This window comes from Calonectris borealis, chromosome 4, assembly GCF_964195595.1.
Source record: "Calonectris borealis chromosome 4, bCalBor7.hap1.2, whole genome shotgun sequence".
Classification (NCBI taxonomy): domain Eukaryota; kingdom Metazoa; phylum Chordata; class Aves; order Procellariiformes; family Procellariidae; genus Calonectris; species Calonectris borealis.
In genome coordinates, this window is record NC_134315.1 from 28,602,507 (window position 1) to 28,674,235 (window position 71,729).

The window sequence follows — 71,729 nt, forward strand, 5'->3', positions numbered from 1 at the left end:
ACAAACAATAATGCAAATGAACTATCTCCTCTGTAGACTCTCACCCTTCATAATCTAATTCTTTTAGTGCCATGAAAAAGGTGCTTTAGGAATAGGTAAAATAGACTGATCAATGCATCCCTGAGTAGACCTCTGGTATCCTGAAAATGCATCTCCAGGCCTCCCATATTACAGACAGAGCATACAGCATAATATAGTTTAGCAGCAATGTTTGTTCTCACTAAAGCAGAGGTAATTAAAATCACCACGTACAGAGGCACTTATAGTTTTATATCAAAGGCAAACTTGGGAAAAAAAAAAAGGTTTAATACAAAATAAAACAAAAAATGTGGAATTTGTTATCACTTTGATGTTCCAGGTTCTGTACTGTTCAAAATAGCTGTAACTACTAGATACTCATTCTCACGTACTGCTGGTAGCTGAAAAGTATTGCTGCTTTAGTGACTAATCCACTCTTTGACTGACTGAGGTAATATTTTTAAATAAAATTATTTATTTAATTAATCTTTTCATACATACAGCATTGACTTTTTAAAAAAAAATAATTTGCACTCTCTTTTTTGCTGCTTTCTATTAACGACTGAATCACCTGTTTTCCAGGGAACTACCGTAATGATATAGATGTAAAATAATGTGGTGGTTTCATACAAAGAACTAAATTTTGTCCTGAAAGTCAGTTCACACTGACTTATGTTGGTTGAAAGCCCCTACAAAAAAGCAGAATCAGAGCCACTAATTTGGAAAAAATCAGGTCAACTTGTAAGTAGTCTACAAAAGCAATATACTTTCTCCACCTTGGTGGAAGATAAGGAAAATATGTGCAGTATGAAAAAATAGAGAGTGTTTTTTTAATGTTTATGAGGCTCCATCCTTAAAAGAGGATTTTTTAAACATTTTTTAAAACATTTAGCCAACATATTTATTAAACGGTTAAAATAAATGGTTGTGATAGACAAAGGCTCACTTTTATGTTCTACAAGCTAGGAAGCCAAGCATAGAAAATCAATCTTCTATAGTAACAAGCCAATCTGTTGCCTTTCCTAACTCTGTTTACTCATACCCAAGTACAGAATGTCTCTTCCAGTATTCCTATTAAATATTAACTCAGAAAAATAATCACTGAATTATAGAAAGAGCAAAACATCAGCTGAAACAGAACAGCTTTGACAAAGGGAAAGAGAGCAAAAATAGTTTCTGTACTAAACAAGCTACGGTATTTTGGTCCATATCATATAAATGGAAGAAAATACAAGGTAAATAATATTCCATTTATTGATTTGTCATTTACCTAGTCAAGGCCTCCTAAAACATAACAATTCTACAATTTCTCATCAGCCTGCTACACTTTTTAACTCGTTTTCTTTCACTGTATCTACAGGCAATGTAACTCATGACCTTACAACTATTAATGGCTTTTTAAAAACAAAACAAGGCGTAGACACAAGACACTACTTTTGTGAGGCATTTTTAAGAGGTTCTTGAAAAGTACGTTGCTGTCCTTCATCTCTTTACACTAACAGAAGCCAGAACTACAAAATTAATCAGACCGTATCTTCTTCAGCATGACCCTATTACTAGTAGCCCACATGGTGAATCTGGGCTCTCGAATTCTGTCAGTGCCACTTACTTTTCCCTGGAGGAGAAAGAAAGTGGCTTTTTGGGAAATGAACAGTGTTTTTATACCTTTTTTGAAAGGATGGGGAAGGGAAAAAATGCAGGGTGGCATCCTAAAACTGGGATTCCTTGGAGAATCGCTACGGCTGGGCTGCTTTGATATGGCAATTTCAGACTTGTTTTGTTTTTGAAAGGAGAAGATTACTCTAAACGTTTTAAACCAAAGTAACTTGTAGGGAACTATGACTTTAATACCCGTTAACAATAACAGCAAAAAAATAGGATACAGAGCTTACTGCAATCCAGAACACGGACAAACATCTTGCTAGCTGCCCAAAAAGCCACAGGGCAGTCAATGAAGACAGAGGCCACGCTAGTTAAACAAACCATTAGTCTTAGAAGGGAAGAGAAGGTATATGAAAAAAACAATCCAGAAATGAAAAAAAAAAAAGCAAGTTGATAATAATTACTGTAAATAAGGAGATAAGAAGTATAGATACTTATTAAGAGAGTTGTTTAGCAGAGTTAAAGATGGTAAGTGCTGACTCCTTAATGTTTTCTGGGAATGAAATCCATTCCTCAGGAGAAAAAACCTCCAATCATATTGATCCATTAGGTGATTACATGAAAAATAATATATTTTATACAGAACAGTTAATTTCTGTCAAAATACAAACCAGAAATATTTATATATGTATGTCACGTGATAATGAGGGTTGAATTCTTTACATTCTAATAGCAATACCAGAAAATGTTGCAGATTTAAATTTTAAAATCACTGCCTCCAGATAATTTGCATACAAAACTTTTAGAAGTGCTGCCTGACAAGCTGTGTGCACCATTAACATTGCTTTTCAGCAACTCTTGAAACACTCTGTCAGTGCCAGAACAGTGGTAGAGAGCAAATGTGTTTCAGCTTTTAAAGAGGGCAATTATAGACCTGTCAGCTGGATGTCAATCATATGCAAAATAATGGAATGGATGCTACAGGACTATAATTAAGAATTAAAGGGGGATAACATAATTAATGCCAATCAACCTGGATCTGTGAAAAACACATCTCATGAAAATAACTTGATTTCTTATTTAAAATGAGGTTACAAGTTAGGTTCACAGACGTGGTAGATAACACTCTCATATAAAATATGTAGATTTCTATATGGTATGTGACTTTGATAACATGCAATATTTGATTAAGAAATTGCAAGAAAACAACTTTTACACTGCACACCAAATGAATTAGTCTGCTTGTTAGGTCTCAAACGTATGGTGAGAGGAAATGATCATCAAGTACTTGTGTTTCTAGCGGAAGTCTAGCAGAGCTTTCCCTTGGCTGTATATTTTTCAACATTTCTGTCTAGTACCTCTGGGAAACAAAGTAATTTCTAATAGGCTTAAAAATAAGGCAAAGATTGAGGATTGTTTAGATAATGAGAAGGACAAGTCACTGATGCAAAGCAATCTGAATTGTATTGTAAGGTGGGCATAATAAAACCAGGTATTTATGATGTAGCCAAAGGTAAAGTTACACATTTAGGAACAAAGAAAGCGGTCTCTGCTTACATGGTGGCAGCATCAGCTTCAGAAACTTTGTGGAAAAAAGAGTTATCCTTGAACACATAAATAGGTCGATAATGAGAAAGGGAAGGCTATGCTACTAGCCTTTTTCCATTAAAAAATCATTTGTAGAGAATGATGAAAATATGATAGGAAAATCAATTAATAGGGAAATGAAGAAAGAAAGAAAAACAATAAAAGAAATGTAATTCCTTCCATCAAAAACTCAGGGAACTTAGCCTAGCTGACAAGGAAGAGATTAAAGGAGGCTACTGATCAGGTAAGAACTTATATGGGAGAGAAACTTTCATGACGGTCCTTTCAGTCTTGGCAACAGGCAGCTGATAATAGAGTAATGCAGAATGGAAATAAATCCATTTTTTAAAAGATTTAAAATTAGGCAGCTGTTAGAGTAATCGTCCCATGTGGAAAAAGATTCTGCATCACTGACAGCCTTCTAAATCAAGACTCCTTGCTTTTCATTAATAATCATATTCTAGTGCAAAGAAGAATTAAATTCAGAAAGTCTTAGAAACTTTATTATGTACAGGTGAATCATAAAGGACATCTTCCCTTTTTTGGTCTTTTTATCCAGATACATATAACACTTTTCCAGTATTTTGAAATGTCTGAATGAACTATTCTTTAGTTCAGGATCATGTCTCCTGTAAGACAATTTACTTTATTAAATATATACTTTATCTATTCATCATGCTATAATATATCACTTACAAAGTATCCTCTAAGATTTAGAACATTCCTGTAAAACTAACTGGATAATACAAGGGTGAAAACACACTTTACAATGCCACGTTTCTATGCAGAAATTATTTCATTAGAAATAAAACTCGTCTCATCAGTAATGCTGTTCAAGCATTTTTCTCAATATGCAGTTTGTTAAAATGACGCAACCTATTAAACGTTTGAACTATTTTGTAAACACAAATCAAGCTAATAGGAATCCATCTAATATTCATTAAGCCTTCTCAAGAAAATCTTAAAATAGGCAATTTTCCATTACACTGGTAAACTCATGCAAAGCTGCTAATCACAGCCTATATACTGAGAACTTAATATGGGGGAGAGGAAGGGGAAGAAATATTCTTGATCACTGCTCATTAAAATACGTTGGAATTGTGAACCCAGGAAAGTAAACAGAATCTAATTCTAAAGTACTGTCTTTCTAGCAAGTAGAATATAGAAGATGAATGTCTTAAATGACAAAGGTTTCCAATATAAAGAAAAATAGCAATTATTCTGTTAAGTTACATATTTCACTGTATAATCTTTTTCCTCTGTAGGCTATGGCCTAGAAGCATGTAATTTGGCATCACTTATAGAAAAAAGGAAACATTCTGTTTTTTCTTTTTATTAGACAGACTGTAATAATCTCAGGTGTTCTCTTTCACAGACTAAATCACTGCTGTTTCACTCGGTTTCTGCTCCGACTTTTGAAGATTAGACAGGAAGATTCTAACTACCTTTTCTGCTTTGTTTTTAAGGCAAGAAATACGCATGTGTCTTCTATTTTTGTCAGCTTGGCTACAACAGAAATGTTTGGCCATCATCAACACAAAGTGCAAGAAATAAAAGTTTAAGCTGCATTTTCAAGCACAGCTGGAAAAGAACTTGACATATTGCGGTAACGTGACAAGTCAATGTGAAGGAAAGGCTCCAAAACAGAAATTCACCTTTGGCCTGAAGCAAAATACTAACTCCAGCCACTGCTGTCCCTTTGCACTATTCTCCCTTCATCATAACTTTGGTTAAGAAAGGTCTATAGCAGATACAATGGGAAGTACAATGTGGACATTGCACTTGTTATTTTTTGATTACAAAAGGAAAAAAGGAAAAATGGGAAAAATGGGAAAAATGGGAAAAATGAGAAAAAAGGGAAAAAGGAGAAAAGGAAGAAAGGAAGAAAGGCAAAGGATTTCTGTCCTCCCAAGAACAATAAGGGCCTGTCAAACTCAAATAGATAACCAGAGGAAAACTGGGTGACTCATCTTCTGGTTAAGACACAGGCACACCAGGTTAGTCAATTCAGGGGTCTGTTCAGGCACCTCACTCTGCCAGGCAGATGTATATTTAGAAGATGAGTGTTAGTCACCTGTCCTATAACATGTTTAGCTTAGGAGTTCCAAGGCTGAAATTCATTAACCTTGGTTTTGTTTGCTTGTTTGTCTAATGTTTTTTTTACAGAAAGGGGAAATTTCTGCTAAAGTTAGCTTTAAGGAAGCCATCCCTTTTAGCATCTGCTGGCAGTAGCTCTTCCCAGTGGCAGGAAAGGTTTTTGTCACTGCTATTCCATTTGCACAGTAACTACTTGTGGAGAATAGAGATCTGTGATATCATTTACGCAGCTTCTCTTACAGAAATCCTCACAAATGAAATAAAGAAATACTCCCCACCCCTCTTTTTTTTTTTTCACTACCGCCATGGAATCTTGTTCTGTTTTTACTTCTGCATTTCCAGAGTCTCAGAGCGCTACCGAAGATTGCTTCCAAAGGAGGTGCGTTGCTGATTGAATAGCAAATGGTTCACTCCCTGCTGCGTTTCATAGATACCACTGATCTGCTTGGCCTTGTGCATGCATCTATCTATATTATGCTAAGAAATCTTAGCTGCATTTTATCAGTTTATATTTTACTATTGGGGAAATGCTTCTTTACCTTTTATATTATTCACTGCATTATGGTATGCTATTCCATTCTGTGCGACTGTCACACTTACGGAAGTTTAGCAGATGACTCAGACCACTGACCGTGTAAATGCTTACTTCTGCAATTTTGCCAGATTATGGGAAAACATAAGACTACTGTTAAAACTCAGGCTATGACACCATGTCAGTTAGGGAACATATTTGTCTCCATTGAACACAACTGCCAGGAAATGACACATAACACTGACTGATCTGACATTATGACAGAATTACATTAACTCTTCAACTGAAATAATTATTGATGGAACATTCAATGCTGCATTCATGTGCAGCTATAATTAGATACTTGGGAATCTGTCAAGAAATTCATGCTTATATTTTGTTTTCACATTTTCAGTCATGAATCTGTAAATATTTGAGTTTACCATTTTATGTGGTCGGCTTCAATGTTACTCAATATAGCTAGTGATAGGTACATTTAATTTATCGTCACTGTAACTAATGGCTTTTGAAGTACAGTAAATGTTAATCGTGTACATACATCCATCACATTTTGACACACAAATGGATCACTTGAAAATTCATGTTTACGCTACTGATTTGCTGTCCGTAAATACTTTAACATTTATTATTCTGCTGAACTGGGCATCTTTCCATAATTGTTCTAGGAAGTGTGTTCCATTGCATATGGAGCTCAAAGCAAATTGATCAAAAACCTTAACCCTTGCTTCATGTATTTATCCAAGCTGAAAAGTGAAGGTAAAGACAGATGACTGTGTCATTTTTACTGTGCTCTATTCTGGCTTACTGATGGACCATCGATCTGTACTTATACTTAATATATTGTGTTCACATGACTAGGAGTCATACTTGAAAAGCAGCTCCATTCCTGCTTTTCTTCATTTATTTCAGAATTCTAAAATATGTGGACCTACCAATAGCTTAACCTTAAGGATTGCTGTCTCCCTGCATGGGCCAGCACTCACTCCATAGGTGTTCAATCCAACAGGACAAGAACAAGTTCCAGCATGAAGACGCAGTGCACAAACTCATTCAGTAACTACTCTAGTGCACCTCCTTGAATCCTGGCTGCATTCAGCCAGCTTGGTTGGAGCAAGTCTTGGTTCTCTAAGGAGTAGATATGGAGCGCAGGTGCAACCTTCAGTCACGCTATTTGGTTTGTAATAACTTTTGCTTTTGCAGGTATTTTTGTGATTACGCAGTTTTGTGCATGTCACATAATGAACCATGTGTGTTGCTAGTGTGAATGTGCAATTTAGCTACCTCTGCAGTTGTTTTTTTTTGGAATTGCTCAAATGCGCTATCTGCATACATTGCTCTGTGGTGGTGATATTTGAAGATATTCTGTAAAGCGTATTAGTTTAATTCCTGCTAATAGAGTCCCTTCTGAGATTTGTTGGTATTCTTGTCTCTTGGGACAGTGAAGACAATATGCCTTTAGCAATTATAGGATTGCTATGCATTTACTTATGTACTCTGTTATTGCACACGGGTAAGCCAGTATCTATAGTGCATCAAACATAATCTGTGTATAGCAGGAACAATGTTCTCCTCCAAATCTGGCCGCTATACTCATATGTATGCTCTGGGCCATGTCTTTGGATTCATGGCTCCTGTCACACTCATTCTCCATTGAAGGACATGCTTCCCTTTCCCTATATATTTTCATGAATTTGCTGACAGACTCTCTTTGCCCATTACTGCCCAAATTCAATGTGATCAGCACGGTGAACTATGCTAGCAAATTCACTATTGCACACTCCGAAGCCAGTATATGCAGAACTCTTGCGCCCTCTGCACTACGTATCAGACACTTCTACGCAGCCTTCTGAGACCAAATCATTGTAACTTAAAATGGGAGTATGAATTTGATATTGATATCCTGAAATTAAACCTCCTTTAAATAGTTTTGTCCTCAAAAAATACTCCGTCTTGCTTTATTTGGCACATCTCCAAATTGTGAATCTGACAAAAATATTTGCCGTTTTCTTAGCCAAGTGGTCTGCTGGCATTTCTGAAGTATTTTATGTAGCTACAGCTGAAATCATTAGATTTGAGCAAATGAGAAAGATAAAGCCAATACATGTAAACTGAGCAGTGACCCTAGGCCTGCATGTTTTCCCGGGTCTGTGAAACCTTAATACAAAATTTTCAAGTAAGGAAAAAAACCAGAGAAACATGCAGGCAGTAATAAAAGCTAAACTAGGAAAAATATAAGCTAGAACAACATCTGGAAAAGACAATGTCAACCCATGAAGACTTTGATGAGAGTAACATACTGAAAACATATCTGAGAATTGACAACATTCTTCTGCTTCTAGAATTTTACAAAGCACAACTGTGAAGGTCGGAACAGCCATATGCTGGCAGAGCAGCAGACATACAAGGCAACAGATCATCCCTCTGTAATGCCAGTAAATAAGTATTTCAAGCCAGCAATATTCTATGCCTTGCAGGGGCACTGAGATGCTGCAATCACAAACCAAGCTGTTCTTGTGAGAAATTTCATAAAAAAAAAACAAAGTTCCAAAAAACCTATAAAACTCGTAAAAATACAGTTTGTACTTTCTGTAAATAATTAATGGTGCCTAGAAAAAAATATACAGGCAAGATGTCCCAGAAACCGTTGCTGCTAGGACACCAGGTAACAGCAACTGGACCACACCACTGGGTTCTTTTTTTACTAGCCAGCCAAGGGGAAAGCCCGGTGGAGGCTCTCCCGAGATTCCTGCACTTCTGAACCACTACTAGGGGGCCGCCGCAGGAGATTCTGCAGGCACAGCTCGGACCTGACAGGAACCCCGCCCGGCTGGGTCCTCAGCCAGGCCCGCCCCGGCGGGGAGCCGACACCGAAGCTGCGGGCAGCAGCCACACACCTAGAGGCGAAGGCGCGGCCCAGCAGGCCGCAGGCCCCGCACAGCCACAGCGGCCGGCGCAGGCACCCGCAGCCCATATTGGCGAGGCTGAAATTAGCTCCCGGAGCACTCCGACAGCAGCAGGTCCCTGAGCCGCCGGCCAGGGGCGGGGCGGGACACCACGACGGCCACCGCGGCCGCCTCACGACCGCCCGCTCGGCACCGCCCTCGCCGGAGGGGCAGGAAGGAGGCGGAGCTCTGACCCCTTTCGCCGCCGCCGGGGAGCGCTTCCGGCGCGTGAGGCGCTGCGTTCCCTTCCCTTCCCTTCCCTTCTTTTCCGTTCCGCGGGGTGACCGCTCGTGTTCACCTCGTGCCGTGGAAATCGCCCTTCTCCCGCGCGTGGGGCGCGTTGCTAGGCGACGCTGGAGGGGCCCGCGCGGGCAGCGCGAGAAGGGAAGGGGAGAGCGGGGCGGCTGGGGAGCCGTTGGGGAGCCGTTAGGGCCGGGCTAGCGGGGCGCGGCGGTGAGGGGAGCGGAGCGGAGGCGGGCTGCCATGGGGGCTGAGGCTGCCGAGCGCCCCTGCGCGCTGTGAGGGTGTGAGCCCAGCCCCAAGCGCGATGGCTTTCGCCGGCAGGACGGCGATGCAGTGGGCCCGGCTGCGGAGCCCCTGCCCCGCTGCCGCCCCGCTCTGCCTTCCGCCCTGGCTGCCCGCGGGGCCCGTGGCGTGCGAGCGGCTGTACAGTTCCCGCGGCAAGGTGAGTCCCAGGCTGCCCGAGTCCCAACGCTGCCTCGGGCGCGGGGAGGCGTTTCGCCTGCCCGAAGTTGGCCTGCAGCGAGACCCCAGAGACGGCGGTCCTGCGTGCAGAAGGTGGTCTTTCTGGACAGGCGGTGTCATCCTGGAGTAGCCATTTCCCGCTGCAGGGGCGTTTGCGTCCCCCTGGCAGTAGGGGGATTTGCCGTTCCAAGCTGAGGCATGCCGCAAGGGACACGGCAGATAATGCTGCTTAATGCTGTGTTTTAATGCTAGCCAGGAACTCCGGGCTTGGTTGCTTCTCTGCCTGGCCCGGAGCTGCCATGCATAGGCTGTGTAAAGAGCCTATGTGTATCTCTAAAATCGGCGACCAGAGTGTTTCAGTAAAGTGTTACTGATTGCTATTAGGGGTCTCCTGGTTCCTGATGCCGAAATCTTTGAAGAGCAAAGAAGCGACCTTTTTTCAAAATGTCGTATTACTTGGAATGAGCAGGAATAACACAAAGAAAAGTTTTTTAGGGTTGGACATTTCTGTGTGTGCACCAAGGAAATCAAGCTGGTTTTGTGCATTTTTTTAATTTACCCAAGATAAGTGTTACCTGTAGCTTCCTTTTGCACAAAGTCTGCTTGCTCCTTGTGATAAGGTCACTGCTACCTGAGCTGCTGGGTAATGTCACTGTATTCTTACCATGCTTGTGAAGAATGATGTCCTTAACAGTCCCCTGAATCCAGTTTTCTTAATCCTTAAGTTTAGTAGTTTAGCAAACTTGAAACTGTTTTAAGTTTTCCAACTTCCTATATTCATAAGAACATAGTACCTCTCCAACTTTCCAGCATACTCTGATTATTCAGAGTAATAAATAAATATATATGTATGACTAAAATGAAATGCTAGCATTTTAAACACTGATGACAATTTAAGTTTTTGTATCTCTGTTCAACTTATGCCTCTTCTAGGGAAAAGAGTTAATCCTTTTTTAAAGGCCAGGTCATACTGTACATAGAGACTGTAACCATGGTTTATGAAAATAAATTTCTATTTTTCAGGAAAAATTAGATATATCAACATATCCTGTTGAAACCATTAGAAACTTCAGTATTATAGCTCACGTGGATCATGGCAAAAGTACACTAGCAGACAGATTGTTGGAAGTTACAGGTAAGTGTTCTCATTTTATACTATCTTTTCTTGACATGTAAGATGACGTCTAAGTTTCTGTAGCTTTGAGTATTACTAAAATTTCTAATATCTTTGCTCTTTTAGTGCCAGGTTGCTTGTGCTTTTAGGCTGCCAGTTGTGTAGTGTTACAGATGTGAATATGATGGACTTTCTGGTTGAGATCTGCCTACAAGTAGGGGTGAGGAAGTGTGTAGTTCACTCAAGGAAGTATGTATTTTAGAAGGAGACTGAAAAGGAGTGTAATTCCTTTTTCAAGATGCTACACTTGCTGCATTCATGACCAATCATTCATTAGGCCAGTACTCAGCAAGTTTATGATGTTTACTGCCACTGTTTGGGCTGGACAGAAGGGGACTGTCATGACCTAGGAATTCTGGGCAGAGTAGTTTTCAAAAGTGTTATTGAAACAGAGAGCTTGTACTTAGATGAACGTAATGATAGGTCCTCTTGTGAGCAAACCATAAACAACTGCCTTGTGTGGTGGTGAAGCTTACCGGTACTGAAGGTGATATGATGCTGCATAGTAAGTTTTAGAAATGTACAGCCCTATGTTGATTTAGATTTAGTGTGTAGAATAACTGCTAGTAATTAAGTGTAATTCCATAGATTCTCAGCTGCTATATAGACTTGCTTTTTCCTTCACTCTAAATATTGGTGAAGTTGTGTTACTTTCATCCTCAGAGGTTTTTATTTTGTCCTCATCAGAGTGCTTCTTGGACTTCAATGTTTTTATTTCTGTGTTGTTGTTGAGGATAAGGAAAACTACCCCCCTTTAAAGTGAAAGTGAGAAACAGAAGTGCTAAGGGATCTTCATTACTATAAATGACCTTGAAACTAGGCTTTCCTTGGAAGGCAGAGACAGAGGTTGCCGTAGAGGATTCTCTAAGGTAAGCTGTAAGGCAATTGCTGTATCTCCCAAGAGGAGACTAATTTCAGAGCAGAGCTTAAATTGGCTACTCAGAAATACCCTTTGGAAGAGTCTTGCTTTTCTCACTTAAGCAGTGAGCAAAACAAAACCCGGGAGAGTAGCTTTTGATCAAAGTTATTCTTTATGATTACCTCCTATGTGTCACTATGGGCAATTTTACCTGATGCCTGTGATAGAATGGAGTTTTGAGTTCAGGTCTGTCAAGCTCTATGATAAAGCTTAGCTTAATCAGATGGAAGAGCTTCATTTGCAGCTGCAAGTCCCATGTTCTCCTAGTTAATGGCATTTTCAAGAATTATTTATTTTGAGAGCTAATGTACTAAATGAGGTAATAAAACTGTTTTTTTATCTTAGGAACAATTGCTAAAACTGGCCGTAATAAACAAGTGCTGGATAAACTGCAAGTGGAACGTGAAAGAGGAATTACAGTTAAAGCACAATCTGCATCTCTCTTCTACACTCATGAAGGAGTAAACTACCTCTTAAATCTTATTGACACGCCAGTAAGTTAAGTATAAAAAGTGTTTAAATCACACAAAGCTAAATGTCTTTATATTTGAAAGTAGGAGATTTCCATGTTTATTCAATTTCTTCTTTTTTTTGTAAGAATTGTGTTTTGGATGAACATATATACAAATGAAAACATAATACAGAAATCTTTGCAAAGGACTCTAGAAATACCTGAAATTCTAAACATTTATTTTCTCCACAGGGCCATGTAGATTTCAACTATGAAGTATCACGGTCACTGTCTGCCTGTCAAGGTGTCATACTTGTAGTGGATGCAAATGAGGTGGAGTTCTTAATTCTTGTTTTCTGCTTAGAATTTCAGCAATTTCTTTAAGTAAGCTAGAGAGAAAATTAGGGTTTTTTTTAATTTTTCCATCAGTGTTTTTGCCCCTGGTCTGTCTCTATAAAATTATTACGTTGCAGAAGAGTAATGGGAGTTTAAAAAAAAAACCTAGAGACAAATATTTGTGTGTTGCTAGATACTGCAGTTCCATGACATAGAAATAAAAGCACAGGATTAGTGAAGAATCAGATCCTACTTTGTACAGAGTATGAACTTTGCAAATGGCAGTCTGGAGAACTTTTAGCTGTTGTACTAATAGCCATTTGAGTACCTTCAGTTTCATGTTGGAAAGCTTGATGATTTGTTCAACCAACCACACTGTTAGTTATAAGTAATTTGATTGTCAATAATACAAACCAATACTGGCGACGTTAAAGGTAAAGGACACTCTAAGCTGAATGTGAATAAACTTATTCTGGAAACTTGAGAAGTTTTGTATCCACTAGATTAATAGGTTCTTGACTGATCTTTCAGGAGAAGCAGGAGAGTGAGGGAGTAAAATGTTTGTAAAGTGATAACTCTTATAAATTTACAGACAAAGTCTGTATTAGGAGGGAAGTGAAATTCGAGATCTTAGTTGTACTTTTATTTGTACAGTGCTAGGAACATTTTGAACAATCAGTTAACAGACTAGAATATGAGGATTATGGGAGCATGATTTTAAATATGGACACATTCTCACGAAGTATTTTGATGATAATTTTCTCTGTGGCATATTTATGATTGGATTGTACAAGGGTCAAATGAATGCTACTTTTTTCCTTGTTATATGAAAAAAAAATGTAACTTCCTTTCAATGATTATGAACACTTGTTCCTTCCTAGCTTGGTGGGCAAGTAGACTTCTTAAGTAAGCTTCAGTAATAAATATGCGTTCTAAATGTGCTGATGTTTTTATATTTAATGTGTATATATTTTTTTTACGTCATATTTAAATATTATGTGATTATTTGATATTCTGTATTTGCCTTTTAGTCAGAATGCTCACAAACTCAACTTTTTCATTATAATTGTTAATGTTTCTCCTGCCAGACTGAATTCTGGAGGTAATTTTCAAGATTTAGATCTGGCATACTTCTTTTTCTTTTCTTTTTTTTTTTTTAATAAATTTTTTCTGCTTCTTTATGTTGCTTAAAAAGTTAGGCCCATACATCCATAGTGAATATCCCCATATAAGTAATTTTCCACTTGATCTGTTGTAAACAAAGCGGAAGACAAGAAGTAGCTTCTCTTTTTTCCTCTTCTCCTCCCACCCCCTTCTGCCCTTTCTGGTCCGATTGTCACCTTAGGCTTTATAATGTCATTCATTAGCATCTCTATCTCTTTCTCTTTGTTTTTCATTGTCTGGTACTTGGATCTGGAAGGTAATCTTCCTTTTTCTTCTCATCAGAGCTGTTCTTTTGCCATCCTTTTGAAAGAAATGTGAGGTACAAACCTTGCAGTTTGTTTTCTTTTTTGAAAATAACTGTAAAGTAAGTTGAAGGTATGTTCCTGCCCTCTGGAGTAACTACAGTCTTATTACCATGATAAGCATACCTTTTTCTTTGTCTTAGTTCATTTGTGAATAGTTTGTTGTGGACAAAGAATCTGATTTTTGAGGTACCTGTTACAATCTTGGTTATTCAGAAATAAATAACATATACAAAAATATGTACTTGTTGCATAATGTATGCATAATACTGTGTTACCTGTAAATAAATGCATGTATGGGGTCACACATACAGCATCATTAGTTTGTCTACTTATATTCAGATTATGAGAAATAATACTTAGGAATGTTGTTTTCTTTCTCAGCAATGTGTATAATCAATAGCTTATTTTCAATCCCCCAAATGAAGAAGTGGATAGAATAGCAAAATAATCTTGTATTTTATAGTAAGCCTAAAAAAAAAAACCCCACCAAAACAAAAAAAAACCCACCAAAACAAACAAACAAACACCCCCAAAACCAGGAACATTCCATGTTAAACTTTTTTAATGCTTATTTTCTAGGGTATTCAGGCTCAGACAGTGGCAAACTTCTATCTTGCTTTTGAAGCACAGCTTGCAATAATTCCTGTCATAAATAAGGTAATAAAGTTTTGAGAGTTTCATATTAAATAGTTGTGTTGTTTAAAGGTACAGAAGATTCATAAGAAATGTATCCTTACATAGAAATATATAATGAAAAAATAGCTAGAATATAATAAGAACTTTGTGGTTTACTCATAAATACATAAAGGTTCCTTGACTTGTGTATTTGGAAACTACAGTGTTGGATCATACAGAAGACGTGATTGCCTGTATATTTAGCAGTTTGTTGTTTTTCAGATTGACTTGAAGAATGCAGACCCTGAAAGAGTTGAAAAACAAATTGAGAAGCTGTTTGATATCCCTGTAGATGAATGTGTAAGGGTAAGATCTCTAGAAGTTTTATAACATGGCTGGTTGTATATCTGTATCTACTTTGTAGCTAATGAAAGATATACATGTAGTAAATTAACAGGGTGTCATCTGTCTGCCTGTTCTTGTCTGACGTATATGAATTTCTTTGAAGATTATCTCCTGGAAGACAAGAATGGAGAACATAGTTAAAAATTCTAGTATGTCTTGATGAATGGCATCAGATAGATTTTAAATTATTTCTCATTGTAGGTCTGTAAATTGTTTTCACTTTTACTGTAACAATTGCGATTCAGGAGAGAAAAAAAATGTTACAGAATAATTTATAATCAAATAAGCATTTCATAGTAATAGTGTTCTAAAGTGTGCTTCAGAGTGCTTTTTATGGGTAGTATTATCTGTGGCCACCAAAACTGTCTAAGTAAATGTGACGCTGTTTAATAGATACTGAATGAATGTAAGACACGTCTTATAAAATTGTTGTTGGACTTGTTTTAGATTTCTGCTAAACAAGGAACAAACATTGAAAAAGTTCTTCAAAAGGTCATTGAGAAGATTCCACCGTAAGTTCTGTATTTAGTTATGAAACCTTATAAGGTTAACTAGGAAACCACGAGTTGCATTTATACAGTATAATGGCACTAGTTTTGCACTTAATATTTATCTGATTTAAAGTCAATACTTATAAAGAGATGTGGGAGACATCTAATGTCTGAGCTGGTTAAGTCAGTTTTCAAATCAGAAAAAATGATGCTTCAGATTTGAGACGCCTTTTAAAAAATGAATGTGTGAATGTCAGGAGAGAAGACTTCCTTATTCTTAAGAAGTGGGAAATCAAAATGAATTCAGTATGAAATGAAAGATGAGAGGTGAGCCACTAAAGGTGATACTTCTATGAATGTTTTTATAGCTTCCATGAAACTTAGTGTTTGAGGATCTATGTGTGCTGTTACTCCTTTTGAACATTGCATTATTAAAATGATGAAGGTAATTGAAATCTGCTGTGTTTAGAGTTTCATAGCCTGAACCCAACCTTTAAAATAGACTTTTATCTAGGAACTTGATGACAAAGCTGCTGAATTACAGTTTAGTTTCAATTAGCATATTGCTTTTGAATCTTTTTTCCTACTATTAGCTAATAATTGTAGTCCTCATATTAGTTAATAATTATAGTTAAAAGAAACCACAATGAAAATCTGAAATTAGGTTTCCATGAAAGATGGCAAAACCAAAATATCAGTGAACTTTTTTTTTTTTTAAAAACTCAGCTGTTGGAATGTAACTGTTGAATTTTTATTTCCCCCTTAATACGATATTTTAAGCATCAGTTTCAGCTGTTGTGAAATGGGTGTGATGAATATGCATTTGGTTTTGTTCTATTTGTACTGCTGTTGCACGTGGGAGAAAAAGAACGTAAAGATTTGCTGCATAACAGTGAAACATTGAAATGATGTCTGGTATGTGTTTGTTCACTCAAAATTAGTCAGTAGTTTTATCTATTTTAATGTGGAAGTTTTTGGGGTGGGGTGCTTCCTCATTTGATATTGAATGAAAAACACACTGCTTAATAAATGGTTTTAAATTTTTTTGCGACAGACCCCACTGTAATACTGCTGATCCATTGAAAGCCTTAGTATTTGACTCCACCTTTGACCACTACCGAGGCGTCATAGCTAACATTGCACTTTTTGGTGGGGAGATTCAGAAAGGGCATAAAATTGTGTCTGCGCACACAAAGAAAAGATACGAAGTTAATGAAGTTGGAATTCTGACTCCAAATGAGCAGCCAACACATAAACTGTAAGTAAAAATTTCTTTCAATGGAACAAATAATAAATTGGTATAAGATACAAAATCCTGCATTTCTGATTGATTTTTACTTTGAGTGGTAAAGGCTGGGAGATGTTTGTGGGTTTTGTTCTTGTTCTTTGGTGGTGGGGTTTTTTATGATGATTATCTGTAATTTAATGCTCAATGTCAGTGTTTTTCATTTTGGGCATGCTGAGGCAGAAGCTTTTGGGGACTGGTTTTTGGGTGCTGCTAGGGGGAAGAGGCCATTCTATCATCTATAGTACATGGAACATCTGGACAGCTAGTTTTTTTTAAGACTAGCATTTGATATTCTTATTCAGCTGTCCAATTTATTTCTAGGAACTACCTTGTTTGAGAGTGGAAGGGAATGGGGCTTCATCTTAGTTACTGCTGCAGCATATTTTGAGGGTGGAAAACTTAAAATCCATGAATGCAACAGCTTCCAGAAACTGGCTCCTCATGGCAGCAGTGGGAAGAAAATCAGGTACTTAGAATTAGTGGAGAAACTTTATTAGTTTGCATCCAAGTATGTGTTAATGACTTTCCTGGGAGATTCTCAGTGAGACTGCGTTACTGTGTGTGGTGGGTTGAACCCAGCCAGCAACTAAGCACCCAGCCAGCCACTTGCTCATTGCCCCAGCGGGATGGGAGAGAGGATTGGAAAAGCAAAATTGAGGAAAGACTCATGGGTCAAGATAAAGACAGTTAAATAAGTGAAGGAAAAAGAAAAGCAGAGGGTAGGGGGGGAAATGATGCAAAGACAACCAGTTTCTCACCACCTCCCACAAGCAGACCGACCACTAGCAGACCAGCTAGTGTACAAGCAACAGCCACCTTGGAAAGACTATTCCTTGTTTTTTATTGCCAAGCATGACGTTCTATGGCATGGAATATCCCTTTGGTCAGTTAGGGTCTGCTGTCCTGGCTGTATCACCTCACAACCTCTTGCCCTAGCCTATTTGCCGGGGGGGGGGTCAAAGTGAGAAACAGAGAAAGCCTTCATGCTGTGCAAGCACTATTCAGCAATAGCTAAAACACTGGTGTACTGTCAACACCATTTTATTCACAAATCCAAAGCACAGCACCATATGGGGCTGCTACGAAGAAAGTTAACTCTATGCCAGCCAAAACCCACTGTGTTTTACTCTTTATCTACCATGTGTTCCTCTCCTAAACAGCATTATGTGCCCATGGAAGGCATTTGTCTTTTGTTGTTTCTGCCGCTTAGTATATAAAACTTGTGGTGGCAGCTGGGAATTGTTCTGGTTCTGTTTCTTAGATCCTTGAAAAGTTCCATCTAGCTCCAGCTTTCAAACTGAGAGTAGCATAGAATTCAAAATCCAGAACTATAAATGTACTGTTTAACTGTAACAGAAATAGAGCTACTTGAGTCAACAGATAGTTTGTCCCTTGAGGTAAAGTTCACAGCTCAGAGGAGAAACAACTTAAATCTGGCTTTTGGACTGTGTATGGGCTTTTAGGGGGGTGATTTATTGAATTTCTGACTAAGTCAAGTGGGGAAAATAGCAGAAATACTGATAATGCCAAGCAGCATGTCCATATAATGCCTATTCTATTTAGATATGCTGGACAGGTGGGCTACCTGATTGCTGGAATGAAAGAAGTAACAGAAGCCCAAATAGGAGACACACTGTTTTTCTATAAACAACCAGTGGAGCCTTTGCCTGGCTTTAAGTCAGCGAAGCCAATGGTTTTTGCAGGTGAGAAGTAAACTGATATAAAATGGAATTACTTTTCCAGTCACACAAGAGTAAGAGAGCTTTTAAAGCTTCTAAAATAATATATGTGTATATTAAGAGTTGTGAGGATTAGAATTTTAGCGAAGTTAAGCTACAGAGGCACATCATTTATAAACTTTGTGTAATTTTCCCTGTGACTCAACAGACGAGATTCATAATAGTTGCAGACTGGTTTTAGATGAATACAAGACTAACATGTATTTTTAGCCAGAATTATTGCTTCTAATGCCAGTAAGTTCTTGATAGCTGGAAAAGAAGAGTTGAGACTTTAAAAAATGAAGTCCATTTATTGGAATTCTTCATCGTGATAACCAGGTTTCCATAATTATTGTGAAATCTTTTTTCTTAGCAACTGTTTATTTTTTGTTAAATACGGTAAACTACCAAAGCTAATATTCAGAATGATTCTGTAAAATATTTGCTTTTTAAGCTTGAATAGTTCTGTTAAGCTGTTGCCACCAGCTTCAGTAATGACTACAAATGCTATGGAAGATGGCTTTAGAAAGAAATAAATTCTGTAAATCACTTTCTAGACTTGTTGTGATGGAATGTGTAAAATTCACTTGAACTGTCTCGTGGATATTATGCTGTCTGTCAGTGAATGTAGAAAGGTGTAATCCTGTAAATTTTTTTTGTGCGCATGTGTGTTGCTTCTTGGTGTAGAGCAATCTACATTTTCTGAACACATGGTGATGTGAAAAGTGGTACAGTAGAACCTATTTCAGGCAGTAATTATACAGACGACTGCTTTTTATAAAAATTATAGAAACGTTCACAACTTTGATATGGCAAATTTCTTTTTTGCCATTCACTCTTATCTTTGAAGGAACATCTCAGTGAAGTTTGTCTTATTCATTTATGTTTAAGCTACATGTTTACACTGCAGCCCTGCGAAACAATGGTTATACTCAATTGTGCCTCTTCCACAACTGTGAAGGACTAGATGAGTACAGTATCCCTACCATTATGGTTTGAATGTTAATTCCTGTTTTTTTTGAGGTAATCTAAAACTTTATTGCTTTTAACTAATTTTTGGTGAAAAGAAAAAATTCCTTTTATTGTTTTTCACATTTTAAAAAAGTTGGAACAGCAAGTAAGCTCTTTCTGATTTCATTACTGTGTTCACTGTAAAAGGCATATTTGAAAGCTAAGTATACACTAGATAAAGCTGTCTGTCACATCACTTCTATCTAATATATTCTGACAGGAATGTATCCTGTAGATCAAACAGAATATAATAATCTCAAAAGTGCTTTGGAAAGGCTGACATTGAATGACTCCAGTGTAACTGTTCATCGTGACAGTAGCCTTGCGCTAGGAGCTGGATGGAGGTGAGGCTTTTATACTGCTTTCATTTTTGGAACTGTTTGTAAATTGAGAATGCAGGTTTAAGTCAACGGAAGGTTGAATTAAAATGAATTCAAGTTTAGGAGCTTTAATTCAAATTAATGGTAGGTAAAGATCAAAAGCATTTGATTTTCTTACATTCTGTATTTGCGCGGAGTATGCAATTTGTTGTGATTTATAGTTTTTGTTCTCAAATACTCATACTATTCAACTGTAGTCTTTCGGAGATTGTTTGCTGTGCCTGATATTGCAAGACTAGCAGTGTGAACATGCTGGAGAGAAAAAAAGCCCACTGAAATTCCAGGGGATATACAAATACTTCTACCAACAGTACCTTTTTTGTCCAGGTTGGGTTTCCTTGGTCTTTTACATATGGAAGTTTTTAATCAACGTTTGGAGCAAGAGTATAACATGTCTGTTATTTTAACTGCGCCTACGGTTCCTTATAAAGCTATTCTGTCTTCAGCAAAGTTGATAAAGGTATGTTAAATTTATTACAGCTTTATGTAAATAGCAGCTTAAAAGCCTCCTATAATAAACATCTACACTTTTTTTTTTTAATGTAGACTAGTACTTTATTTTATGGTAAACATTAGATACACCAGTATTTAACTTAAAACTTTTTAAAATGGATATTTTTTAAGAATGTTAGCTTTCCTTCCCCCTTCCACTTCAAGCACTCTCTTTTTATGTCTGACACCTGTCCTTGAAAATGGGAATAAAGGACACATTTCTTGTTGTATTCTTTTAAGTGCATACTGACTGGACTGAGTTTAAAGAGGTGAAATAATCTCCCAGGCTTTATCAGTCGGAAAATATTAATGTTTTTGACTACTGTAGACTGGCAGGGGCTGGTGAAGACAAGTGAGTTTTCGATCGCGGTGAAACAGGCATGTGCAAACTTCATTGAACTGGGTGCAAAGAAAATCACTGTGAGTTTAGAGAGAGTTGGAGTTATGAGCACCTGCTGACAGAGGAGGCTGCAAATAGGTCGGCTCCTTATTATCCAACATGTACCTCTGAATACTACAGAAAATCTGTAAATTCCAAACAGCTTCTATAAGAAAGATTACTCTACTTGCAAAGTGTAAGGCATAGACCCTTTTTCTCTCCAGTTATTTTGGTTTCTTGCTTAGGCAGTGTAGCAGCTATGAATGAAGTAATTGACACCTTTGGTGCGTAAGTGATTTTGGATTGCTGATGTGGGACACTGTTTTCAAACAGTGCTGGAAGTTGGGTCATTGTTCAGGAACACTGCCTTGTCAGTGGAAAGTGATATAATCACTTGCTTTGGTGCATGGGGGGGTTGCATGTACACGATAAGAAACACAACCTTCCTTTTATTCTTACTTCAGAAGGATAACTCTAGCCCCTATCAGGATGTTGGACTAGAAGAAAATAGGTCATGAAAACACTTGCACGGGAATCAAAAACTTAATTTCTAAGCCCACTTCAGCCTGTAAGGGAGCCTGAGCCCAAAGTTCTACTTAGAGAAGAATGTCCCCATTACCAAACTCCAGAATACTTGGAGCAGGTCTTTTGTTGAAGCTGTGCCTTATACCTTACAGGAACAGGATGGAGTAAGAAGGAAGATCCTTGCTCTACAGAGAAAAGAAAGAAATGGAAAGATGGACAGAAAGGCTTTTTTATTTCTGTGGATAACTCTGGGTTGTAGTCCTAGTTCTAAGCACTTCTTCTGTTTAAAATTCACTGGATAAAATTCTTAAAAAAACGTTTTCCTACTGAAAAGTAATTCCTATAATCTTTCTATATAATGATATTGAAAGAATGCCTATTGGGGTCTTCTGTATGTGATGTAGAAATCTCTTTCAAAATTGTGCTTGGTATGAATTTGGCTTACATAATTCACAAGTGTTTCCAAGCAATTGAAACATTTTTTAGCATTTTTTTCAATGCTATATTTGTCTCCTTTACTATTCAGTCTTTTTATTTGTAAAATTACAGTATCCATTTTGTTTGTTTGTTTTCAGGAGTATGGTAAAGCAGAGATTACTATTATCAACCCTGCTCAGTTTCCTGATAAACTTTCAGTATCTGAATATTTGGAGCCAACTGTTCTTGGTACTATTGTCACACCTCATGAATACATTGGGAAAATAATTGCCTTGTGTCAGGTTGGTATATAGTTTTGTCATTTTTATTTTTAAGCTCTTCATATCATACTTAAAGTGAAGATACTAGATAGTAAGATACTAGATACTATTGAAGAGTATCTTTGACAGTAATTATTAAATATTTTTTGACAGTAATTATTAAATATTTTTGAAAGAAAATATTTTAAACTTTTTATGTGTAAAATTATTTGTGAACTACAAAATCCTTATCCTGAAAGTTAGTGATGAAGCTCAGTGACTCTAAGTACCTGGTCAAGCATCCTGTACTAGACAAATTCATAGCTAGTTCTGCATTCTTGAAAGAATGGAATCTGCAGCAGGGGAATAAGATCTATTGTTTTTTAGACATATATTCATGGAAATACGACTTCTGTTAACCTGTAATGAGGCTTCATGTGTTTTCAGTACTTCACTGGAGTACTTTTATGATAGTGATGGCCAAACACGTTTCCCCAAGGGTATTTGAAATAGTTTTAACTAAAAATGTTTTAACTGCCATGTGTACTGTCTTTATATAATTTCTTCACAATATTTTCTTAGCTTTTAACATTTCAAAATGCATTATACAGAAGAGTACATTACTTGTATGTCAGTACAGTGAAGTATAAGATCTATTACAAAGAATTCCTAAAATAACTTTAAGGACACCCTTCTGGCAGAAAAGAAGATGAGCCTGCAAGTCCTACTGTGTAATACCCCAATATATGTGAAAATCTAATTTCAGTGAGATTTTATGGCCAAATAATTGTACATTTAAAAGGTAGCAGTAAGCAGAAACTGTTAAGGATTTCAGAAATTCAGCTTTTAGAGACGATAGACTTGAATCATTTGTCCAGTTAAGTTACAACTACTTCATTTATTATGGTGCTTCATTTGTTCTGGGACTTTACAAACTACCAATAGGAAAGTTACTTTGGGGCTTGAAGTACGGGAGGCTGGATGGCTGTGTATTTTAATTTGCTTTGTATTTATTTGTAGAAAACTTGCGTCAAGGGGAACTGAAACAATTTTTATTTGTCTAGGATCGTAGGGCAGTCCAGAAGGATATGTTGTACATTGATGAACACAGGGTTATGCTAAAATACTTCTTTCCACTGAATGAAATTGTGGTGGATTTTTATGATGCTCTTAAGTCTCTGTCTTCTGGTTATGCAAGGTAACTACCTCCTCTGTTCCCCCTTCCCCTCTCTCCACCCTTGACCCTAAGGGGTGAATGAAAAAAGATCCGAGAAGAAGACATGGAAGGGCACAAGTGAAGAATATTCTTTTATGATGGTGCTGCAAATTGAGTCTTACTTCACCTTTAGTGAATTAGATTCACTGTGAAAATGGATGGAAATAAATCTGAAAAACACTAGAAGTGCATCACTATGTAATAGTAATTTTCTCTGGTGATGCACATATTTTTCAAGTGTGACCTATAGAGCGGCACTCACTCATCTAGTTGAGTAAAATCTGGATGGTTCTTACTTGTCCAAAGTGACAATGGGCATTTTCTATCAAAGGAATCACTGAAAATGTACTTCCTACTGTATTGTCTCTTGGTGGAAAAGGGAAAATAACCAAATACTGATTCTTTAAAGCTAGTAAAACAATCAACAAACTATATTTAAAACAAACAACACTTACTTATATGCTTTATTATGGAAATAAAGTAAATCATCTGTATTTTGAGACAAAATGTTCTGCGGTGGGTGGATTCTATAAATTCAGAGGCTAGAACAATGCTCAGCCATTTGTGAAGAGCCTTTGTGAGTTTAATGGAAGAGAAGACGTTGCATGGCAGATGGGCTTATGCCACAGGAGACTCAATAGCTCTTACAAACCTGGTATGTAGACATGTTTTTAGCAAGATATATTACATTTTGACAGGAACTGGTATACCCAATTACATTTTTCATTTTATAAGCATAGAAATGAATTTTATTGAAGGACTGAATTTGGTTTGTGTTGTCTTAAATATGCCTTATAAAGGTAAGGTAAGATGTGTTTTGCCCGGGCTTGTGTATATTTGAAGTAGAAGCATAAGCAGAAGTGGGGAGGCAAGAAGGACAGGTAGAAGAAACAGGGGGATGGAGATTTTGAATTTTCTCTCAGGATCTAGCTCTCCAACTAGGTAAAAACCAATGTTTATCAAGAAGCTATCTCATTAGCAGAATTATACTGGGTTTCCTTTGATTCAGGTGTGATTGCAAACAATGTTGCATTGTCTTATTTCTCAATTTTTATTTCCTAATTGACTCCCTAATGTTGCTTGTGTATTTAATGCTCTCCGTAATCATACTTCTGTTATATGAATCTATTCACACAACTATGGTTTATCTAAGCCAATTAAGATAGAATACTTTCAAATACTCTCAAAGGATTTTTTTTCCCCTCTCTTCTGATATTTCAGATCTGACCAGATTAGTGGTACTGGCATTCTCCACATTTATACTTACATACAAGATATATATATATTACATATGTATATCTCTGCATCTCCTCAATTTTTAAGAATTTTTGCAGACTGACACACAGACAGGAAGGCCCATACCTACCAAAAGAGAAATATGGTTTGAAAATGAAGAGGTAAACTTTGTTGTCAGAGAGAATGATAATAGGGGTCATATAAAAGTCTGTCAAATTAGAGGATGAAAAGAAAACAATCCAGTGTTAGTGTTTAATTTGTGTGACACGAAGGATGTTTAGTGTTCAAAAGCTGTGTTGAAGGGTTCTGTTGCCTGGAGCTTTAAGGAACTTCCAGCTGATAGAAAAGAAGTGTTTGAATAAACTCTTTAAGAGATTGCAGTAAGAATGTAGAGTTTTGATTGATTTATGTTGCTGAGTAGCTGGAAGATAGGATGATGTCTTCTGCTGCCTTGGAGATGAGATTTATCTGCAGTAAATTTCTAGTCCAGCCTTGCATAAGGGAGACGTACTGAGAGACTATTAAAAACTGTGCTCCTATTTTAATAAGAAGTTTGAGTGTTTTATTAAGAAATGTATCTAAAACTTAAAATTTATGGAACAAAGAATGCAGAATATAATTTTTACAAAACCATCACTAACTTTTAAACTGCTTTCATTTAGTTTTGATTATGAAGATGCAGGATACCAGGCAGCAGACCTTATCAAAATGGATATCCTTCTAAATGGAAATCCAGTTGAAGAACTGGCAACGATCATACACAAGTAGGTTGACTAGATTCTCTATTCCAAAGGAATAAGGCTTCCTATTAATATACAATGAAAACATATTTGTCATATATTAGTAATACATATATATGTGTGTGAAAACAGCATTGAGGATTTCACCACATTGCCACTTTTGCTAGCTATAATATTTTTGTGGTAATGTAAGGCAGGGAGGAGAAGGAAATGCAAAATGCCAGTCTTTCAACGGGATGGAAAAATTTAAAACAGACCAGTCTAGGAGATGCCACATGAATCGTTTACGGCACTGTCCTGGTATCTTTGAAAAGATGCAAAATGGAGTGGCCAGCCTTGCAAAAGTTACTTACTGCTTTAACATGTTTCTTGATCAGTTTAGCTTGCACCCCTGAACTGTTTCGCTCTCTAAAACTAATGATAGCCTTTCTTTTAGCTTTAGATTACAAATAATTTTTTTTTTACTTGTAGACAGCATTCATTCTGCTCCTGCTTCAGTTATTCTCAGAGTCCTCTCACTATAAATAGACTATATCTATAGTCTATATAAAAAGAATTATGCTGAATTACGTTTATAGAGAAAGAATTACTGAGATTACTGTAAGCTCAGTATTAAGCTAGCTGTTATTGTTTGTCCTAATTATACAAATAAGTATCTTTATCTTCTAAAACTGTAATGCTTAATGAACATTACTTAAGTACTTCATGCTTAAACTGTTTGTTTTATACAGGTAGCAAGGAGTCACACTGTTGCTACATGAAAACATGTAAAACTATTTTCAGCTGTATATTGCTCAAAAATGTTCACTAAATATGGATGTTTTTAGAGAGAAGAGACCCATTTATTTTCAATGGCTTGTGAAAGTATCTGTTTATTAGCTTCTTTTAGACCTTGTGTCATTTTCTCTTTCTAAAATATGAAGCGTATGCAGATGCTGAATATAGTTGGGTAATTTTTATTAGCAGATGACAAGAGTATATTAAAATGTTTTTTGTTTGTTTTTTTTTCTTGTTATTTAAAAATAGATGTTTTAAAAATATGTCTAATATCTAGATTTTTTGACCTTTCGGGCCTACAATCAATGAAAATCCTCCTTGACCTTCTAGTTTAAACTTGAAGCTGTGACTGTATTCAAAATGGCTTCAGTGTGATAGATAATCAGGCTGTTTATAATAAATATTTTAAATTTATTTGAAGACCTTCTGTTAATACAATCTTGTCACCTGTTTGTATGAAACAGGTGACATAAAGAGACCACTCATTAGATGTAAAATTATGATCTGATCAGCTTATCTTTTTAGTTAAAAAGAGGCAAACCTTTACTAAAATCCTTTTATCAAACAGTTTGGACTATGGATATATTTTTGGGGTTGTATTACTCTTTCTGAAAACATGGTGACTTTCTTTTTCAGTGATAAGGCATATGCTACTGGTAAATTCCTGTGTGAACGTTTAAAAGATGCTATACCTAGGCAGTTGTTTGAAATAGCCATCCAGGCTGCTATTGGCAAGAAAATCATTGCAAGAGAAACGTAAGTGAAGCCCTTCTGTTTCCCTTTTTTTTTTCCCCTTATTTTAAGCTACTTAAAATACGGACTTTTAATGTTTAACCTGAATAGTTTTATACATTACAGGACTTGGATTTTACTGTAAAGTCATATTTTTCTTGTATATGCTACCAGACCTGTTGGGGGCGGGGGGTGGGGAATAACAAAACATTTGACCTGTGACTATGACTAAGGACTTCGTATAAATTTAATTGAAAAAAAAAAAGTATTTTTATTTTAAATTGCTTGTGGTCAGCAGAGGGTAGAGTATAACTTGCAACATCCATGTGTCCACTTCCTCTTTGGCAGTGGAAAAAGTTTCTTACTACTGAAAAAATTAGCTAGTTGTGGAATAGTTTAACCTCTGGGAGAATCAGCAAAAAAAAAAGAACTGAACCGTGCTATTCCAAAGGAAGTATGTTGCAAGCTGAACACACAACTATTCTTAGCAGCACTCACTTCTTTTAGAGCAAACTGTTTCCTTGATGCTGTGTTTCTTGTCACATTTTTGCTGTTGCTATTTAAATAGGATTTAAATTGCGGTAAAAGAATTAAAGGTAGGGATCCAAGCAGAGGTGCTGTAAGAATTTGTGTGTACATATCTATATACACACATATGTAACACTTACTGTGAATCATAGCAGAAATCCTAGATAAAAAGGCAAGATTGTAATTTTATGTACATATTATACACCCTAAGGGATATTTCTAGAATTGAGAAATGTGAATTAAGTCTTTTGTTTATAACTTCTGTCTTCTGTGTACAAAATACGAAAATGTCATGATTCCAGTGCATCTTACAAAACTAGTAGAAAAACAATGCTTAGTATTTTGACAACTCGGTATTTAGCTTCACATATAGGAACACATGTTCTAATGTGTTAAAGTATATATGTTATTTTATTTTACAGGCTGAAAGCTTACAGAAAAAATGTTGTGGCAAAATGTGTAGGTATTTTTTTCATTTTTTTGATGTTTCTGATGTGTGCAAACCTAACAGTCTTGCTAATGTGCTAGGCCTATCTTTTCCTAGAAACCCAGCAAAAACACATTCTGCTTGTGCTCCTAAGTGTCAATGGAATCTTAAGAGATACTTTTAAGCTTTTATGTTAAAATTCAACTCATGTAACCTCTAGTTGCAGCTTGCAGTAAGAGTAGATCAGAAAGAGTAACGGCTTTTTCAAAATACACCCTTAGAGTGAATTCAACAGGGTGTATCTGTGTTCACTCCTGTCTCCTCACTATTTTCTAATAGTTGTAGACATATAGTAAATGTATGTGTGTGTACAGGCACATGTGTGTAATTCACAGGTTTCCTAAATTGTTTTTTCCAGGTGATTTAAGAAACTATAAAAGTGCTTCTTTAGAGACTGATTCTGATTAGACTTTTACATGGGTTTTCAGTAATACATCATGACAAGGCCTTAAAGATGCAATAGTTGACTATCAACAAGACTGGACAAAACTATAGGAAAAACGTGATGCCTCTTACTCGTCTTTAGCTCTCTGAAGCGAACATGTTGGGATAAAAATTAAACAAGTGTCCCTTTCTCACAACTTACGGAATTCTTCTAGTAGGCACGTATGTGGGATGGTGTTTGTTCAACATTGTATAAGGGTTCAGTTAACTTATCTAGATGTAGGCACCTACTGCTAGTCAAGATGCCCCAGCGTATCTGAGCTGGCATCCTGCTGCTGTTCGAAGGGGATTTGGATATCCTGTAGGTTGTGTCTAATGTCAGCCATGCTTATGTGAATGTATATATTTAGATAACTGAATTCAACCCTCAATGAACATGCATACTTGCTCCCTTGTTCTTTTTAACCAGTGGCCTTTTGGGATAACTATTTGGAGTATAAAATAATCTTTTGTCATAATGTAACTAGCCTTTCTGACTATTTTTAAGCCCTTGAGTTTAGTGTGGCTGAAATGTATTGTAGTTGCATTTAAGCTTACTAAAATACTTCTCCTTTTCATAGTATGGTGGAGACATTACAAGAAGAATGAAGCTTTTAAAGAGGCAGGCAGAAGGGAAGAAGTTGATGAGAAAAATTGGCAATGTGGAAGTACCAAGAGATGCCTTTATACGTGTTTTAAAGAGACAAACTGACAAATAGAGATCAGTGACATGTAGCTGATTATTCTCTCAACTTTTTGTAGACAGTACCATGATAAGCTAATGTATAATTTATCACTGTGAGAGGGAATATATTTGACTTTAAATGGTGTAAATTAAATATATGTGGGAACATAAATTGAAAGGACTATGTACTTAAAATGTACAAATACTTGCAGATTATTATAAAATTAAAGTTACTGAAATTCACTTAACTGAATCTAAAAGTTTTCATTTTATTGTTTTTCATTGCATTTCACTGTTTTCATACTTTTTAACACTTAAAAGTCAACATAATTATGTTTTATTTTTGCATTGCAAGTCTTTGTATGAGAGAACAGGAACAATGTGGCAAAAAGTTATAAAAATAGTTGAAAGGTATGTATAGACAAACAATGCTCTTTTTTTTTTTTTTTAAATTTGAACTGTGCCACAAAAACACCAAGCTGCTTCCTGTTTTACTTTCTAAAGTTGCTGTTGTCAGGAAATCATGATGATGTTGGGAAATCACATCAGGAAAAACTAATAATGACTTTTTTTAATGTACCACACCGTTTATTTTAAGCTTGTTGAAGTGTGTCAGTTTACCATGAATACAGCCTACCTATGCTAATCTCCAAAGAAATCTCAAGTCTTAATATATTGAAACACAAGATATGTAACTATTCCACCAATAAGACTGATGAAGTCCTTAAAGAATTCCTTTGGCATGAAGGTTTGGTTAGAACATGTCTTGGTGTACTTGTTGAAGTTTTACTTCTATTGTTTACAAACTAAAGTTTGTCAGTGAGTTCTCACTTGAAAGCTGTAGTTAAGTGTGCTTAATATAAGTTGTTGCTTTTGGAAGTGTCAACAAAGCAATCATTAACACAAGTTAATGACCATGCTATATACTGTGTTCACTGTATGCCCACCTCCAAAAGCTTTTAAGCTGCTTTTATTTTTTAGATCTTCAGGGACTAATTTGGGTCTTCACAGATCTTCACTTCTTGTTACTAAATATATTTTAGAGAACAAATTGCTAGTAATACCTACTAAAGTACTCCATCATCAGGAAAGACTGCTCTTAAATTTAGGCTTGTAACTACAATTTGAGATTGATTAATCATAAGCTAGTTCTTTTATTTCAACCTGAGTACAAGGATGAATTGGGAACATCGTTGGAGGGATGGAATTGAACTGGATACCTTCAGAGGTCCCTTTCAACCTATATTACTCTCGGAGTCTACAGAAAAAGGAGGGAGAGAATTTTCATACTTCAGTGGTTTGTGGTTTGGTTGGTTTTGTTGTTGTTTATTTTTTATTTGAAGCTGTTCCAGCTATATTGAAAAACCAAAGATCTGGATGTGAACGAGGTATCCCATATCTCTTAATAAAGGCACCTAAGCTGCTGCTACTACTGCTGATCCTGAAGATAGGAAAGATGCTGTGGACAAAGGCTCTCTAATCATTAACATAATTATTATTTCTCCCCTAAAAAAGCTAGCAGGAATGCTATCTTAAAAGATAGCATTTGAGAAAGTACAGAGATATCTTTAAGAAAGTACAGATATAGTAATATGTGCTAAAAGCAAAGGCACTAACGCAAAATTTTTAATATTTTTTTCCCTTTAAATAGACCTAAAAGAGAGAAAGTACTGGCTCTGTACTGAGGAATAAGGCAGAAGCTAAAGGTAAGCTAGAGATTATCCATGTAGTAAATCTTTCATAAAGTTGCTGAGTATGACACATCAAATATATGTTACCTAATTAAATGAAAGTTACATATATGGATAAAGCTGCCTTGGGAATGAGACTAGAAGAACTCGGTCTTTTAACCTTTTTATAGTCATCTGAAGCAGCAAAAGTACAAATTTGTAGTCCAATTCTGAGAGGACTTGTATATGATGTCAGTTTTGAGACCAAGGATTTTAATGAACAGTAGATGAAGTATTAGTTTTTAACACAAAATGACCTGATTCTATCTGGTCACATACTTTTTTTTTTTCCCCCTCTCCCTCCACTCCACCCCCCTGCCTTGAAACATACTTTAAAATCTTACTGAGAAAAAGGAGAATAAAATGCTAAAGTAGATGTGCCAGGCAAAGTTAGAATTTACTCATTTACCCAAGAATCCATAACTTAAGACTTACTAGACTTGAAAATGCTTGCTTTGCCATTTAGATTTTAACAATGGACTGCAGGGTAACAGGTGAAGCTTAATGTAACTTACAGGGTTGACTTACTTTTAGTAGTTGACAAGTTTGGAAGGTACTGTCACTGAATAATTGGTATTTCATAAGACAGTAATTGGAAGCATCTTAAGGACTGAAATGACAAACAGTAGTAAAATAAAAATAAAAAAAAAAGTCATAAATTTACAGGGCCTAGAGTAGAATTCTACATGCAGTAGAATGCATAACTTAGAAAAAAGTTTAACAACAGAAGCTAATTGGAGAACAACTGAAGACTATTCATGGAAAGAGGCAGAAACAGCCTTAGCCCCACTCAGACAAGTGCGGGTACTACTGTACCAGTATTTAAACTGGCCTGTGTTTCACAGAAGTTTTGATGGTTATTAATGGTCTCACACGTCTTGAGAGAACACAAGAAAGGGCTTTAGTTGGTGAGGTTGGCAAGAGAGGCAGAAGACTGAAAGATGCTCTGAAATAAAGAACAAAATTAAGGAGTTGCAAGGAAGAACAGCTTTTAGAAGCAGATGGATATAAAACCTATGGATTTCTACTCATGCTTGAACCTAAATTCTATTGTTTCCTCAACAGAGTTCCCAATTTTGCCACAAGATGGATCATGATCGTTACAATAAAAACATGCTTGAATTCCTTTAATAGTAACGTAAATTCAAGATTATTTTTAGTCTGACACTTTTTATAATACAGGTGTTTATTTTATAAAGCAAAGTCTTTACTTAGGCTTGCCATTCTTAGTCTTTACAGCTAACAATGCATTTTGTGGGTCGTATGCTACATGTGACAGCATTCTCCTGAAGCAGTCTCTTTTAAACTTTTTCCCCCCAATGTTGCATTATGCTTCAAAAATGCAAGTGCAAAAGTTGAGTCTTAAACCTGAAGGCCTGTTTTAAATCTGTGCTTGTTCAATCTACTGTTAAGAACTGAAACACTAGGCCTGGCTTCCTACACTGCTTGAGACAAGACTCTTCCATGCTTTTGTAATTTCATAGAATCATATAATGGTCCAGGTTTGAAGGAATCTTGAAAGACCATCTGGTCCACCCTTTATGGGAAAGGTGAGCCTAGATGAGATTATCTAGCACCCTGTACAATTGCAGCTTGAAAACCTCCAGCAGTAGGGACGCTACCACATCCCTCGGGAGGTCTGGTGAATGATTGTTCTTATTATAAAAAAAATGTTTCTTACGTTGCAATGAAACCTGTTGCCCCTTGCTTTCTCCGTGTGGCTCCCTGTGAAAGAGCGCCTCTGTCCTCTTTGTAGTCACCCTTTAAATACTGGAATACTGTGATGAGGTCCCTCTGAGCCTTCTCCAGGGAGAAAAGACCTAACTCCTCATACAACAGGCTCTCCAGCTCTTTGATCATCTTTGCAGCCCTCCTTTGGATCTTCTCCAGTCTGTCCATATCTTTCTTCTGGGGACGAAAACTGGACACAGTACTCCAAGTGCAGCCTAACAAGCACCGAGTGGGATGATCACATCTCTGCTAGTAATGCCCGTGGCTGCAGGCCAGGATCTGATTTGCCTTTGTTGCTGCACACTGCTGACTCGTGTTCAGCCTGCTGTCTAGCAGGTCCCTTTCAGCAAGGCTGCTTCCCAGGTGCACAGCCTGGGCTCTGTGGTTATTCCATCCCAGGGATTTAGGCCAAATTCCTGTTAGTGCAGCCACTGGGCCTATTGGGCCAGTATTCTCAACTCTCAACTGTAAAACAGGATTAATGTGGTTTATAATAAAGGCTACTTGCCTATCATCTATCTAGATGAAAAAAGTTATGCTTTGTTGCACTTTCTCCCAGTGAGAACTTTACACGAGGGCATGCTTCCCCTGCCCCCGCCCCCCCCCCCCCCCCCAAAAAAAAAATCAATAAACTCTTAACTTCCTCCTTAGGTGGAGAAGGCACAAAATTCCTAACATCTCCATGAAACCCTGAAGTATTTATTCATGTCAGAATTTATATTAGAAACAAAACAATTTTGAAATTACAGATTTATATTTAAGTTTTACTTATATTCAAAGTAGGAAATAACATTCCTCGTAAAAGCTCAATGTTTATAATGATACAATGAGAGGTAACTATTGCAAAGTTGATTAACAGTTGACTTTAAATGATCATGTCCTAAACTTGCAGACATTATATTCCTGTAAATTAAACTCTTTTCAGGCATTTAATAGTAACATCAATGGTACAATTAAACAGGTACCTCCAGAAAGGAACATTTAGATTTTTCCTTATGTATAAAGCTCAATTACGAAAAATATAAAAATCCTAAAGTAATTTGAAATACATGAGAGGAAAAAGTGCTATGGCAGAAGTTTAATATTTTTATCTGTGGAGTAAGTTACAACTTTCACTAATTTGGTGCATTTTAGGCACTGTTTTTGTATTTTTATTTGCCTGAATTGTACAGCAGGACTTGAGATGCCCAAAAACTGTTTAAGATAAATTTAAGGCAACCAAGTGCAAAAGCTCAGTGTACATTAGATATATGTAAACAGAACATTTCATAGTAGAAATTGTACAACTATTACAAGTCCATAGTATTGACAAAGGCCAAAATCATTCTGCCTAGAGACACAAATGCAAAATGTAGTTATACTACTCAAGCCAAAAATTACAAATTCCTGGAAACAAAATACCATTTTCTCTAACACAAGGCAGATGCATTACACTGCTGTGCTAGAATAAGTGCTCTGCTCTTCCCCCCTACATAACATGCAGTCTCCCGTAGGTTTGTTCTGTTCAATTTAGTTATGTACCAGCCAACAACAGAGCTCCAAATGTTAAAGCAAAATGCACAACCACAGCAAACAGAGATGGAATGTGAATGTACAGATATTGGACCTCTTAAAAAATACAGTACCTAGGATTCCCCATTTGAAACAGTTTTCAGCATATTGCATAGCAGTGAACTCATCTGCTACCTAAAACTGTTGCTGTTGACCCACATGGAGTTCCTCTTCAATTCTTCTTTCAGTTTTCTTTCATACTGTACAGTGGGTCCACAAGCTTATTGTGCACATGCATTAAACCTTGGGGGGGAAAGCAACAATGCCAGCTTTACATTAGTTATACTTTTTAACACATCTTTCTATCCACATTTTTATTTGGAGTTTGCTTCAAAGTATACATTTTAAATAGTTCACTGAAGAGAATAACAATGGCTATTTAAAGTAGTTTAAAATCAGAAGTTAAACACAGCATATATATTCCTCTATCACTTGAATACTATTGACATCTTCAGTATAAAGTGAGCATGGATGAGACAGCTCTCTGATAATAGACCCATCAAAAAGTGTATCTGGAATACTTCCAATGAGTTGTATACATAAGATCCACCCATCTTTCCTTTGTATTAAAAACTGCGTAACAGCAACATGAAATTCCCTTATACTACGATTTGTCATACAAATCAGATGTACACATACTGATACTTTTACTTATAGCTTGAATTGCAATGTTCTAGCATTGTGGTATTGCTGTCTTTGTAATTCATAGTGTACTGGTGGTCCTAGACAGGCAAAACCAAACTAAAAGCATCCAGACTGTTAATGCAGATTCAGAACTTCAATAGTTTAACTGTTTTCTATTCTAGCTGGGCTTTTTTTGGTCATATACAACTCATACACAGTTGTGATTAGGGGAGTACTTTTTTTTTTTTTTCCTATTCAGAAACTTTAATTTTGGAAAGTGCTGAAAACAGCAATAAAAAAAGGTGCTGCTTGCTTTATTTTGTTACAACTTAGTAAAAATGTTACCTACATCTAGGTATGTGTGACATTCAGTCACTGGTATATTTTTAACCTCATTTCACCTTAAGGACTAACAACAGTAACTGATCAGTGTTCACAATCTGCAAAGTAAAAGTCAATTTTGGCACCAAACTAAAGACTAACTTCTAAAATTACAAATATAATATGCAACATTAAAAGTAGAGAATTTTTCTTAAAAACTGTTAAAGAAGTCGGATAGAAGTGCACATTTTAGTGATGATCTATGGCAAGGAATATTCAAATACCTTTGCTACATGATGCATCTGGTGGCAAACTTAATGTCACTGCAGCAACGTGAAATTTGAATAACTATACAATCTGAGGTCATTGCTGTAGGTGACCACAACAAAAGGCATTTTATGCAGCATCTATTTCTAATCAGTGTGTGATTATTTAATACAAAATGCACATGTTACTATTTCCTTCTCCAATTAGTGACACATTCAGCCATACTAAACAGCCAACACACCTATAACTGACTCAAGAATCCAGCTCATTTTGTCTCTAGAGGTAATGACTTAGGTTCAGATATTTGTGCAAAAAAACCCCACAACCTTAGAAGGCAACATAACTAAAGAAAAAAGTTTCTTAGATTTCATGAAGGATAACTGTTGGGTTGATGTACATGGGAAAGAAAGTCAGTAATATTTTTCAGGAGTTTTAACAGTAAGTGAGAAAATACTAAGTATACGATTGATACAAAAGCCATTTGTACTGAAAGAGTAACAGCTGCACACACTACTCAAACTAGAACCATGTTTTGAACTTTAAAGCATTCCACTTCCTACCAGTGTTTTTCTTTTCTAAAAAAGGGAAATGAAAAGGAGATAATTACCCACTTCCTAGAGGCATGAAAAATGCTTACCAAGTATTGCCTCTGCCATATTTCATGAAGGATATTTAAATCCCATGAACTTGTTTCAGAAAAAACAGTTAGAAACAAGAGCTTTTTTTTTTTTAAAGATACACAGAGTCCTTACTTGATAGATGCCAAAACAATTATTTCAAAGGAAAATCTGGCTGTATGTTCAAGTATGCATTGAATAAACAGATTTCGGCATACAGTTTTAAGAACAGCATGGACAAGTATGGAAAAATTATGCTGAATTAACTTATCTGCAGACTAATTAGTAAATTTAAAATTCATTTTCTGCTTCATTCTGGAAGAAAGTTACCTTTCCCTTTTCCAATAAGAACATTTAAGTACACTTGATAATTTTAGCCTCTAATAGGTTTTCAGAAAGTTAGAAAAAAGTGAAGGGGACTAAGAGTTATTCTAGTTACCAGCCAGTGTGGTACTTGATTATCAAAAAGATTTGAAGTTTCATATAGTACCTTGAGATTTTTTTAAATGGTGAAAAATCGCAGTAAATAGCTGCTATAATTAGCAGTCATTAAGAACTACCTAGCTTCCTAGGAAGTCTAACCTGAAGATCAAGATTCAGAAATAATTCCAAGTTTGACCCACATTGATTTCTCCTCCATCTTAAAAGGGGAAAATCTCACTGATTTGAGAATAGGTAAAATTAAGCAAGTTTAAAGTAAACAATCTTTTTAAGGATTCTATTGCTCTGTATTACAGGGTAATTAAATACAGTGTGACACAATAGCACACATTCATATACTGTAGCCCTTGATTTTTTAAAGCAATGTTCAGTGTCATTCATACCTAGTAATTCTACAGTAGGTTTATATCTCTCCTAAGTAAAGCTTTTGTTTATATGAAATACAGGATAATGTCTAAAATTTATCCAAGCAGTTAATTAAATTGTCTTTGAAAACAACAATAAGTACTATCTAGCAGTGTGATACAGGTAAAGACTAACACACACACACAATACATAGCAAAGAACAGCATACTGAAAAAAAAAAAATTAACAAGTTTGCCACAAATGATACCAGGATAAAAATCACATTAATGCCAGAATTGCAGTCTAGTACATATATGGACACTGGTGATACAGTGCTCTAAAAAATAATTTCATAAATTACAATCTTGATCTCAGATGCCTCAAATACTACAAGTATCCAATGCTAGTGAGAAAGTAGTGAGAAAGAGGAGTGATTTACACGATTGCATTTGCTGTGCTAATATAGTTAGGAGAAAACTACTTTTCTCAGTGTCTACAGTCTCAGTGAAAAAGAATTCACATCTAGGAATTTTCAATGACTATTAAAAATCCCAACTTTAAGCTTGCCTCAATACACCTACTACAAATATGAAAAGCACAGTAAAAGGCTGCAATGTATTAAGAGTCAGTATAGACTGCTATGCTAATTGCACTGTATGAAAAATGTCCTCAGGTGGCTTCAAAGTCTGTATCACACATTTCAAGTTTACTAGACAGCACATTACAGCATATAGCAAAAGTAGCATGAAAATATATCACGATTAATAAGTGTATCAAGTTTTCTTTAAGTGAAACTTTCCAGTACATTTAAGACTAGTATTCTGGAACACCAGACTGCTGCTGTTTTACATACAGTTGAAGATTACTAAACTATCATTTCAAATTGGAAGCAAAGGAAATATTTCTCCAAAGTAGATTTGTCAGGAATGTAAGGAACACAAGTTATGCCTCTTAGCACTTTTCCATTCACAAGAAATAAGTTAACATTTAGTATTGAATATATAACATCATACATTAGCTACTGTAAAGTGTTGGAAGGCTCAGACTTAAATCAATATAATTTAAAATCTGGTTTTTTTAAATACGTGTAACCTCTGATTCAGTGCTCACCTTTAAAGTACTTCACAGTTTTAACTCTTAGTTCTAAAGTAGCATCTTCATCACACACAAAGATAGTACGAGGGTGTTGCTGGAAAGCAGAAACTGTCCACATATGATTGACTCCTTCTTCAATTGCTTTGTACAATGCAAAAGCCTTATGTGCACCTGTTATAAGAATCATCACCTGCAAAACAAAGGTCTCTTTACTTTCAATCCCAGTATCAATACCAATTAGTCTTGAAAACAGACACATGCAACTAGAACTAAATGAGTTCTTACTTCTCTAGCATCCATCACTGTACCCACACCAACTGTTAGCGCCATAGTTGGTACTTTAGATAAGTCTCCATCAAAGTATTTAGCATTTGCCAAAATGGTGTCCATTGCTAAAGTCTTTAATCTTGTTCTTGAAGACAAACTTGATCCGGGTTCATTGAATGCAATGTGGCCATCTGGACCAATGCCTTTTCAAAGTTAAAAAAAGTAAATCATTCCAGACCTGTGAGTCAACAAATATCCTCAAACATTGTAAGTGAATAAAAAAGTTTCAGGACTCATTCTTTCCTTTTGGTTCCCCGTTTTCAATAAAAAGCATTCAAAACTTACTTGAAATTAAGTTATTAGAAACTTGGACACCAACCATTCTGTTTTAGAATTCATACTGATGCTTTGTTAGTCACAGAACTTTCTTACACCATAATTGAAAAAAGTGGGTTTAGCTAAGTTATGAAAATAGTGATTAAAGAGTCAGCGTATCTGTTGGAATCATAGCTAACCATAGAGCATTTCCTCATACCTCCAACAAACAGATCAATCCCCCCTGCTTCTTCAATTTTCTTTTCAAACGCATCACATTCCGCCTGTAAGTCTGGAGCATTCCCATCAAGGATATGAGCATTATTTGGATCTATGTCAATATGTTTAAAGAAGTTATTCCACATATAGGAATGATAGCTCTCTGGATGATTTCTGGGAAGCCCTGAAATCATTTAAAGTGAAATTAACATATTACAAGATTTAACCAAACAGCCTTAATTCTAGCCTGTATAACTAATGTAGGGCATGCAAGACAAACCTAAGAAAGAAGTCAAATAAAGCAATATTTGAAATTATACTGAGAAGAAAGTTTTCCTGTTGGCATGCACAAGGTAAATGGTTTATACTTTCTACAGAAGTATTGTAAAGTAATTTATAAGCACTGAATTTAGCCCAGGATCCACCTGGACTAGTTTATTATTTGCATTTTTGTGGATAAAGAAATAGAGAAAAATGCTTAAGATGACCCCACGTACATAAGTCTAACTTAGAAGTACAAACATATTAGACTGATCTCGTGCTTTGTCAAGTATTTAACAGTTTTAATAAAGGAAAAAAAATATCAGTATAGTGTGTTCTCAAACAATTAGTACATCTTACCTACATATTCATCCATGTTGAAAGTCTTTACATATTTGAAAGAGAGATCACCATTCCTGTGATATTCTATCAGCTTTTTGTAGCATCCCAAAGGTGTACTCCCTGTTAAATAAAGTTTTTCTACTGTTCTATGTATCTGCACAACGTTTTCAGTGTATTTAAATCTCTCCATAGTCAGATTTTGCTACAATGCTTTTCAACATAAAGAAATTTCTTATTTCTTACTTAGTGTTTCTCAGCTTCTCAAACTTTATCACAACTTTTTACACAAATCAAATCCATATTTAAATAGAAATATGTTTGGAGTATTACCAAAAAATATTTGTGTTCTTTTAAATACTGTATCTGCTAGCAATGATACAAACATAGTTCTAGGTTTAGTTATTCACTTAGGCTTTGAATAAAACTTGCCTGTTGGTAGACCAAGCGTGAAATATCTTCCTTGACTTGGCTTGAATTGGATAATACGATTACAGATGTATTTTGCTGCCCATTCACTAGCCTGATCATAATCTTCAAGAATTACTAGCCTCATTATGGCCGTGAGGAACTTGTGTGATAAAATAAACTTAAACCTGGAGAAAATGTCAAAGTTTTCAAAATAAGCACCATATGAATAGTTGTAAAACTCTTAGATTACGAAAGAGATAAAAAATGACCTTTTATACTCATGATGTATAGTGCTAAATAAAGTTCTTGCATAAGCATATTGCACTCTTGCAGTCCTAGTTCAAGCTAGACTGTTGGACAAGCAAAAGAAAAGCTACTGAATCCAAGTGATAGATTACAATATAAATATTTATTAAAATTCACAGACTAATTTAAAGTAACTTGCAGGAAAAAGCTAAAACAAAATGAGAACAAGCCATTTTGAACTTCAATCTTTTAATTAGTCGTTACTGTTAGAAAAGAGGAAATACTGTGCTTGAAATAAAAGCAAACAAGTAAGTAAACAAACACTGAGATTAACTCCTGCTTCTTATGACCAGCTGAATGCCTAAAATTTCAAAAACAAGGCCCAGAATAACCCCACACTTCTATCTTCAAAATAGGTAATTGGAAGTAGACAATTAAAACTCGTTTCACTCCCATTCTAGCTCCATAACAATGCTTCAGTAAGCTTATTAATCTGCAAAAAAATGTTAAAGCATTAGAGATATTTGAAATCTTTACAATTCACAGGAAAAAATACCTATGAGGTCACATTTTTTCTTTCCAACATAACTTTAAACAGAAGTCAGTCACTCATTGTTTATAGGCTCTGATTTTGAGTACAACTGTATCAACCATTAAGATGAATATATAGAAAACAAGCTTGGCTGTTAAAAGTACATGAGCATCTCTTGCATTTAAGTAAAACTCATTTCTCCATGAGTTTCTGCTTTACAGAGGCAGGTAATTATCAGAAAGACTGAGGCTCGTTAGCCAGTCTGCAATGTATTACTCTTCTCTTCCCAGGTCTGACTGTGCTTGCCATTAGCCAGAAAACAACACAGCTGTCTAAGGCCAACTAAGTGCACGCGCTACTCTTAGCTGACCCAAAACGAGAGGCCAGTTCTAGAAGAAACGTGAATTAAACTACAGCAGTGCTTAGCAGGGTAACACCTGTCCGTCCCACTAAAGGAGGAAGGAAACGAACACCACCTTTTGCCGACTGTGCTGCTTCCTCTCCCCAGACGGTAAAACCGTGACAGGTCAAACTCACCGTTGCAGAGGAAACGCTACTCCACAGGTACCGGAAAGGTTAACACTCACGTTTCCTCGAGGAGGACAGAAAAGCAGGCCAGCAGCAGGAGACCCCGCGGCTTTCGGGCAGCCTCACAAAGCTTTACCGAATCTACCCAGAGAACACGGTGACGCTCTCCAAGAGACAGAGAAGCCACTCGCCAACGGGCACCAGAACCACCGCGGGTTTTCGGCTGGGGGGTGCTTTCTGGGGACGTTGGTGAGTCTACGCTCTCAGAAGAAGAGACCTACCGCCGGACCGCCCCACCCCGCCAGCACAGCCCCCCCAGGCGGCCCGGGCCCCGCGGCCTCCCCCTACCCACCGCCCGGGGCCCTGCGGGCACCGCTGCACCGCGCACGGCCGGCAGCAGGGCCCAACCTCGCCTCGCCTCGCCTCGCCCCGCCCCGCCAACGAACACGCCCCTCCCCGGCCCCGCTCACCCCCAGGAGAGCCTGCAGCAGTCACAAGCAGGACCAGGGCGGCGCGGCACCGGGAGGGAGGACGGGGACCGTCAGCCGCCCCGCAGCGCTGTCCCTCCGCCTCCGCCCCAGCCCGGAAACACCTGGCGAGGACCGGAAAGAGCTTCGCGAGCGCGCGGTGCCGCGCATGCGCGGCGGCAGCGGTCGCTTTAGGGCGGTTTTTTGGAACCAGCAGGACCAAGCCCTGGGAGGGTGGCGGGGCTTCGCGCCCCGCTGCTGGCGCCCGTTGCAGGGGTAGGGCATGACTGGCGGAGGTGCCCGCCGTCAGAGGAGGGTCTAGGAAGCTGCCTGTGGGTAGAGGCTGCAGCTTCATAGGCTGGAGTAGGGTAGGGCCTTTGTCTGAGGCCCCTTCTTGGAGCTGCTGTTTTGGGGGAAGCAGGTGGCACACTGAGATCTCCATGAGAAAAGCTCCCCTTTATCTTAAGTGTTCACTTGAAGCAGCTACAAAAAAAGGCTGCTTATAGTTATTGCAAAAACTATAGGTAGGGCATCAACTTCTTTCTCTTTTGGATTTAAAAAGGTCAGGTAGTTTTATAGATGTAGTTAGGCCATAATCTAAACAGCTATGGTATGATAGATCTTGCTGGTTGGGAAAGGGTTAATCTCTTAAGGGGTGCTTCTTCAGAACTGAGTGGGGAAACGGGGTGGGGGAGGGGGGGACGGAGGGAGGGAAGTAAAAGGGAAAGCTACCTCATGCTGAGTATATATGTATGCACATGCTGTAGGCTTCACTGAGATCCTACCATATTAGAAAACCAGGATAAATCTGTTTACTTGGCAGGAGTGTAATTGACTGAGGAAAAACATAATGATCGAAGGCTAAAGGAGGGAAGCTAATAAAAGGCGGTGGGGTGGAGGAGTAAAAAAAATCAGGAGTCATACTCACATGAACACAATAATACTTTTTCTGGTAACCTGACTTAAACTACTGCAAGGTAGTTTTGAAAGATTGAGTAATGCTTTGCCAAGGGCATGAAAGGTGCATTTGCAAACTCATGAGGAAAAATAAATCTTACTGGAGTCTCTGGGTCTTAGCAGACAATCAGTAAAAATATCCTTTGTTTCAAAATCTGCCTTTTTTTGAATTTAACTTTCAAATATCAGCAATTTAATTTAGCTCATCTGGTTTTTCCTTCCTTCCTTTATCTCAGAAATTTTACCAGACCCTAAAGGATATTGTTTTCTCTTGCACCATTTCTTGAGTCATGCTCTGAACCTCTGCTGCTCTCATTGTTTCAGAGTATGCTGCAGTGGACGTTGTGATTTTCAGATCCTATGTAACAATCTAAGTTTTGCCTCTAGGTTTCCGTTCGTTTTTTTCCTACCTGCACGGACATGTGTAATACTTCAGTGTGAACTACTGCATATAGCAGACTAGTTAACACATTTCTTTGGTATTACTACACACCTAGGTACCTATAGGCCTGAAATCACATCCCCAGAACTGTAGGGGAGATCCTTTTCTTCTCCTGGTGAGCCCTGTTCTCTCAAATGTAAGCTCAATGTAAGAGATTACTTAATTGTTTTCTCATGGTCAGGTATCCATCTGTGCTTCTCTCTTCTTCAGCTCCCTGCTGTCCTCCAAGGATTGTCTATTCCCTTTCTCTGCATCCTTGGTGTTGCCAGCTTGTGCCCCTGCAGGCAGGAACAATGGGATTCTCTAAAACCTTCCCTAAAACCTTTACTCTGATCTCAGGAAAGTAAATTGTTTCTGAGGATTTTTACTCTCACGTACGTTTGCCACCTGCTACCTTAAGAAGGTATGAGTGGAGCATGCCTGAACAGATGGTACAGCAAGAACCCTTGGCAGAATGGTGTCATTCCTAGCTCTACCCTGTAAGTATGACCCTACCATATATTCCTTATCCTACCGTAGTCCATTGGCTTTGTTCATCACTCTGCACGTGAAGTTGTTGCAGGAAACTGGAATCTTTCACACAGGTTCTGTGTGTTTCCACAACTTGAAAATTCACTGTGTTCATCACTAATGAAAAACCCTTAAAATTCAGATAATAGGCTCCCCCATGTTGCGTATTCTCCAGGAGGTCAGAGAACATGCGATGTACTATTCTACGCTTAATGGAACTTCTTGCACTTTTTCCTGCTGCCTCTAAATTCTGAGCAACCTTCTGTGTCTGTTGCCTTTTAGCAAACTTGGCAACATTATCTAAACTATTTCTATTATACATACTCTCAGACAAATTCCCTGTCTTTTGTGAGCATATTCAATTCTGCCTCTCCTTGTTAGTATGCTAATGCATAGGGTATGATTTTTCCCAAGTCGTTCTTCAGGTTTTCCTTTCTAATTAGTAATGCTCTAATGCAAAATGCTCTATATGCAATGAATGTTGTTGCTAGCAATTAGGCAAAGTCTTAATTCCTTATTAGGTTTCATTGAATAGCATGACTAGAGATTTCTTAAAATCTCACAGTCATAGTATTTAAAAGCCCGGTGTTTTTCTGTGGCTTTTGGGAACAGTATTTCTGTGATACATTTTTTCAATTTTTTCTTAATGGCTCCTTCTGTTAAGTATTAAATCATTTACTAGTTGTGGTGATCTGATTTTTATATATCTACTATGATCAGGTGATTTTTGTGTTGCTTTTTTTAAACCTGCAAATCTTTAGGTGGCTAATCTCTGTTTTTAAGCGACTAGGAATTTAAACTGGATGTACTTCAATAGTAATGAAGCTGCATCAAGTTTTACCAGAGGAGGGCCACCTGAACTTAGAAGGCTGAATCTTTTTACAAAGAGTTATCCCTTTTACAAAGTTATCCCTTCAGATTCCCTCCTTTTTAGTTTGAAGAACAAAGTATCCTGCTCAAAGTTGGGACCTATGAAGGAAAATGACTCAAATGGATGTTGACATGCAGGAAAGAGAAGCCCAAAAGGTTGCAGTGAAGATATTTGCCAAGTAAGGCATTAAATGTAGAGGTTGAGAAACAAATAATCGACGAAAAGGGTTAAAAAATTTTTAAAAAGCCACACCAAAAAAAAAGACTACCTCTTTTTCCTGTGCTGAATTAAACGCTGCTGTGTACCGGATGTGAAAATCAAGAGTAAGGATACAAAATAACATTGCAACTGAAACCTTTTAGAGGGTGATGACTGTATGGGGAGAAGGAGGAAAACTGCAGTGGAGAGAAGTTTGGGGATTTTTTAATTTTCAGAGCTCTAAAAGGATGTGAAAAGAGTGGTAGTTACCCCGGTACTCTGTTTAATGCCATAGGGTCAATAGCGTTCTGTTTTCCTGTGACTAAAGCTGCATTTGTAACTTGTTTGTCTTCTGGACATAAGCCTGAGGGGACTGAATCCACTTGGCAGCTTTGCTTACTGCTCGCAAAGACTGAAGATAGTTTCCCATGTTCATGCACCCCTGTACTTGTCACAGCTTTCTTCATCTCATCACGTTTCTACAAGCTGGGGAGTACATGGCATGTGATGTCTTTCGGTTTTATGTTTTATGCAACAATCCCATTGGAACTATTTTCCAGTAAAATAGGAAACATAAGATTCTGTGATGCCAGGAATAACATCTAGCTAGTATTTAGAACCATCTCCATTTTCATAGGCAAGGCTTTGAGTCAGTTTATGAAACTACACACAGTAACAGCTAAGCACTCTATGCTTTTGTTTCCCATTTCTGTTCTTACTTGCTACGTGTTGGTGCTTCCCAAAATGGATTCTGGTAGAATCTATACCAAAACAGGCAGTTACCCAGGACCAGCTGGTTCTGAACGTAAGAGTCGATCACTACAGACTAAGCATTAAAGGTCTTAATGGGAGGAGAGAGGCACATGACTTAAGTATCGTATCATCAGCCTATTACCTTATTGCTGGTGAGCTCTTCAGTTCTTCAAAGTAGGGGTTCAGCGCTGGAACTAGTTCAGTACTACTTCATTTTGCCATGTAGAGGGAGCTCATGCTGATCACTTTCCTGTGTGTGTCTGGAGTGCCAGGATATTTCTCTACAAGCATCTCTGCCTGACCCAGCAGGCAGAGCTGCCTGCTACATTCCCTCCAGATCAGATCTTTCCCTGGTTACTGATGCGAGTGTCAGCTGCCTCGTAGGTATGAGTGCATAAATCGATGGTTGGCTGTGCCCCTGCAGTGGGGAATATTCTTGATTTATGCAGGGGTATTGTTGAGAGCAATTTCTGACAGTGCTCTCAGCTGTTGTTTAAGCCTGTTTCTTTCAGAGTGCACAGTTTAGATGTTCACCATTTCTGTCCTTTCTTATCTCTCTTCCCTCTCCTAATCCACTCCTCCCCTGGGCTAAATGAGTGAGCCTTTCCAGCCCTTCCAGGAGTATGACTGGGCTGAAATGCATACAACAGGTAGTCCACTTGAGTCATCCTGTGTCTTTTGTGAACTGAAGCTGTTTCTAAAAGTAGAAATAAGGGGTACCAAGCACAGGGTCCTTTGCAGGCTTAAGACAAAAGTTGTGCCCCTGCTTCAAGCTCTGTGTGATGAGGAGCTTTTTTTTTCCTCTACAGGGAATCTCTGTTTGGTCTAGTGCTTCATGGAAGTTTTATAAGTGTTTTTGAGGTCTTTTTGCAAGGGGTACTGTGATAGTTGTTAAGGAGCAAGAGTGAATGACAAGGGATTTGTGTATGGGTATTAGCTCAGCATGCTGACTCTTGTCTGCCCAGTTAGGCAGCCTGATTAAAGTGTGGGTGGGCTGATTCACACCATCTGCAGGACCATCGCCAGAATGTGGTCTGCTGAGTGATGAGGGGAATAAGACATCTGTCCTGGGTGGTTGAATTCTAGCTAATCTTAAGCATCTCCTTCAGAAAAATGTGAATAGCTTGAATATGGAGGTTTATACACAGTGAATATGGAGTGAATATATGAATATGGAGTCAGATGAATTGCAGCCCAGGTGGCAGTGTTTCAAAATATAGCTAGCGTTTATCATTTCAGATTCTTACATGAATAGACTTTCCCTTTTAACTGCACACATGATGGGAAAATCAATATTCTGATTATATTTTCTTAGGAAGTCATGATGCAGGCACACCGTGTATCTGTAGTCCTGTGTCACAATATACTATCAGGCAAATAGACAGTTGCTTGCACTTCTCTGCCTCCTCTACCATCATGTTTTGAGAGGATAGGGAGGCCATGGTAAAGTGCAGAGGAACGGGAGGGACTGACCCTGACGTTCACTGCTCCATCTCGAATGGCATATTGCCATGTGCTGCACTAAGCCAGTGAAAAAGCAGCAGAGGTAGTAGGTGTTTCTGTAGAGATATTCATGAGATTGGGCACAAAAATATGCAGGGTATGTTTAATACTCCATCCAGTTCCAGCTATGCACATGGGAAATAGGTTCCCTGTTTTTGCAGCCAGCGAATGTTTTCCTAGCTTATACAGAGGCCATCCTGTGACAGTCAGCTCAGTGCTTGGGAATGTTTCTGGGCATATGTAATTTATAAGTATTGAGAAACTCTGTGAGTCCCTAGTGCTTATGAAAATGTTCTCCTTTGACAGTGTTTGTGCAAAACGAAACCAGGATTTAAAGTTTCATGCTAGGCTTTCAAAGATGATGGAAGATAACCAGAAAAATCATGCTCAGTGTTTTTTATTAGTACTTGTAAGGAGAGTAATGTTGCATCCCATTTAATATTGCTTTTTTTTTTGAAAGCAACTTTGCCTTTTTTTAGAAAAGCTTGGAAAGACCAGAGTTATAAAACAGCTTCAAGAAATGTAGTTTGGACTTATTATCTCTCTCTGTATTGAATAAACCTTTCAAATATTATTCTTTGATTTTTTTTAATTTTTTTTTTTCTTAAAATGTCATTATTTCAACAGAGTGACTTTATGTGGAATGAACCGCCCTGTTCATCTGCCGCGGGGCTGGGGCCGCGGGGCGCTGCCGCGCCGCGCCCGCCAGGTGGCAGTAGAGGGCCGCCGAGCGGCCGCCGCCGGGCGGGGAGGGGCGGGCGGGTGCGGTCCTCTCCCTCGTCAGGTTGCTGCCTTCCCTTACCCACCGTTTCTGCTTCTGCCGAGGCGGTGTGGTCGTCTTAGCCGCTGAATTCAGCGTGGCAAATCATTAGTTTGTTAAATACCAACGCTAAATACCTTGTGTTCTTTAAAGACTTACTGCCTTGTTTCTCTGCTTCCACAGTTGGCATGAAACGATAATAATCAACTTTATGCTCCTTAAAAAAAAAAAAAATCGTAGTTATAAAAAATTATAGACGCCAGTAAAATGGAATTAATATATGATTTTTTCCAGGTAATTTCTTCCAATATATAGAACCTTATTTTTGGAAACTCCTTTGCTATGTTGGCCGTTCAGTAAGGTTAGACTGAGGTATGGCTTGAGCAGAAGATCAGAAGTATATTTGCCCTTAGTTTGCAGAATGTGCAGCAAACTACTGATGGATGTTTACGTGGATTGACTTGGTATTTATTGTGCTACCATTTTAACCAGAGGCTTTCTGAATCCACTTAGCACTTAGCTGTAACTACCTGCTGTCAAGTAGAGCTTAGAAAATGGTTTTCCTGCAGTTCAGTCGCTGAAGGTCCTACTTAGGTCATTATTTCCTGAAAGGGAAGAGAATGGTTCTTGCCCCACCTGGGGATGTTGCAAATGCACGGAGAAAACAGAGAAGGCTTAAGCAAATTCTTCTCCCAGGAGAATTCTTTTTTAATCCCTACAAACAGGAGCGGCTGCCTGTCCCCAGAGGGTAGGCTGTTCTCTGCTGGCTGTACCATTTGTGGTTGTGTATGTACCTGCTTAGTGCAGTTCCAGAGACAAAACAGCGGATCTCCAGGTGAGCCCTGATTACAAATCCTTTTTCTCCCTCAATGCATAGCTGACTCTTTTTTTTCAGGATTTTTATTCTCATATGAGGAGCCAGGGATCTCCTGTGGGAATCCAGGTGTGTGGCTGGGGTGGTTCCCACCCATCCTACCCCATCCTTGAGGGACCAGTCAAAACATCCCTCAGACCGTGGCATTGGAAAGTACCGATCATTCTCATCAACTTGTTAGTATAATTTTGAACTTTGAGAGATATAAATTGTTACAAATTTAAATATTCACTTTAGAAATTTGTTTATATGTCATAAAGCTACCGTAGTCTCTTTGGTTCGAGTTGTCTGTGATAAACCTGGGATGAGAGAGGATATTTGGACATGACAAAGCCTCCAGAAAGTGTCTTTTATCGTACTAAACAGAAATAGCCCATTATTTTATTTGACTCGTCTGATTTCTATTGTCACCTCTCAAGCTAAGGGGATGGTGATCAGCAGGCAGAGGAGTTGAAAGACCTGAGGCCAGAATTGTCCCTGACTCTCTAATACTGCATCCTTTATTTCTTTAACAAAGTCCTTGTAGAGCCAGGCTTTCCAAATGCATGCTCTTTTTTGAAGATCTAAAAATATATAGAATGCAACCCATTTACTTCAAAACCTATAAAATCTATTCATATTCTACAGGTGGGATAATACTGACACAAAAGACAGAATATGAAGAAATGTGCATGTCTTAATTCACCTCAAGGTTAGTGCGGTTTGGGAAGGGAAATAAACTTGTGGTTGACATTACCTTTGGCTTTAAATGTTGTTTTTAGCAGGCACTCAGGGAAGCTTGGAACTATGCCAGGATCTGGCTTAGGTAGGCAGAGCAGGCAGAAAGGATCTGCCACTCCAGCATCTCCTGCATCTTCTAGGAGCACAGGGAGGCAAATCACATAGTCACAAAGTAGGAAAGGCAGGAAAGCATGGGCAAATGCTTAGGATGGCTACTGTTTGCTGAGCTCTCGGCACCTGGAGTTGCTGAGACAACTTGACAAAAAGAGTAACCTCTCCCTCTGCGGGCATGGATGTAAGGGTGGTGTAGGCATGGCCAAATGACTCACCCAAGCAGGGAGTTACAGTATGTCACTGGTCTTTGGTTAAGAGAGTTTGCATACAAGACTTTATGTGAGTGTGCCTCTCCATGATCAGTGTGCCATCCTTAAAGATCACACTGATTCTTATTCCACCTTCCTCTCATAGTTGTCCTCTGCTGAGGCTTTACCATGCTTAATGTCCTCCTCTGGCAGGAAGGATAGGGCCTCTCCTAGTCTTGCTTTGAACTATGTAGACAACTGCCAAAGACAGTTTTCAGCGAGTAATTTGTCTAGCTCCATATAAAACTAGTCCCAGGCTTCTGGAGCTGTCACACTGCTTGTTGGCATCAGGTTATTTTCGTTCTGTTGGGCAATGTTTATGACAGTGCGCCATTTCTGTTAATTTGTATGTTATCAGTGATATGAATGTTTTGCTTGTTAGTGGAAAACTTGTGCTTTGTGCTGAACTCCTTTCAGAAGTTTCAGGTTGGTTGCTGCCTGTGTTTAGTGAGACAACAGCTAGTATGTGGGGAGATGTTTTCTGCAGGCTGCTCTAGCATTCCCCAAGGATGTTTAGATAATGCAGAAAACAGGCTGCGTATTACCTCCTGTAGCTTTCTCTGAGGGGCAAGGGGTACTCAAGAGGGTACAGGACATACTCTGGGAGTTGGGATGACCTGCAGGTTTGTAAAATGTTTGAAGAACTTGTAGATCCCGGGCCTGACTTGTGCTGCATACAAAGCTACGGCAAAGCTCACTCTGCTGTTCTCACCTTAGGGTTTTTGCCTTGGAAGGACTGGAGAGTGCGCTTGTGGCAATAAGACTGTGAACAGAAAACAAGGTGGGGCAGGCTCAGGCCAGATCTTAACATGAGGTAGACCTGCCCGTACGGATTATTTGGATTAGTGTATTCAGCATTTTCAAAATGTTTTCCTCTTTTCACCTATGCAGAAGCAGAGATGTGAATTAAAAAGGGTGCACATTTGTGAGTGATGACAGCACAAAACTTGCAGAAACATTTCTTGCCATTTGCTTTAAAATTTAATAGATTAAAAAAAAAAAAATCTACCAGTATGATTAATCTCTAAATTTCATTAGCCTTATTTCTAGAATGACTGTCCTCCTCTAATAGGAATGAGCCTGTGTTTCTAATTCGTTGTTGTCACATCTCCACATCTCTGCTTTATGTACCTCTGGTAAGGTTAAAAAACCTTACCAGGAAACAAAAAAGCATTTTAATACTGTGATACGTATGTGATTCTACGAGGCAAATGAAAGTAGGGAGTGCTCTGAATGTGAATGATGGTTGCAAAGCGTGATTTTTAGCTGTTGCTCCGATTTGTGGTCGGAGCTGTTGGAACTTACACGTGGCACATTGGGCTGTTTGCACTCTGAAATTCAGTCCCATGCCTGTGTTGCTACAACTGACATCTGTTTTGGTAACCTGCAGCCAATGTTCCCCATGAGTTTCTGTAATTGCTGTTGGCAATTGACACAGCCAGATTATGTCTAGAAGTAGATGCTCCTGCTGATATCAATTTAGGCAAGGCATGAATCCACAAACAAGAATCCACAAACGGTTGGAAGGAGTCAGCTCTTAACTGATTCACTGATGTATAGTAAGAGTGTACGGAGAACAAATCACATGGCCTTTTTTTGCATACAGATGACTGCTCTTGCTTAATGAAGGCCTTCTCTGCTCATTCTGGGGATATGTCAAATGCTCTTTGACTAAGAATAAGGGACAGTTGCCTCCATCCTTTCAGCTGCTTCCAATTCAAAAACAAATGGCACCCACAATGCTAAATTCCTTTTTCCATCAGAAAACCTTCTGCTGGGCTAAACAGACCTTTGGTTTTACCCAGTACAGCTGTTCTTGTATTCTTATAAAAAAGGAGTTAAAATTTGACGGCTTGCAAACTTATCTACAGATGGGGAGAATTCCTGACGCAGCAGAAGCCAGCTGAGAAGAACATGCTGTTGGTCAATGCTGTGCAAAAACAGTGTAAGCTGGAAATATAAAGGCAAGGTGAGAGACCCTAAGAGAAAAGTGAAGCTGGGCTGGTGGGAGAGAACCACTGGAGAGAGGAGGCAATACAGAGAAGAATGGTTGGACTGCCTCCAGAACAGAGAACCCATCATGTATGGGTTGGGTGTCGTCTCTGTGCACGATGGTCCAAAAAGAAGTTTGTGTCAGTGTTTAAGTTACATGGTGGCCTCTTGCAGGTTTTCAGTTATGCACATGCATTTAATTTGCAAAGCCTTTTTTACCTGTACAAGTTTCATTGTGCTTCTTGTACTAACCCCTCACCTAGTGAACTTCCCCAAGAGAGATTGCCTGACCTCCTTTTCTTCCAGTTCACCCTTCTGTTTCCTCATCAAAGCCCCAATGTAGTGGTTTCCTTTTCTTCCCTAATTCCCAGTTCAAGTGCCTCCTAGTTCCACCTCTCCTCTGATTCATAGAGCAGCTGGTCTGCCTGACCATATTGGTTTGTGGGGCAATGGACGTACACAACAAGCTACAGATGTCCCTCACTTCAGTGGCAGGGACTCTTGCCCAACCCATTACCTCTGAATCTGGTACTCCTCACTTGAGTCCCAGCTGCTGACACCCTGATAAAGCAGTGTATTTAGGGCAAGCAGCAACTAGACAGTTATATATTTCACCACGTATTCCCCGAGGTTGTTCTGAAAGGCACAGCACTTGCTTGAAGTGTACATCTTTCTGCATGTCTCCCAAGTTGGGATACCCCAAACTTTTAGCTTGGAAATTCCTCTGGTGATCCTCCAGTGCAGAGAATCACAAAGGAATGTTATGCCATGCTTTTTAAGTCTGAAAGTGGACAGTAATTGTAAAGTAAAATTCTGATTCAGAGGAGGGCTTGTCAAATCATTTGTAATCCACGTTTCCTAGCCTACATTTTGAATTTATCCATGTTATTCATATGGAGATAAGCAGGAAAACTGAGAAGCTGTTGTTGCTGGTTTTTTGCTTTGTTTTTTTCCCCATGGGCCTAATTATTGTTATCTGGGAAAAATGTGCATTTTTCTTTGTAGTGAATAATTTATAGAAATTGCCTGTGCATCTCATTTTTCTGATTTCCTAATTCTGGCAGTTGGTGACCTGAAAGATGTTCCATGAAAGGCCATTTTGTCTCTTGTGGCCTCTTACAGTGGTTGGCTGCTGTTTCCTGGCAGTTGCATGGAAGGAACTTTTTGACAATTTCTCCTCAAAATCTGTCATTTTCTTTCTTTTCCACTTACACCCTTTCCCTCTTCCTTTCTGTCTAACTCTTAAGCTAGTAAGGTGCTATATCGTGCAATATATATCACCAAAGATGTTTTATTAACCATCTGAGGGTGCATGGTATTTTTTACAACTGAGCCGCCTCCATCATAGCTTTAGGAGTTTGAAGGCTTCACAGAGCACATGGCTTTGCCTACATGAGGAAAATGTTCTTTGGCATCAGATGTGCAACCTACTACTCTGTCAAGAACTGGGATTAAAGGGTTTGCCCTGCCGTCTGTCAGGCTGTCATTTTCAATAAATGCTATGTCACAGAGATGTTGTTATGGCACAGACATTGGCTGAAAGTGGGATTCCCGCATCATCCTAGGAGGATATTTCTGAAGTTAAAAAAAAAAAAGCGTGGTATTTTAAAAAATAGAGAGATTTGTTTTGGTTTGTTTTGGTTTGTTTTTTCACAGCTGTGGGAGCGAAAAATGGCCAGAACCTGAGAACTTCTGTGGAAACCACATACTGGACAATGAGCAACTAAAACTCTCTTCTTGACCCAGCTGCATATCATACACTTGATACATGACAGTCATTTGAGACTATCAGCATATTGACGCAAGCTTTGGCCTTTTGTCTGTGTTTACATGTGCTCCTAGCTGTGAAGGCAACAGTCCAGTGAAAACAATCACATAATTGCGCACCTCTATTCCTGCTGCTTTGCAGGTAGAAGGACAAAAGCATTCCAGATACTCTTTTGCTGGAGGGTTATTTCTTATGGGAACTTATTCAGACTCCTTGAAGCTACAGGCCTATTTATACTGGTGTTTCTTGGCCATGTGTTGGAGGTGCAGCAGAAATTCCAAGAGAAGCTCTGACCTTTAATTGATAAAAATTATATCCCTGGAAAATGGCAAAATCACTGCAAAGGAAATTACAGAGGCTGTTGTGGACGGTTGCTCTCAAACTCATGTGGACATAAGTGGTCTGTGCAAGGCAGCTCAGGGTTTTCGCCAAGATTTGACCTGCTGTGCCCAAATCCCTCCATTTCTTAGTAACGCAGATGTTCTGGGATGATCTCTCATTAATATCCTGGGCTCCTTTCTACAATGGGGTAAAATTATACCACCTTTATCACAGATAATCACTTTGTGGTGAGTCTCAGAAGTGGTCAGCTGGGCTTTTTCTGTATGTGTTAATGCCAATCAAGAGTTCATCAGCAATCCAAGTGCACAGACAGATGTTTGCCTGGCAAACTGGACACTTAGGAGGTTTAGCTTCTGAAGGCTGACTTTCTGGCTTGCAAACAACTCCAGCCAGAAAATGAACACCAAGACATTAGGAAGCTGTGCTCTGTGGTTCTCAAGAACCGAGGCAAGAATGGCAGAGATTTTGTGTATTGTTCTTGTGAACGTAGGTGTCTGTGTTCTCCCTAAATGCTTTTTCTACCTACAATTTTTTATGTGAACTTTTTGTGCAAACTCAGTGTATGAAAGCTGTGCACCTCTCTTTGAGAGTGCTTTTTTAGTTCACTCTTTTCTGCTGCCAGTGCTGGCTTATGTAACTTGCAGTATGATAAGGATCCTTTCAGATGACAGCAACCCAACCATGAAATCAAGATCTTTTGATCATGTTTCAAGGAAGTGCTTGTTTTTCTTCTTTTGCCGTTGTATTTTGCTGTCCTTTCTCTTCTGCTGTCATTGAAGCTATGCAGTCATAAGTACAATTGCATAATATATGAGATAAACCACTCATCTAGTCATTAATAAAATGGCTAAATTGTTGACCATTCTGCTGCTGTCTCTGTCACTTACCTCATGTCCCATACCAGGAACAAATCTGGACCACTTGGGGCTAAATGAGACATTCTGGAAAATGTGGTGGTAGGTCTTCATGCCAAAAAATGCAGTGGATTGCGTAGCACACTGCAGGTGCTGCAGATGAGTAACAAGGGAAAAGGTACTTGCCAGTGCCACCAGGTACAAAACACGGATCAAGGTTTCCCACTTGTGTTTTTGATCAGGAGGAAAAATTGTAGTACATGTTGGGTTTTTATAGAACACAGATGAAATAATTCTGGGTGTTTAGTTTTACTTCCAGGAAATAATCCAGGGCGTGAATAGGCCACAAGTCTATGTGGAATCACAAAGTCATTAAAAAGTACTGGACTGAGAGGGGCTTTAAAAGACCATTTAGTCCATTACTCAGTTTCAGGTGTAGCCATATCTTTCCAGACTGTTTCTTGTCTAGCCTGTTTTTTGAAACTTTCTCTGACAGGTATTTCATAGTCTCCTCCAGTGCTCAATTATCCTTGCTATTGTAATATCTGTTCAGATGTCTAACCTAAATTTCCACTTTGTGTAATTGGATACGATTACGTTTGCTCCTTACGCAAAGGTCATGGCATCAAGGATTCCTTTTGTTGCTGCAGAAGCCTTTCTTCTGTTTGAAGACCACTCTGATGTTTCCTCTCAGTTCTCCCATCCCCAGACAAAACAGCCCTCAGTCTTTCAGTCTTGGTGATAAGATTTTTTTCTGCTTGCTTCTGTGTGAGAGAAGAAAAACAGCTTGCTTTTCCCATTTCTCTGGCTAGCTGCATGTTGAGAATATTAAGCATATTTCACGTTTTCTGTTCAATAACCATTTGGCATAACTTTCTGAGTGGACACAAGACCCATCTAACAGCGACGGGATAGAGGCAGAAACTGCTCCAAAATCATAGTAAAAGAAAGTAGGACATACAAACTTTGAAAGTAGAGTTTAGTTCAATGCCTAAGAAGGAATTATGTGTGAAGTGAAAAGAAGTGCATGGGATATCTTAGAAGGTAGCTTCTGCCTCAGCACTGAAATGGTTCTCTCTCCCATCCCTCTCCTATCTTCTGTGAGTTTTTTTAAGAACCTTTCTGGTTCTTGCAACATTTCTGCGAGAGACTTATGCTTAAAGTACAGAAAGTTACAGCCACAAGAAAGTTATTTGCAAATCTGTTATAAAGAATAAGAGAAAAATACTGCTCTTGACCTTGTGATGAAAAATCACAATGGTTTTTCTCCTCTCAAACTGCTGAAGAGTTAATAGATACGTCAGAAATACAACAAAGCCAGAGCAGAAGGGAAGGAAGGGAAAGAAACCTTAGTGTCACTTTGTGCCAGAAAGAAATTTTCACGAGTGCCAAATAGATAGCACAGTTGTTTTTCTAACCTTTGTAACTCTAAGCATCAGTGCAAGTGTCTTTAAGTTTGATCCTTCAAAGCATTTCAATTTCTCTAATTTTGGTGAAAGCACAGAATAGAAGGAAATTATTTGGGATAGCTACAAAGCTAAGGAAAGTAATGGGTGATGTTCAGATGAGATGAAATCACTCATCTGCACCGTCAGAAAGGAAGCAGAACCCATTTCCAGGTCTTTCCACTTCACCAGCAGTGAAGATGAAGTTGATCAAGATTGAGTACTGAAAAGATGGGACGAATATTTTATTTCTACAAGGATATATGAAAAAGTGCCTTTTCATCAACTGTGCTGCTCTGAAGGGGAGACAGCTGAGGTTTCTGATGGAAGCCTTTGCTATTTAGTTAAATCCTTTGCTAACAGAAACTGCATTGAAATGGGTTTGAGATCTATTTAGAAATAAGAAAATTATGTTTATTTCTAGTATATCAATAGAAATAAATCATCATCAAAAATTGAAGATGTGGATTACCCAGAGGTACTAGAGAACTGGTCAGGGAATTGTCCTAGAATGCAAAATCAGTAGACCACTGATAATTGCCAAAAAATATGTAATATATACCAGTTTATCCCACAAGAAATCTAGGAATGCTTCATACTCGGCTGGCCTATCTAAATAAAGAAGTTGAAGGATAAACTTTTCTGTGCCCTAGAAATGATGAATGCATGCAAGCTGCACTGGATGAAACTTGTTTTCCTTCTGCTGTATGTACTTCTGCTGTTACATCTAGTGGAGTCCTTTCTGTTTAAAAATAATCAAAAGATCCAGCATTAAAAGTAAGAATAGTGTACTGACTGAACAGTTGACAGTAAATCACAGAGGGTGCCTATACATTAGGCAGTGAAGGGAGTGACCTGTGTTCAATTTCATGAGAGCTGTTTTGATCCTAGGACTTTACATCCTCCTTACACATTTTCCAGCAGTGAAGGGCATGCCAGCAGCTGGCCCTGGGTGCACACCATGTGTTTCCACCTAGCAGGCAATGCAAAGCAGTCATCTGTGTGCCTCACTCAGAGGCAGCTGGCCTCTGACTCATGTCTCTGAAGCCAAGGTTTTCTTTTCTCTTGGTCTGTTCTGCAGTCTGTTCAGTCTCTTGAGAATTAGGAAAACTCACCTTTGCTGTCTTCTCTTTGATCTTACTAAGTAGACCTTTAATTGCCACCATGTGCTCAGGACAGTGCTGCGGTTACAGAGATCAATGGTCTGATTGATCTTAATCCTCGAGACTCAGTATTCTGTTTTGAGAAGACTGGCAGGAGTTTTCAATGAAGTGTTGCGAGTATTATTCCTTACGCAGACTTATGTCTTGGAGCAAGGGTTCCACGCGGTTTGAATATATGGTCATACAGCTTGCTTTAGGTCATGTGAACAGCAAAATCTGGGCCAGACCTGTCAGTCTGTGCAGTTCTTAGGGCAGGAGGTGGGGAGCACCAGCTCCAGAATTCAGAATGAGAGGGCAATGCGTGTTGTCATGATGATATCTGCAGCATGGCAGAACCTGCGTATCCACTTCCATGGTGGATAATGAAGCTATACCTTAACAGTGACAGACTGTTGACAACAATTTGATACTGTCTTTTCATCATGATGCTGCAAGGTGGAGCATGCACTTTTCAAGTTATCAGCAAGGTGGAGCTGCCTAAAGATCACTGAGGTGCCAGCACTGAAAGTGCATTTTGGAGCCTCTTGTGTCCTGTACAAAGAAACCAGGGAAAGATTTTAACTAGGCTGAGGTACTGCCATCTTCTGCAGGGGCTGTACGTGCAGCCGACTGCTACAGCTTGGTCATGGTTCCCATTGGGGTCTAGCAGTTTGTGACATGACACGTAGGTTTCTCAGAAGGGGAAAGAAAGACTTCACTCTTGTGCCACCTTTCCACTGCTACAGCGTTGTTCCAAAGCTCAAACCAGATTCACTAACATGTCGAGGACTTCTTTAAATTAATCACATCCCTGTTTTGGTTTAAAAGATCAGTGAGCTACCACCTGATCGTAACCTAGCATCACCATCATCTTATACTCTGTTGAGACATTTTATCAGTCACTTTGCCATAAGTCAAAGCCACTGAATAAGTAGCTGAACAACATTAAAGCCTAATTCTGTGATCTGAATTAGCAACCAGAAATCTTTATTTGGGCACTATTTTTATTACATTTCTACTGGGCAAAAAAACAGTGCCCTGAAAGAAACAAGCAAAACAAAGTAAATCCAAAGCTCCTGAAATCGGGGGAAGATTCAGCACTGGTGTGTCATCACCTCTAGATATGGGGTCGCACTGATGTGTTGAACAGAGATTTCTTTAAGAATGGCTTTAGGATTGGTCTGCCACTCTGTAGTAGTGATTGAGTGCCAGCCTTGGTTCTGGCTGGAGGGAATCTAATCTGAGTGCACCATTGCTGCGCAAAAGCACACACCAGTTGGCTGCTGGTGTCAACAAAGTTGTGTGTGGAAAGAATCCCACAGCATGGTATATCACTAATGCAGATACCAAGGTAATCCAGGGTAAAACAGTATAGCTGAGGGACTTGACCTGCCTTGAGTCTTGCTAGGTGAATATCTCTGGTGCCTAGGGGCTTAGTAATTTACTCTTCTCAGCATTTTAAATGCTAATTTTTGTTTTCAAAAGCTTAAATGAGAACCAAACAATGACAGTGTATGCCAGCAGCTTTACTCTTAGTCTCTAATGAAATCCAATTGTGACCTTACAATAGGAACTGAGAGCACTGCACTAAATCAACTTCTAGTTCAATATGCATCTATCCTACCATTATGCTAATGAAGTTCCTGGAATGGTGCAAGAATAAAAAATATATTACAAAGTACTACATGTACCGAAGTATTAATTATTTAGAAACATGCAGGATGAAGATATTCCATCAGGGAGAGAGCAAAACTGAAGAATGGAATAATACATAATGTGGAAGGTGGTTTGAAAAAAGCAGGGAGGAGAACAAAGAAACAAGTGGGACTAGGAATGTAGGAAACAGCTTTGAAAGTCTGGCCCCAGCGCAGCACCTACATAACAGCAGCATTTTAGAAGGATTGAAAGGATAGCAAAATAAGACCTCGGAAAGTTTCAGAGAAAGAGAATGAAGTGATCAAGTTAGGAGATAAATCTGATTTTTTTTTTTTTACTTATGGGGACTGCATACAAGTGAGATGCTAAGAAAAATGTTGTATAGCTGCTCTTATGCCTTCCCATCCTTCTCTTCAGCTATGCCTATTGCTAAATTATAGTTCAGTTAGCATTGAGCAGCACTGTACACACTCACACCCCTCTCCCCACAGTCATTCAATTCCAGTCTTGACTTCAGGCCTTAATAACTAACTCCTACCTGCTGGAGAGAGCATGCTGTAGATCCTGTTGCATATTACTTAGTTTGAGGCTTCAGTACAAAATGATTCATACAATTACTGGGATTCTTCCCCTGTAGACTTCATGGACTTTCTGGCACTTGTATGAAGTATATTTCTAAGCCAGACATCTGAGTTCAGCTCACAGTTAGGCATTTCTACGTTGTTTCATCACATACTGATGAAGAGTACTGCACAAAAATATTTTGCATTATGAAAGACCTTTTGAGAGCAGCTTGCTATGTAATGAGGTCTTTTAGGGTTATTGCTGTGTGAAGCTCATGCTTTTACACTACAGGGTGAGCAGTGCTGTGCCACATCCAGAACTTGGCTTTCTGAGCTCTTTCGGTAGCCCAATTGTGATCTCGGCTCACCTGAAAATAATGGCCTGTAAACAGTAATGGCAGGGATGAAGGTGGCTGGGAACTGTTAATCACAGGTTAGACACAACGTGCATGTTCATGGGTGAAGGAGAGAACTGTGATATATGATCGGAAAGAATCTACACTGCTAGGTACAGGTGCTAACAGGGTAGCAGTAATGTGAGGGGATGAACGTTCAAGCCAGCTCTAGCTGCCTACGTTAAGGCAGCTGTGTCCTCGCTGCTTGGGGTGTGCAAAGGGGCAATTCTGCACCAATATATATGACTAACATTGACCTTTAGCAAGAAAAAAGTGCATTTTAATGTTTTTTATGGGATTGTTCAGGTTAATCCCATGGTATGCAACACTGCAATAAATAAAAGATATTCACAGATTTTTGGAAAAAGCCATCATTCTGCTACATGACTATATACATTTAAATCTCAAAATAGCAAGTATTCAATATTTGATCAGTTTCATGGTTTTAGTTGTTGCTTGTTGAATTTGTTTTTTTTCATTTTGTGCAGCTCTCAGCCACAGCAATCTACCACATTATCTTTGTATGTAGAGGTGGGTAATATTACAGTTTAAAAGTAATGATTTCTTTAGTAATATCTTTCTGGCTTGCTTCACCTAGTGCCATCTGTAAGCTGTGCTACTAGCTCCCCTTAGAGATCCTATTTGCATGCCCAACTGATTTTTGAAATGTAATTTACAGGGATCAGTGAGTGACTGACAGACATCTACAGAGACATAATAAAAACCTATGAATATAAATTACAGTTTTATCCATGATTTTTGTCTGAGGCAATTTCTTTCTATATTACAAAAGCGTGAAAGAAACTGGAGATCCATGTTATGACTCTTTTGGTGACCAACCGAGTTCAAGAAGTTCCAAACCCTTCCCCATCAGCACTTCTGACATGTTATCAGTCCACTCAGCTGGGCTGATTCAACAGTTTGTGTGTACCCAGACTGTTAATCAATTTAAAAAGGAAAAAAAACAACCCCAGAACTCCTTCTTCCTGGCTCCCCCAACCTGTTTTATTTGACTCTTTTAGCTGATTTCATTAACAGTACTGCCACAGAATCATCCCCATAAAAAATGCTAGATTTGCTACCAAAGTCAGGAATGACTGATGGGGATGAAATATTTTACCCTGCGTCTACTGCTGAGAAAATAGTAACATCGAGCTTGAGGTTTGGGTGGAAATTGTCCTTAGAAGGCAAGACTTTAGACATATATTTGTTAGGTCTTTGCTTCAGAAAACAATTCTGGTGCATTGCAGAGATGGGTCTTTGTCCTGGTTTCGGCTGGGATAGGGTTAAATTTCTTCCTAGTGCTGTGTTTTGGATTTAGTATGAGAAGAATGTTGATAACACACTGATGTTTTCAGTTGTTGCTAAGTGCCCTCCTAGTCCCAGGACAGCTCCCATGCCTACTGACTGAGCTAGGTACACAAGATGGGAGGGAACATAATCAGGACAGCCAGCCCAGCTGGCTAATGGGGTATTCCATACCATGTGACGTCATGCTCAGTATATGAAGGGTAGGCGTGATCCAGGAAGTACCGATCGCTACTTGGTTATCGGTCAGCGCGGGTGGTGAGCAATTGCATTGTGCATCACTCATTTTGTATATTTTATCATTATCATTTTCATTATTATTTTCCCTTCTTTTTCCCTGTTCTATTAAACTGTCTTTATCTCAACCCACGAGTTTTTCTCACTCTTACCCTTCCGATTCTCTCCCCGTCCCGCTGGGGGTGGGGGGAGTGAGTGAGCGGCTGCGTGGTATTTGGCTGCCTGCCGGGTTAAACCACGACAGTCCTTTTTGGCGCCCAACGTGGGGCTCGAAGGGTTGAGATAACGACACATCTGACCCGAACGGGTTAAAACAAATTTGTTATAAGCATTCATTATATCAGTTTAGTACTCGATGTTCACAATGTTGATTTATTTGCTCTCAGAGTTTTTGGATCTGTTCTTGCAGTTGTGGTATGTAGCACCTTACTGGCTGTCTATACTGCTGATTATCAGTTTGTATGTGGGGTTGGTCATCTCTGGGAAATGGATTAAGGTCATTGCTTTGCTATACTGTGTGACCTGGCTTTATGTTATGATAAAATTATTGGTCACGAGCCTGTACTCAGCACTGCCATCATTCCTGTTCTTTGGGAGCTATCTTTTGGAAACTATTAATAATTACACTTCTTACGTCTTCACCTCAGAGGATGAATTTAGGGGGGAGACAAGATGGGACACTTTCTCCCACTTGTTCACCTTCCCCTCCATATCTTCAGAAACTCCTTTTTCTTCTATCCTCTTCATGAAGACGTCCACAATATTCCCTGAGAATTTTGAATATCCTTGGGATGTTCAAACAAGCATGATCATATTGCTATGTCTTCTGAATGTGGTTCAGGCCTTGTTTAGAGTTAAACAACTCTTCAGGAATACTGTCCAGAGATCAACCCCAGCAACAGATACAGTGACTACTCAAACCCCCACGACAGGCACTGTAGCTCCTTCAACCCGCACGACAACCACTGTGGCTACTCAAACCCCTGCGACAGGCACCGTGGCTACTTCAACCCCCACAACAACCACTATGGCTACTCAGACCCCAGCAACAGTCACTACAGTTACTCCAACCCCCGCAACAGGCACTGCAGCCACTCAAACCCCGGCAACAGTCACTACCAATACTCCAACCCCCGCGACAGGCACTGCAGCTACCCAAACCCTCGCGACGGGTACTACAGCTGAACCAGAGGACCAACCGTCGCTGGTATCCGTCGCCCCTGTACAGAAGAAGAAATCTTTGAAGCGGAAGTCAGGTCGTGTAGAAAAGGATGATGGAAAACCAGGGCCATCACGAGGAGGGGAGGAGGAAGAGGAAGAACTCATAAACGAGACGGAAACCACCCGATCCTTATCCCTGAATGAGTTGCGAGATATGCGGAAAGATTTCGGCCGTCGTCCAGGTGAGCATATTGTTACCTGGCTGCTCCGATGCTGGGATAATGGGGCCAGTAGCTTGGAATTAGAGGGGTAGGAGGCCAAACAGCTGGGATCCCTTGCGAGGGAAGCAGGTATTGACAAAGCAATTGGAAAAGGGACACAGGTCCTCAGCCTCTGGAGGCGACTGCTGTCAGGCGTGAAGGAAAGGTATCCCTTCAAGGAAGATGTTATATATCGCCTAGGCAAATGGACCACTATGGAGAGAGGTATCCAGTACCTGAGAGAACTAGGTGTGCTGGAGGTGGTTTATAGTGACCTGGATGACCCCCGAACACCCAAAGATCCAGATGACGTCCAGTGCACGCGACCCATGTGGCGGAAGTTGGTACGGAGCGCACCAGCATCGTATGCCAGTTCGTTGGCAGTACTGTGCTGGAAAGAGGAAGAAGCACCAACGGTGGATGAGGTGGTTAGCAGACTTCGGGATTTTGAAGAAACTATCTCCTCCTCCCTTGTCTCGGCTGTGGAGAAACTGTCCCGGGAGGTCCAGCAACTCAAAGAGGATATGTCTTATTCTCCACCTGTACGGACCAGTATCTCAGCCATTAGGAGTCAGCGTTTTTCTCCTCAAGAGAGAGGATATAGAAAGTACACACCACGGGGCACCCTGTGGTTTTACCTGCGTGACCACGGAGAGGACATGAGGCAGTGGGATGGAAAACCTACCTTGACCTTAGAGGCACGTGTACGTGAGTTGCAAGGAAAAACAATCACACAAGGGGGTTCTCCCAGGAAAAATGCTGCTCCAGTTGTCAGGAAAAACCTGTCTCACGACGGTCCAGTTTCCAGTGAACAGTTCCCCACGCAGAGTAGAAGGGCTGATCTTACTTTGGATTGTAATTGCAATGAAGAAATTCTTGACTCACGTTTGCAAGAAGTGAGAGATGGATACTATGACCAGAACTAGAGGGGCCCTGCCTCCAGCCAGGTGGAGGAAAGGGACAACCGGGTTTACTGGACTGTGTGGATTCAATGGCCTGGCACATCAGACCCACAGGAGTATAAGGCTCTAGTAGACACCGGTGCACAGTGCACCCTGATGCCATCAAACCATAAAGGGGCAGAACCCATTTGTATTTCTGGAGTGACAGGGGGATCCCAAGAGTTAACTGTATTGGAGGCCGAAGTGAGCCTGACTGGGAATGAGTGGCAGAAGCACCCTATTGTGACTGGCCCAGAGGCTCCGTGCATCCTTGGCATAGACTATCTCAGGAGAGGGTATTTCAAGGACCCAAAAGGGTACCGGTGGGCTTTTGGTATAGCTGCCGTGGAGACGGAGGAAATTAAACAGCTGTCCACCTTGCCTGGTCTCTCACAGGATCCTTCTGTTGTGGGGTTGCTGAGGGTTGAAGAACAACAGGTACCAATCGCTACCACAACAGTGCACCGGCGGCAATACCGCACCAACCGAGACTCTCTGATCCCCATCCATGAGCTGATTCGTCGACTGGAGAGGCAAGGAGTGATCAGCAAGACTCGCTCACCCTTCAACAGTCCCATATGGCCAGTGCGAAAGTCTAATGGAGAGTGGAGGCTAACAGTAGACTACCGTGGCCTGAACGAAGTCACGCCGCCACTGAGTGCTGCCGTGCCGGACATGCTAGAACTTCAATACGAACTGGAGTCAAAGGCAGCCAAGTGGTACGCCACAATTGACATTGCTAATGCCTTCTTCTCCATCCCTTTGGCGGCAGAGTGCAGGCCACAGTTTGCTTTCACTTGGAGGGGCGTCCAGTACACCTGGAACCGACTGCCCCAGGGGTGGAAACACAGCCCTACCATTTGCCATGGACTGATCCACACTGCACTGGAACAGGGTGAGGCTCCAGAACACCTGCAGTACATTGACGACATCATCGTATGGGGCAACACAGCAGAAGAAGTTTTTGAGAAAGGGAAGAAAATAATTCAAATCCTTCTGAAATCTGGTTTTGCCATAAAACAAAGTAAGGTCAAGGGACCTGCACAGGAGATCCAGTTTTTAGGAATAAAATGGCAAGATGGACGTCGTCAGATCCCAACAGATGTGATCAATAAAATAACAGCCATGTCTCCACCAACTAACAAAAAGGAAACGCAAGCTTTCTTAGGCGTTGTGGGTTTTTGGAGAATGCATATTCCAAATTACAGTCAGATCGTAAGCCCTCTCTATCACGTGACCAGGAAGAAGAACGACTTCAAATGGGGCCCTGAGCAACGACAAGCCTTTGAACAAATTAAACAGGAGATAGTTCAGGCAGTAGCCCTTGGGCCAGTCCGGGCAGGACAAGATGTAAAGAATGTGCTCTACACCGCAGCCGGGGAGAATGGCCCTACCTGGAGCCTCTGGCAGAAAGCACCAGGGGAGACTCGAGGTCGACCCTTAGGGTTCTGGAGTCGGGGATACAGAGGATCCGAGGCCCGCTACACTCCAACTGAGAAGGAGATATTGGCAGCATATGAAGGGGTTCAAGCTGCTTCGGAAGTGGTTGGCACTGAAGCACAGCTCCTCCTGGCACCCCGACTGCCGGTGCTGGGCTGGATGTTCAAAGGGAGGGTCCCCTCTACACATCATGCAACCGATGCTACGTGGAGTAAGTGGGTCGCACTGATCACACAACGGACCCGAATAGGAAACCCCAGTCGCCCAGGAATCTTGGAGGTGATCACGAACTGGCCAGAAGGCAAAGATTTTGACATATCCACAGAGGAGGAGGTGATACGTGCTGAAGAAGCCCCACTGTATAATAAACTACCAGAAAACGAGAAGCAATATGCCCTGTTCACTGATGGGTCCTGTCGCCTTGTGGGAAAACATCGGAGGTGGAAAGCTGCTGTATGGAGTCCTATACGCCAAGTTGCAGAAACTGCTGAAGGAGAAGGTGAATCGAGCCAGTTTGCAGAGGTGAAAGCCATCCAGCTGGCCTTGGACATCGCTGAACGAGAAAAATGGCCAGTACTTTATCTCTATACTGACTCATGGATGGTGGCAAATGCCCTGTGGGGGTGGCTGCAGCAGTGGAAGCAGAACAACTGGCAGCGCAGAGGTAAACCCATCTGGGCTGCCGCGTTGTGGCAAGATATTGCTGCCCGGGTAGAGAACCTGACTGTAAAAGTACGTCATGTAGATGCTCACGTACCCAAGAGTCGGGCCACTGAGGAACATCAAAACAACCAGCAGGTGGACCGGGCTGCTAAGATTGAAGTGGCTCAGGTGGATCTGGACTGGCAACATAAGGGTGAATTATTTATAGCTCGGTGGGCCCATGATGCCTCAGGCCATCAAGGAAGAGATGCAACATATAGATGGGCTCGTGATCGAGGGGTGGACTTAACCATGGACGCTATAGCACAGGTTATCCATGAATGTGAAACGTGCGCTGCAATCAAACAAGCCAAGCGAGTAAAGCCTCTTTGGTATGGGGGACGATGGTTGAAATACAAATATGGGGAGGCCTGGCAGATTGATTATATCACACTCCCACAAACCCGACACGGTAAGCGCTATGTGCTCACCATGGTGGAAGCAACCACCGGCTGGCTAGAAACATACCCTGTGCCCCATGCCACTGCCCGGAACGCCATCCTGGACCTTGAAAAGCAAGTCCTGTGGCGACATGGCACCCCAGAAAGAATTGAGTCAGACAACGGGACTCACTTCCGAAACGCCCTCATAGACACCTGGGCCAAAGAGCATGGCATTGAGTGGGTCTATCACATCCCCTACCATGCACCAGCCTCTGGGAAAAATCGAACGATACAATGGACTGCTAAAAACTACGCTGAGAGCAATGGGTGGTGGGACATTCAAACATTGGGACACACATTTAGCAAAGGCCACCTGGTTAGTCAATACCAGGGGATCTGCCAATCGAGCTGGCCCTGCCCAATCAAGACTCTTACGTACTGTAGATGGAGATAAAGTCCCTGTCGTGCATATGAGAAATATGCTGGGGAAGACAGTCTGGGTTACTCCTGCCTCTGGCAAGGGAAAACCCATCCGTGGGATTGCTTTTGCTCAAGGACCTGGGTACACTTGGTGGGTGATGCGAAAGGATGGGGAGGTCCGGTGTGTACCTCAAGGGGATTTGATTTTGGGTGAAAATAGCCAATGAACTGAATTTTGATGTCAACTGTTACATGATATTGTATGTCATTATTTCTATGATATAGCAGTGGTATAGCAGTGAAAATCACCCAGATTAGTGAAGAATGAACTAACTCCAATGAAACCGAGCGAAGTGCAACGATGATAGAACTGGACGAACGCAGCAGTACCGAAATGAGAACCGGCTTCAGGATGCAACGGCCTAACACCGCACACCATCTCTTCGGCCCTGAAAGACTGTTATAACAGATGGAGCCCAAAGTCATGGACTAAATGAACTCAGTGGACATTTTAGAGGGATAGTCCATAGACCGAGGGAATGATATCTGTGCGTGCATATATATATATGTGTGTATATATAAAGAAAGATAGTGGTGGTTAATTGAAATGTATTAAAAAAGATGTGAGACCTAAGCACGACGTAAATGGTATGGAATAAGGGGTGGATACTGTCCTGGTTTCGGCTGGGATAGGGTTAAATTTCTTCCTAGTGCTGTGTTTTGGATTTAGTATGAGAAGAATGTTGATAACACACTGATGTTTTCAGTTGTTGCTAAGTGCCCTCCTAGTCCAAGGACAGCTCCCGTGCCTACTGACTGAGCTAGGTACACAAGATGGGAGGGAACATAATCAGGACAGCCAGCCCAGCTGGCTAATGGGGTATTCCATACCATGTGACGTCATGCTCAGTATATGAAGGGTAGGCGTGATCCAGGAAGTACCGATCGCTACTTGGTTATCGGTCAGCGCGGGTGGTGAGCAATTGCATTGTGCATCACTCATTTTGTATATTCTATCATTATCATTTTCATTATTATTTTCCCTTCTTTTTCCCTGTTCTATTAAACTGTCTTTATCTCAACCCACGAGTTTTTCTCACTCTTACCCTTCCGATTCTCTCCCCGTCCCGCTGGGGGTGGGGGGAGTGAGTGAGCGGCTGTGTGGTATTTGGCTGCCTGCCGGGTTAAACCACGACAGTCTTACATCAGTGTGGTGGTGCATTCATACCCCGCTTCTTCCCTGGGCCACTTGTTGATCTGGGCCGCCTGTTGATCTCAGAAATTTCCATGAAACCTCGGCCTTGGTGTATTGAGTCTGGCAGTTGAGCGCTCCTTGACTGTATCAGAAACTCTGCATAGCTGAGGCTGGGAACATCCTCCTACTGTCTGGCCCGGGTGTCCAGCAGAACAACACCGAAACCTTGAGAATTCTTTAGTAATTACCACCTGGGACTGTGGCCAGGGTGGAAATTTACAGATGACTAAAAGCCAACCATCTTGTGAGCCTATAAACGGTGGTCCTAAGTGAGGCCCTTTGAGCTCTCCTGGACCGCAGCAGCTGCACCCAGCATCTCCCTCTGAGTGGGACGCCTCTCAGAGCTTGCCATCTTTCAGGCCTGCGATATTCGGAGGACCACTGGGTCCTGGGTGAGTCCCTTTTGAAGCTCAACCCTTCGCCCATTGAGAGGGAATGCCTAGACATTCGACGTGAATATTTCTTCACTGAAATCGAGGGGAATTTTTAACAGGTATACCTTCTGTATATTTTTTTATATATATATGTTTCTCTGTGTGTGTGAACTAATAGTAAGCATAATCTGTAATTAAGTTGTGATTGTAGTAGACTTACTAACCTATTTTGCAAATATTGAATAGTTAATGATTAGGCGTTACTGAAGTTTGTTAATGATTAGTTGATAACTAAGTGTTGCTAAATTGTGAATGAAACCTAGACTGTCCCTGAAATATAAACCCTTAGATGATTTTCCCTTGTATGTTTCACCCATGTAATAAGTAATAGAGTGAACCTTGCCATCGAATTCTATTAGGTTGCACCTTTATAAATCTCTATTAAAATCACTTTCTGCTAATTTCTTTGACGGTGATTCTTTAAGCGGCCTCTAAACCACTCTCTCGCGACAATCAGTAAGACAGCAGACTTTCAGTACTTGAAAATAGGTAATCCCAAGAGGGTCGCTGGAAATATAATTTCTTGCCAAGAGAAGACGGGTTGATCACGTTACCTGAAGTCTTGAAGTCTTTAGAAGTGAGAGGAATATGGATTTGTGTGCAGGCACTGGGAGATCTTTTTCAGGAAAAACATCAGTTATAATTTGGATAAACTTAGTAAGTAGATACCATTGCACTAAAACACAGTGTAGCTGCACTATGGTTATAACTTCTTAAAGATTAAGCATTGAGATAAATCAGGTCTAGAGAGAGATTGGTGCAGAAAGCTCCTGCCCCTTTTCCTATTATCTCTGGATATGAGAAAGTTGCCGACACTTTTACGCTAATCCAGCCATAGAAATAGTGGGAACATCCACTTCCTAAAGAAACTGTACATTCAGCAAATTCACCTTGGATTTTCATAGTCAAGAGCCTTGAGCTTGTGCAGTCCTTCACACTTTGAAGACAGGATTTCATCACATTGCTGTTCTGTCACCTGCTGTCCCCACTTCCCTTCTCTGTGTTCCCCAGCTTAGTTGCATCCCCACTTCCTAAGTTTATTCAGGAGAAGATCTACACTCACTTTCCCCACTTCCACACCTGGAGGCCCCACTAATGGAATAAGATCTGTAAAGTGGTGCACATCATGGTCCCTTCATCTATTGCCCTTCCTTCCCTTGTTATTGTAAACTGGCCGTAGGGAGGTGTCAGCGACCCATACCCCATCTCTCTCTGGAAACAAGGTCCAATGACAGTGAGAATCACTTGGTCACCAAGATGGGACACAAAGACTGTAAAACAGACACAGGCATGGATAGTAATTTCTAAGCCAGTTTGTAGAAAGATCAACTGAGTGTCATTAAGCTAACTGAAATGATATTTACAGAAGTATCTTTGAAAAACAATAGAGAAGGCCTTCGGCATATAAGGAGGGGAAATCTCTTCCTTTTTAGAGTCTGAATTATTAAAAGAACAGGAAAAAAAAAGCAAGTGTTAGCATAGCCATTACCCTCTATAGAAATACTGGGTTGTGGTCAGCCTTATCTCCTCCTTTTTCAAGGATCCTGAATTGCTAAACTCTGGTTTAACCCACAGTTACAGTTTTCAAGATAAACAGTCATCCTGACTCTCAATGTCTATGGTTTAAAGAAAAGCCTGTATTTCAAGTCTTAAGGCATGCCAACAAGGTACTTAAAAGCAGACTAATCTATGATAAACTTGCCATTGCTCTTACACTTTAACAAGTGATTTGAGTTAGTATAGCTGTCTTTCATTGCAAGCCAAATTAATTCAAAGCACCTGTCCCTTGAAATTGCCTAAGTGGGGGGAGCAGCTGTATGCGTGGTAGCTGGCTGTATGTAGTAGCCTGTGTCTATGGACATCCAGTTCCTCAGACGACTGAGAAAGACTGAAGGATGAAGATACACAGCATGTGCTAGAAGTAAGAAAAAAAGCTGTATCTTTCGAAATAATAATGTTCTTGTGTGCATTCATTTCTGAGTACAGTCAAAGGGTATGAGACAGCAAATGCTCAAGATTACACTGCCTGAAAGAAATGTCTTAATTTTGTATTAATTTTTAGTATTGAATATTGAATTTTCATTTTCTCTGCCTGGACTAGATTTTTAAGTGATTCTTAAAGTTAATAACATTGAAGACACAAGACTACAATTTTAAAAGTGCAGTAGCTTAATGTATATACTATAGCAGAATATCAAAACCTGCACTGTTAAAAAGTGATCTCTTCACTTATGCAGCAAAGGTGATTTAAAGGCATTCTTTGCTTACCACAGTTAAAGATGTAACTAAATAGAAAGTAACCATGTCATGGTGAGAGGCTTTTTAAGGGTTTCTTGACTCAGTATAGAAGTATGCCAGATTTTCCTCCCAAATAATGGTATTTGCAAACTGAGGGACTAAGAGCCAGTACTGCAGGAAAAAATGCACAAACAAACCACAGAACCCAAACAAAATGTATTTTGATTCTATAGAAGAGGGAGATAAAGAGGCTGAAGGCGCTGTAATAATAGATTATTCTACCACCACAGCTGTTGGGGATGAAAAGAGAATCTGCCTTGAGGAAATACTAATGGAAAGTTTTAAATCTTTGCAAATTAACTAGGTTGATGGCAAGGAGCCCCAAGGAAAGGTAGGCATGAAGTAGCTGGATTTGCTTGTAATATTCTGTGCTGTTTTGAAACTAGAGCCCTGAATAACATTGTCTGAGGCTAGGTTAAACAGGCTGGAACAGAACAGTTTGAAATGAGTCTGGAGAGATAGTGTATCCCAAAAATTGTGTCAGAGAGATAACAGACACCCAAAGCCAGAACATACTCTGACCTGCCAAGCGTCATACAGCTTGCTTTACAATCCCCCCGCAGCCCACCCCTCACAGAAGGCAGGACTGCTTTCCCACGGTGGGAAGACAGGTTCTGCTTTTACCCTGGTGCATAAGGAAGATTTAAAAGCAGCTATATGCCTGCTGCTAGTGCAATCCTGATGGACCTATATACTGATGTGTACTGTATAACATACTGAATATGGATTTCTCTTCCTATGTATGTCTTGGTGCAATGTAGTTTGCCTCACTGAACAAACTGGAAGAAAGAAGGTGTCTTTTTTCCCCTAAAAGAAAAATAATACCCCTCTTTCTTTGCTTTTTCAGTCTCCCATTTCCCATGGGAACTGCAGCATGCTCTCCTGCTTTGCTCAGTCTAATGATCAGTTTCCCTCCCACCGCTTTCAGAATGACAAGTTACTCAGTCTTGCTTCCCCCACTGCTCCCATGAGCATGACACCCTCAGTCCTTGCACTCATCATTTTAGGAAGTAATTTGATGTTTCTTACACTTTGTGGGGAGGCCTTAGAAAAGAACCACAGATTGGAAAGAAAATCACAGATACCATGAATAAGATTTCTCACATGCTTCTGAGCAAAGAAGAGTGCACACTATTTCGCTGAGCAAGGAAGAGCCTTCTGTAAAATCTGCTGCCGCAGCTGGGGCAGTAGTGGAGAACTGTATATAGGTCCTCTTCTCCTGGTGTGTGTGGCTGGCACGGTAGGTGTGGTGACATCCCGATGTGGGGGCTGAAACACGGACGTAGACATGAGTCCAGGCCTGACGGGGAGCTGGAACAGTTGCAGCGGGTGATCCTGACGCTGCCCTCGCTACTGCTGAGCGCCGAGGAAAGCGGGGCTGACGTGGAGCCTCCCTGCCCGGTCTCCTGGGGCCGGGCTTGGTTTGGGCAGCAGCTCTTTGCCCAGCTCCCTTCCACCGCCGGCCTGCCTGTGACAGGAGCCGGGGAGGGGACCTGCAGCGGCTGCACTGAGGGGCAGCAGCTGCTTGCACGGGGGGCGGGTACACAGCCCAAAGGGTGCTTCAGAGCTCAGGTCTGTCTCCTCGGCTGCCAGGCTCAGATTACCTTAAAATGTGTAGACACACACACATCCCAGTCACCTGAAGAGAAGCTGCTATTACAGAGCTTATAAAACCAGAAGAGGCTGTGAAGAAGGCAGTGGGGAGAGAAATGAGAGGGGTAAACCGGAGAAAACAACAAATGTGTGCAGCAGAAGAGTGCTCCTAACAAATTCATGGTCAGGGACAAATCAGTTTAGTTGTTTGCAGAGTATCTGCCTAGAAGTCCTATGAGAGGTGAC

General features: G+C 39.7%; 2 protein-coding genes across 10 annotated transcripts; one reads left to right on the plus strand and one right to left on the minus strand.

Annotated features, from left to right (window-relative positions):
• The first annotated feature begins 8,980 nt into the window (after positions 1–8,980).
• Positions 8,981–32,693, plus strand: GUF1 (GTP binding elongation factor GUF1). Of its 3 annotated transcripts, XM_075148997.1 has the most exons (18): positions 8,981–9,463; positions 10,507–10,618; positions 11,922–12,070; positions 12,280–12,360; positions 14,412–14,489; positions 14,730–14,813; positions 15,300–15,364; positions 16,398–16,601; positions 17,053–17,097; positions 18,195–18,334; positions 19,581–19,704; positions 20,068–20,200; positions 21,712–21,855; positions 22,878–23,011; positions 24,928–25,029; positions 26,419–26,538; positions 27,465–27,501; positions 28,534–32,693. In XM_075148997.1, the coding sequence occupies exons 1-18, from the start codon at positions 9,326–9,328 to the stop codon at positions 28,669–28,671; spliced, it is 2,028 nt and encodes a 675-aa protein (XP_075005098.1). In that variant the 5' UTR covers positions 8,981–9,325; the 3' UTR covers positions 28,672–32,693. The 3 variants fall into 3 exon arrangements, with proteins under 3 accessions (XP_075005098.1, XP_075005096.1, XP_075005097.1); XM_075148995.1 differs by lacking the exon at positions 17,053–17,097; XM_075148996.1 differs by lacking the exons at positions 17,053–17,097; positions 24,928–25,029.
• An 84-nt stretch (positions 32,694–32,777) lies between these two features.
• GNPDA2 (glucosamine-6-phosphate deaminase 2) lies at positions 32,778–41,101 on the minus strand. 7 transcript variants are annotated; one of them, XM_075149003.1, is made up of 8 exons: positions 40,948–41,067; positions 40,537–40,714; positions 39,189–39,356; positions 38,782–38,879; positions 38,162–38,344; positions 37,645–37,829; positions 37,375–37,549; positions 32,778–33,892 (listed from the first exon to the last, which is right to left on the minus strand). In XM_075149003.1, the coding sequence occupies exons 3-8, from the start codon at positions 39,314–39,316 to the stop codon at positions 33,834–33,836; spliced, it is 828 nt and encodes a 275-aa protein (XP_075005104.1). In that variant the 5' UTR covers positions 39,317–39,356; positions 40,537–40,714; positions 40,948–41,067; the 3' UTR covers positions 32,778–33,833. The 7 variants fall into 7 exon arrangements, with proteins under 7 accessions (XP_075005104.1, XP_075005101.1, XP_075005102.1 ...); XM_075149000.1 differs by lacking the exon at positions 40,537–40,714 and having other exon boundaries at positions 38,782–38,883; positions 39,193–39,356; positions 40,948–41,101; XM_075149001.1 differs by lacking the exon at positions 40,948–41,067 and having other exon boundaries at positions 40,487–40,799.
• Between the last annotated feature and the right edge of the window lie 30,628 nt (positions 41,102–71,729).

Coding starts and splice junctions, on each gene's coding strand:
- GUF1 (XM_075148997.1), top strand. CDS start 9,326: ATGGCTTTCGCCGGCAGGACGGCGATGCAGTGGGCCCGGCTGCGGAGC. Junction 18,335..19,580: donor GAAGCCAATGGTTTTTGCAG/GTGAGAAGTAAA, acceptor ATATTCTGACAG/GAATGTATCCTGTAGATCAA. Junction 21,856..22,877: donor AAATAATTGCCTTGTGTCAG/GTTGGTATATAG, acceptor TTATTTGTCTAG/GATCGTAGGGCAGTCCAGAA.
- GNPDA2 (XM_075149000.1), bottom strand. CDS start 39,316: ATGAGGCTAGTAATTCTTGAAGATTATGATCAGGCTAGTGAATGGGCA. Junction 38,884..39,192: donor CACGCTTGGTCTACCAACAG/GCAAGTTTTATT, acceptor TTTATTTAACAG/GGAGTACACCTTTGGGATGC. Junction 37,830..38,161: donor GATTGATCTGTTTGTTGGAG/GTATGAGGAAAT, acceptor AACTTTGAAAAG/GCATTGGTCCAGATGGCCAC.